The sequence below is a fragment of the Lygodium microphyllum genome, chromosome 16 (assembly GCF_053477565.2).
Source record: "Lygodium microphyllum isolate KBCC chromosome 16, Lygodium_microphyllum_v1.1.10, whole genome shotgun sequence".
Lineage (NCBI taxonomy): Eukaryota > Viridiplantae > Streptophyta > Polypodiopsida > Schizaeales > Lygodiaceae > Lygodium > Lygodium microphyllum.
In genome coordinates, this window is record NC_141150.1 from 57,397,206 (window position 1) to 57,469,294 (window position 72,089).

General features: G+C 42.9%; 1 protein-coding gene across 5 annotated transcripts; it reads left to right on the forward strand.

Moving 5' to 3' along the window:
- Positions 1-1,383: 1,383 nt before the first annotated feature.
- DBR1 (debranching enzyme 1) lies at positions 1,384-29,638 on the forward strand. 5 transcript variants are annotated; one of them, XM_087695786.1, is made up of 10 exons: positions 1,384-1,690; positions 2,678-2,835; positions 2,930-3,051; positions 3,701-3,894; positions 3,993-4,172; positions 4,454-4,575; positions 4,674-4,831; positions 15,860-15,976; positions 28,971-29,088; positions 29,165-29,636. In XM_087695786.1, the coding sequence occupies exons 1-9, from the start codon at positions 1,568-1,570 to the stop codon at positions 29,057-29,059; spliced, it is 1,263 nt and encodes a 420-aa protein (XP_087551912.1). In that variant the 5' UTR covers positions 1,384-1,567; the 3' UTR covers positions 29,060-29,088; positions 29,165-29,636. The 5 variants fall into 5 exon arrangements, with proteins under 5 accessions (XP_087551912.1, XP_087551916.1, XP_087551914.1 ...); XM_087695790.1 differs by lacking the exon at positions 15,860-15,976 and having other exon boundaries at positions 29,165-29,638; XM_087695788.1 differs by having other exon boundaries at positions 2,655-2,835; positions 28,971-29,637.
- The last annotated feature ends 42,451 nt before the right edge of the window (positions 29,639-72,089 follow it).

Sequence of the window (72,089 nt, forward strand, 5' to 3'; positions counted from 1 at the left end):
ACAATAAATGCATAAGACCTAACATGATTTATAAAAGAAAAAACAATTAATTGAGGTTATTAAATTTATGAAAGTACTCACCTTACCATGCAAACATATATCACAACACTTAGCAATATTTGAATGCAATCTTGTACGTGATGATTTGAGGAAGAAAAATGTATGTCTCTTAAATACATGTATAAATTATGTGCCCATATGAACAAAGTTTAGGAAGACAAAGCAAGGCAATTTCAAAATTGACATACACATGCTCATTCTATCTAATTGGCATGTTATGATCAAAAGGCAACTAGCATGCAACCCTAACTTCATAGAAGACAAAAATACCCTTGCATTCGATCACTTGTCACATTGAAGGAACTTAGTATAAATGGATCAAAATTAAATAGTTTTAAAGAGAACAGAGGAATGGAAATGGGCATCCAATATATATATAGGATACTAAAATGAGCATGCTATCCATTAGAAGTAAAACAATTCAAATATTTTGAACCATCCATATGTTGAAAGGTAAATGTGTGAGTGACCAAATGCATAGAGCTAACATAGCATGCATTGAAAGAAGAATGTAGATGGAACAAATCTCTCTTAAGTACATGTACAAATTACGTGGCCATATGAACAAATTTTGGGTAGACAAAGCAATGCAATTTCAAAATTGGCATATGCACGCTCATTCTATCTAATTGCTAGGTTATGATCAAAAGGCAACTAGCATGCAACCCTAACCTCATAGAAGACAAAAATACCCTTGCATTCAATCATTTGTCACATTGAAGGAACTATAGTAAGTGCAACAAAATTAATTTTTAAAAAAGAGCATCGAGAAATGGAAATGGGCATACAATATATAGGACACTCAAATGAGCATGCTATCCATCACAAAGCAAAACAATTGAAATCTATGAACCATCCATATGCTGAAAGGTAAATGGGTAAGTGACCACATGCAAAGAGCTTACATAGCATGTTTTGATAGAAGAATGTAGCTGTGTTATGCACTATACAAACTTTTTGATAATTAAACCCGTTCAAAATCGATTCAAGAAACGCAACGTTGTGTGCATACACTCATGTTGAATCTCGCCACATCACAGATGATACGATGGACAAATTTACAATTAATGCAGCATATATGTCCAAAGAAAACTTATATGAAACAAAAAGCAATGCATTATATGGCATACCATAGATTAAAATTTACGGAGCATTGCGGAAAACGTTTGGATGACAAAATATGCAAATGAGATTAGTTTAGGGCTGAAAGAATGATGCATTGTCGCACAAGCAAGAATCACTATACTAAGACGAGACATGTTCGATTTGTTAACAATAAGAGTCACATCGATAGGAAAGTAACATACTAAAGTGCAAAGGCAGGTTGCAATAAACACAAGCATGGGCCGTCGTTGCACAAACATATGCTCTCAAGAAACCGACTGCCAAGCCACACGGACTTCTGCGACGCTCTAAAATGGTCTTATGGAGTTAGGGTCGTAACATCCTCTCGTGCGTGACCGCAGAACGTCACACTTGAAAGCTTCCTTCCTGTCGCAGCAGACAAATGAAGATCGCCGTGGAAGGCTGTGCCCATGGCGACCTCGACAACATTTATGCGACTCTGCAGCACCTCGAGCGCGTGGAGAATATAAAGATTGACCTCCTCCTTTGCTGCGGAGATTTCCAGGTACGGCAGTTTTGTCATCTCTCGCATCTGCGTTTTCAGTCCTCGTGCCAAATGCTTCTTATCCTCTGAGCAGTTTTTGATGATCCTATTAAGCAGTTTTTGGTCATCATCTTAAGCAGCGTTCGGCCATCATCTTAGCATGCTGTAACCTTAAAAGAGATTGTGATGCCTTCACAAAGTCTTTGCACAAGACGTTATGCTGAAGCAGTAGTCATATTGAAAATTATCGTCGCACTCAAGTTTAGACCGGTTTTGGTCATGCATCCACTTTAGCATTCTTATTAAAATCAAGTCTAGACGGTTTTTGGCCATCCATCCATCTCAGCATTCTTACTGCACTAGTTTTTGATCATCTATCCATCTAGCTTTTTGGTCATCCATCCTTCTTAGCATTCATATCAGATATCCCTAACCTATTCGAGCTTAGAGATGTTTTGGTCATCCTTCTTTGCATCGTATGTTCTAGAGACTGATAGCATTCTGTATTATAAATGGATGCCTTCAAAAACTGTTGAACAAGACACTACCTAATGCTTTAGCAGATGTCAAGTCCGCATGCATGGAGCTTGTCTTCACAATTTATACGTAGTAACTTCACCCTTGTATGTGAAACAGGCATCATAGTCCTGAACAAGAAATCAGCGGGGAATGGGTGTTTTTCTCATTCTTCAGAAGTAGAACTATGGGAAATAGCTGCTGGTATAGGCAACTAACATGTGCAATTGAAGGACCTAGCTTTCTCACCTTGCAAACAGTGCCTCTTGAGGTGTACAGGGTGAAGATAGGATGCACTCCCTCCATCTCATGCTCGAATCATTCTCTTGTATGACTGGTCCGCTTTAAATTTGATTCAAACAGTGACCCTTCTGGCTGTTTTTAAGTAGGTCAGGCAACAGATGCTCTTGATATTAGTTATAGCTATGCCTTAAAAGAGATTCTGGGTTTTGTCTGAAAATTACTACAGACATGTCTCCTGTATTTAAACAGGCTATCAGGAACGAAGATGATTTGAAGTCACTGGCATGCCCTGAGAAATACAGATCTATGAACAGTTTTTGGAAGTATTATTCAGGGGAAGAGTTGGCCCCTTATCCTACCATATTTGTTGGGGGTAATCACGAAGCATCAAATTACTTGTGGGAGCTGTCAGTACCGGTACCTTCTTCCAATTTTTGTCTTCGTAGTCTCTATTCTTGACCAGTATGCATCTCTTAAAGAACGAAAGATTGTCCACACCAGCTATTATGGAGGTTGGGCTGCACAAAATATCTACTTTCTTGGATTTGCCGGAGTAATTCGTTTTGGAAGTCTGCGTATAGGTGGACTATCTGGCATTTTTAAGCCACACGATTACCAAACAGGTAAATGACTTTTTTGCTCCTTCATAAGATTTATTTCTCTCTGGCTTTTATTGAGATGAATTGGAAACCTAGTTTTCAGTCTCTGAAGTGACTGCAAATACTTCACAACCTTCAATAGTGGTGTTTTTGCCTTCACATTGAGTGCACCATCTTCTAGGGCTACTGTTGAAATTTTCATATGACTTCTTGAAAGATACAAGCTTGAACCTATCACGATGGTCCATTTAATGTAGTTTCCCCTTAGCATTGTTTATCTGTCTCTCCCATTCTTCTACCTTAGAGAGTGTAGAAAGAGAACTCTTGAGATGGCTTATCAGAGCACCTTGGATGGTTCTGTCGTCAGATGTATTTATGGGACACATTTCATTGCCGATTTGGCACTTGTCAACATTTCAGTACTACACCACTTGACTCTGCTCTTGGATCACCTTCTTCACTTCTACTTGCTTAACTTCCATGGTCCACTTGCCAATGCTCTTCTTAAGCTGAATGTTATGCTTATCATCCCTTGCTACTGGTTATTATATTATTAGATGATGGGAAGTAGGCAGACTCATGAATAAGGAAAATCATGGTGTTCTAGGAAAGAGATGATCTTTAATGATAATCAAGATGGGAGGTTATGATGAGCCAACTCAACCTTTGGCAGGTCACTATGAACGCAGTCCTTACAATGAATCTGACATTCGTTCAGTATACCATGTTCGAGAATATGATGTGTTCAAGCTTTTGCAAATACAAGATCCATTGGACATTTTTATTTCACACGACTGGCCGCGAGGTGTTGCAAAGTACGGGGATGTGGGCAAGTTGCTTCGACACAAACCTTTCCTGAAAGATCAGGCAGGTTCAGTCAGTGCTGCAGTCATAGGAAGTGTCCTGTTGCATTCATAACCTCCTTAATTAAGGATCCCAACTTGTTTTGCATCTGCATTCGACAGGTGATGAATGGGACACTTGGAAGCAAGCCAGGTGAGATGCTCCTACAAAAGTTACAACCATCCTATTGGTTTGCAGCTCATCTTCACACAAAATTTGCTGCCCTTGTGGAGCACCATGGAGGCAATATCACAAGGTTTCTTGCACTGGATAAGTGCCTGCCCAAGCGTAATTTTTTGCAGGTGATCTTTTATTTGTAGTGCTTTCTTACGTTTACAACTATACACTTGCATGTCGTAAATTCAAAGTTATGTGACTTTGATTGTTTGAAATGCTCTACTCTTTGTAGTCTTGTTACGTGCTCCATTTGCTGGGTGATATATGATATCTTGCTTTGCTTTGCTATTAGTTTTTGGCTTTTTGTAATTAGCAAGATGTAGCAAAAGATTGAATAATATCAAATGGATCACTATGTGTGATGTTATGTTTTTGATGCACTTAACCCTTAACAGCTTTAAAACAGGTGATTGATATCCATGCTAATGACAGCACACCTGAAATTAGATACGATGAAGAATGGCTAGCTATAAATAGAGCGTGCAATTCTTTTTTCCCCTTGACCCGAACTTGTGCTCACCTTCCAAGGTAGTTTAATATTCGTATGAGTAAGAAATATTGTGATTAGCAGTGTCCCATGAGATGGAGTTTGATTTGATTGGTGTAAGTGCTGGTTGTTTTGTCAGATCTGAGGATCTAGACTTGGTGCAGCATCGAGAATGGGTTAAAAAACGCCTGCTTAAAGTTGGAGTGGCAGTCCCTTCTGAATTTCATATGACAGCCCCACCTTATAATCCTACAGGAGTGAAAGAAACGCAGACAGGTTTACTGTCTTCATCTACAGGTATTGAATCATGAACTTGACATTGAGAGCTGTGCTGTATACATGGAACATTTAGAGAATAAAGAAATTGCTGACTGCGTGCTAGTCAGGACATTCAGGGTGCATGTGATATACGCCTCATATGTTGATAATAATGAGGATCATATAGCTGCAAATTTAGTAATGGTCGAGTAATGAGGCTCATAGAAGGATGTGAAGTAAGGTCAAATGATACTCAGCCTGGAAAGATTGGCCTTATGTACACTGCATGAAGCTCTGAAAGGCTGCTGTGCTTTGCAAGAGATATTTCATGTTGTAGGTGTAAGGTTGAAAACATCATTCGGGAATTGTTAAGATTAAGAAAAGGAAACTGGCTGCAGTCAATCATGTGATATGAGGATCTTTTATTAACCATGGAGTGCTTGATGTGAGAACTCCTTATCTTTGCTTAGAAGCATGTTCATTAAATGTCTCTTATCAATTGAAAGTAATGGCAAGATTATCCTTCTACCATGTGCACATGAAGGATGTGGGGACTATGTTTGGTGATAAATGACATAGCTTACACAGGAATGATAGTGGACATGCTAATTGCTTTTGAAGGAAAATGCCATTGCAAATATGCAGTTGGACTTTGGATATAAGGGACTACACCTTTATTAACAACCTTGTTTTTGTTGGGAAAATTATGGACAACTTGAGGTTTGCTTTATTTGCAAAGAGAATATGCTACTAGTAAGGGGGAAAAGGTGGACATGTCTAAAGCTTTTGTCAAATTTTTTATAGGGATTAGATTGTGACTAGATGGCTGTTCCCAGCTATAAGAGAGAGCCATGCATGTAAAAATTAGGAATTGTTTGGTCACTTGTCCATGATGCAATCTCTAGGTCTTCAGCTATTGGCTTTGGAATTATGAGCATTAGTAACCTTTCCTCCAACACCTCCTTTCCTCCCCTTCGACTTACATGATGATTGGCTTTCACATAGTTACAACCTATTGTAAATGGGGAATAGGAACACACAGAGCTTGTGGAACAAGAACACCATGTGGCACATATAAATAGAGTGTGCGAGCTTAAGTGTTAAAATGTAAAAACATAATATTAAAATTTATTTGGAACTGAAATATGGATTTCTTGCTCATTCTATATTAACGAAAAGTTTTACAATCATGTAGCAAAAGGCGAATAAATAAGATAGAGCTCAAAGGATCATGCATTTGCTATAGATGCGGCATCCTCAATGGCTTGATCCACAACAATTACACAATTCTATTTGTGAGAATCAAGAGCATTCTCATTTGAGCTTGACCTGGACTCTAGAACTATTAAGCTTTAATTATCAAGATTTGGATAAGTGACTTGACCAAAAAGATGAAGATTTGCAACTACATAGACTAAGTCATTGTCCTACTTGGCTTCAATCTATTTCTATTCTTTTGAGTAAAATGACTAAAACCACTCCATAGTTGCTTAAAAGGTGAGGAGCTAGCATTTAGACTCAAAATATTCATTGCTAGTCGTCGTAAGTTTGTTTACTCTGTAATCTTTCCATGAAAGGGCACTACTTGAAATGCTTCTATCTCTCTAAGCATCTATTGACCCAAACTTTCCTTGCTTTTGTACTGGTGTAGTTGTGTCTTGATCAACTTATGCTTAGAAAAATTTGCAATCAATCTTTTGAGCACAAAGTCCCAATGCTTCGAGGCATCATTATCATGCTTCGAGGCAATCCTTATCTCAATCTTGTCCATTTCCTTGGAACTTAGGGTTAAGAACAAAAGTAGCTATATGGAGAGAAAAATGATAGTCTTTCCACCTAGCTTTGCTTAGAGCCTAGTGTACCTTAGATCTTTTTGTTTGGCTCCAACTTATCTACAATGCATAGCTTGTAGATAATAGGCTTCATAAGATTATGGATGTTCTTAGTCTTTTTCTAGAAAGTCATTTAGAATCAGATTGTAACATGTTGTTCCTTGGGAATTTTGAGAGCTAGCCCAATTTATCCTCTTATTGGAGACAACCATTGTGTAAATGCTCTTTATATTGTGAATCCTAAGGCCTTTCTAACACGATACAGTTGTAGACAAAGTATCAGAACACTTAAGAGGACTCTTATTTGGTGATCTTTGTTAAACTCATAGTGAGAAAGTATGACAAGTGGTGAAGCTAACAATCTTCTTAACCCTTTGATGCAAGAGATGGTCTAAGGGAGAGCATCAATCTGTCTTAGCAGATTGTTGTCATATACAAAATACAAGGGGAGAGAGCAATTATGGATACCTTTTCTCTAGCTTTGCTTCAGGAGCTTTGTCTATTGCTTGGCCATCACCTATCACTTGAACAATGAACATATCTTGGCCATGAACCGTATTGATGGCTTTAACCATCATTCTATAAGTTAATTTGAACTCTTTCTTGTGCTTGAAGCATCGTGAGACGGGAGGAAGAACATTCCATAGTCACATGTGAAGGGGAACGAGACGATAATAGGGATAGGGATGTGACGTGGGATGGCCAAAAGCAAAAGACATGGACAACATTAAACAAAAAAATATGATACTTAAATAGTAAAATTCCCCCCAAAAAAAAACCAAACAAGAATATGGATCACTGTTTCATAAAAAACTTGTGTATCTATGTATGTGCATGTCTCCATGACTCCATTGTCATAAAAAATGTGGCTAATGTGAGTGTGTGCACATGTTTGTGTTGATGTGGGCTGTTGAAATCAAATTTTCAGGTTGAGTTTATATGTGTATGTATCTGCAAAAGGATAAGGAAAAATGGCACATTAAAATTGCGCACAAACTCAAGAACTTAAAAAAAATAAAAATCCCCTATTTGTCTCAAACAAGGTGATGAGGGGACGATTGAGAGATGGAAAAAAGAATATTCTCCTAGGTGTCCCCTTTGTATTTTGTTACATAGGCATTGTCCTGCATCCCATACTCTTGTCCTGCCCATTACTTGTGACGATTTCACATTCTATCAGAAATTAACACAAGTCCATAAATGGAATGAGAGCGTCTATTAGTCTAGCCATTTGTAATGATAGTAACATTGTTTCTCATCCATCCTTCTCTTATCCCTTCAAAAGTTGCCTCAATGGCTATCTTTTCTTTTCAAAGGAGTGTCATGGAAAGTGTTTTTAACAAGGGTGTGGTATAAGATGGTCTCTTGGAAATAAGATCTAGACATACTGAATGTGATGTGATATGGTAGAAGATCTATCCATAGTTGCATCAATTATTTTCCTCTTTCTTGGTTCCAGAGTGCCCACAAGTGCTCTTTGCAAAGAATTGGCGTTTCGAGATGGTACATTAGGAAGGACTAACAAAAAGAGCTAGAAGACGGAGATTAAGAAAAAGATTCAGATTCAGAAGAAAAGTTGGAGGGAGTAGTGAAGAAAGATGGATTTACATGCACGGATCGTGGGGTGGAGGTTCAAAGACCACCACATTTCTCTTTTCTTGAAACGCTCTTTGTTTTCAAGAGGAATGGAGGAATAAGTAGTATTTCTCAGCTAGGTTTGTGACATGGGCGCTGACATAGTTGATACTACTGAATTATAGTTTTTATTGCCACCAGCATAATAATGACACACTTTCATCTTTTTGTACTACCATCACTTGTCACACTTGAGATGTACATACGTATGTGTGTGTTGGGAGGGGGGGATCTGGTAGAGATATGGTCATCCCCTATTCATCAGAGATGGGCAGACTACATGCATTTCTTGTCAGTCTGGGCATTCTAGAGCAGTCACCTGCAGTTGTGCACTCTCGTATGACAGTTTGGGCCGTGTCATCAGTTGTGGGCAGGCGGGCAGGTGCCACGTGTCAGTTCAGGACAGTTCGCAGCAGGTGGTACAGTTGACAGGTACATTCCATGTGCTGATCAGGGCGGCATATTTATTGCTGATGCAGTCGGACTGGAGGTGGCAGTTTTTTCTGCTATCTTAGGTGGTTATTTGGGCTGTTGGCCAAATCTGACCAGGTCGGCCAGATTTAGACTGGCAGACAGCTATTTTGGCTGGCCCCCATACTACTGCTATATATTGCAGTCTTCTACCTACACCCTTTATCATTTTGATCGCAGGATTCCAGATTGCTGATCGTGGAGATTGCTGCACAGACTTTGAGGTTCACAGCCCATGAGATCGTTGAGGTGGAGACCTGCAAACATACGCACAGTGCCTGTGTACATATCTGCATTCTTTATTCAACATTCATTATTTGCAGATCTTCTGAGTTCTTTTGTCTCTTTCTCTCTCCCTCTCTCTCTCTCCCCTCTCCGTGTTCAGTCTCTCGCTCAATCTTTATTATGTGCTTACAAACCACTGCACTTTGACATTGTAATGTCTTAAGTTAAAAGAAAAAGAAGAAAAAGAAAGAAAAAAAACGACTGCTGTCTGAAGAAACGGAGCCGTTGTCATCATCATTTACGCCACTATCAACGTCATCATCCTCATTGTCATCAGCTATGTCATCATGATCATCCTCCTTGTTAGCACGCAAAGCTCACAACATGATCTGTGTACAAAGTGCTAGAGTGAAGCGGTGCGGAAGCGTGACCAAGACTGAGAGTGAACAGAGAGAGAAGAGAGAGTGAGAGACCATGGAACATAGGAAATTTGCAATGAAGAATGCTGTATAAGGAAGCAGATATGTACATGGGCACAAAGTGTATGTTTGCATATGTCTCCACCTTGAAGATTTCACAGGCTGTGAAGCTCAAAGTATGTGTAGCAGTCTCCATGACCAGCAATCTGGAAACTTGTGATCAGAAAATATGTCAAAGTGTGTGGAGGCTGGGTAGAATAAATAGCCCAAAAGAAATGCTAAAAATAATGCAGGTTGGCTGCATTAAATGCAGCTGACTGCACAAAAACTGGCCAATTGCTATGCCACATGACACTTGTGATAATTGCTACTTGCTATGCTTGATGATGTCACGTGTTGTACGACTAGATTGCCACATGTCTTGCCTACTGTGACTGCATAGAAATCTGCCATGTGGATATCGTGCTTGCTCCACCACACAAAATTGCCCACGAATGCATATGATTGTTTGTCTAGGGGATGAAAATCTCTAACACCCCCTCTTAGATCTTGGATGGGGCATAAGACTAAGGGATTTGGAATGCTATCGAAGCAAAGCCTGAGGAAACGCCTTCATAAGCAAGTCTGTAAGATTGTCCCTTGTCTTGTAGTATACCACATCAATAATCTCATCCAGAAGCTTCTCCCGAATGAAATAGTATTGGATCTTGATGTGCTTCGTCCAAGCATGAAACACAGGGTTCCAAGCCAAGGCAATGCAACTCTCATTGTCACACTGAAGAACAGTAGGACTCGTTTTTGGGCAGCCAAGCTCCTCCAATAACTGGCGAAGCCACACTGTCTCACATGTGGTAGAAGATGTTACCAGATACTCCGCCTCAGTCGAAGATAGGGCAATTGTGGGCTTCTTCTTGTTGCTCCATGAAACAACACCGGCACCCAAGGTAAAGCAATAACTTGTTGTGGACCTCCGATGATCCACATCTGTCAGACAGCCCTCAAGAAGACCAAAAAAGCCAGAGGAAAAGCAGTCAGAAGAAATGAGCACGAGCGATCCCTTCACCTCCCAGCCTTGCCTAGTTTATTGCTGGCCAGACCCATCGTGATCCGATTGCCAGCCGTCAAACCTTGGTGAGTCCTACTATTCTTGGACTCTCTTTGGTTCTAGGCTCCCCTAAACCCCGTTCGGGCGCCCAAGACCCCGGACGGTCATCCTCGTGCATGTTTCCCTTGATTTACCTCAATGTCACATTAAATGTCACTTTAATGTCACATTAATGTCACAACATCGCTAGCCCAATTTGAGTCACTTCATTCTGTAAGTACCAAGCTTGCATCACCTGCACTTGTTGGATAATAGATCCCAAGATCAAGGGTTCCCCGAAGAAACCGCAAAATTCTTTGAGCAGCTTGCCACGTCCAGTTCGTATCCATAGGGGTTGTAATAGACTTGCATCCCTCCATCTCATACGTAGTCAAGAGCTCTTGCACATACCGTTGCCAGGAGATAAAGATCCCCCTTGTAGTTTGATAGATCTCATGACCTAGAAAGAAGTGAAGGCCCATATCCATCATCTTAAACTCCTTATGAGGTGCTGCCTTCGTTTGCTCAACCATATGGGCATGGTCACTTGTCGCAATCAAGTCGTCTACATAAAGGGCAAACAACACATTACTTCTACTTGAGGTGTGGACATAAAGTTGTGGGTCAGCCTTGGAACGTCGATACGCCAATCTCTCTTGGAGGAACACATCAATCTTCTCATTCCAAGCACGGGGAGCCTACTTAAGGCAATAGAGGGCCTTCCTCAACTTGTACACCTTACCATCAGAAGAATTGAAGCTTGGAGGCTGCTCAACATAAATCTTCTCCTTCAACTCCCCATTCAAGAAGGTAGACTTCACATCCAGTTGATAGATTGGTCATCTCCTATGGCTAGTCAAGGCAAGAACTGCACGAATAGTAGCCATCCGAGCTGTAGGGGCAAAAGTATCATGGAAATCAATGCCCAGGCGTTGTGCAAAACCTTTAGTAACAAGGTGGTCCTTGTGCTTGTCCAACATACCATCACTACAGTATTTGGTCTTGAAGACCCATTCTACTCCAATTACATTTTTATGAGAAGACTTAAGTACAAGATACCAAGTGCTGTTCAACTCAATCGATTCTAGCTCTTGCTCCATTGCTCTCCGCCAATGATCATGTTGTAAAGCCTCCTTCATGGAGGTGGGCTTCCGATCCTGCATGGCATGAGCCATCAAACAGGAATTAGTGTACACAAGGTAGAGAGAGAGAGAGAGAGAGAGAGAGAGAGAGAGAGAGAGAGAGAGAGAGAGAATGCATTGAGGAGATAGGAGGTTGATCTTTCTCTTATATTTGCCTTTCAATGGGTATACCATGCTCTCATAATTTATTGTCTTTTCCCTTGAATTTTCACGTAAACATCAAACAATTCAGTTAACATATTGGAAATATTATTTCATTTACGCTTAAACTAGTTTTAGTTTGAGATTCTATGGATATAAAATCTCTCTCTCTCGCTCTCTATCGTTGAGAGTTTTATTCATGTGTCACTTTCTCTCTGAGAGAGGTAATATACTAGATTAATAGAAGAGTATGTAGCACTGGGTGGTTTGGAGAGGATGTTTTCACAGGAAGTGTAATATACCTAGTTTTGAGCGTATTTTACTTTATGAAACCAACTTACTTTAAAACCATCTCGACAAGTTCATATGATTTTGTAAGTTTATTTTATTCTCCTTACAACTCTTTTATGTTAGTTTTATCCTACTTAATTGAAAATCTATAACATATTTAGAAATGTTCGACAAGAATATATAGTATACTTGTACTCGAATACACTTTTTGTAATTATTTAAGATCATCTCAAAATTTTATAATGTCCTTTCCAAATCACCAAGCGCTATGTATCCTTGTGTCAATCTAGTATCTGTTGTGTCTCTCTTAGAGAAAGTGGAGCATGCCGCTCCAATTGAAGTAGAGCCATTGATTGTGGCTGTGAACACAACCCTGCTACCTGTCTTGCAACTTGCATATCAAATGCACTATACGTAGTATATAATTAATTAGCATTGCCATGGTCTTAATAATGGATTAATTAATTAGTAGTCTTATTGATATCAATTCTAATGAGTTGACTTAGTCAAGAACCTCAAGTGGTTTATGTGGGTGTGTACATTGATGTGTGAGTTTAAACCTTGGGTACACTTTGGAGGTATGTTTCAAATTTTAAGTCTTTCTTTAAAAAAAATCCACAATTTATGTGAATTTTTATAAAAAAATAATGACTATAAGTTAATTAAATAAATCACTATGCGACACTTACCATTAGAATTGCTATCTTTTAATCGGCCAAATGTCCTCCAAATTGTGATCTTTATCTATTGCTATTAATGATACTGTTGGATTATGGTAAATTTTTTGATAAATTATTGTATTTTACAAGAAATCCTTAATCACCAATGAGTCAACAATTGTTTAGTGAACTCAATTGTTATTATGTACTTGAGAAATTGATAAAGCTATGACTATTCGATTATTCTTAGCAAATTTGTGATAAAAATTGAATGACAATTGACTTGGGATTGTTGCAATCAAGTAGACATAAACCCTTTTAGAAAAACCTTGGATTTAACTAATGGCAATGAGACTAATTTATAGGTAATTTTTACTGCACCTTGAAATTCTTAAAAAGAAAACCTTAGTTTGTCATTATCAATATTAAACTCCATTTGATGGATAATGCATGGTGCAATTGCAAATCATGGTTTTATTATTGTTTGAGTTGTATTATGAATGCAATGAAAAAAACTTGCTTTCAAAGGATTGTTTGGATACTATATTTTCTTTTAATTAAGGATAGAATGTTTGTAGTCATTGGTTGACTTGATTGAAAGAAAAGAGGATCTGTATAGATGTTACAAGAAGTAGAGATGGCTATTCCCAAGCGTCCTACTAGCCCTCCAATCGAGCAGTGCTGTCTTGGGTGCATGGATTGGCCTTTGTTAACGAGAGGTTGCTTTGCAAGGTGCGAGTGATTGCTTGAGAATTGTGATAATAGTGGGGCTCTAGGTGAACTTTCATAGGATATAGGATGGAATTAGTGACTTGGGAGCCGAGATAGATCTGGAAGATCCCCATACCAATCGAGTGATGGATGGTGGAAGCTTGCTACCAATAGTTCGAGTCTTGAGTGGGTTGTTCGATATCATATGGTGTATCTAGGGTAACACTTGGTACCAATAGTTTGACTCTAGACTGGTTTGTTGGGTATTGGACAGTCGGTCTATCCAAAGTGGTTTTTGACTAGGTATAGGGCGGTTTTGTCTAGAGCCAGTTATGTGATTGATTGATGGCCATTATATGAAATAAAGGATTGCTTTCATTTGTTTTGATGTACGTGATCTAGAGGGGTGAAATGAACCTATGCTAAAGGATTAATGAAAGAAGTTGATTTTGAATGTTTAAACTAAATGTGCTAGGACCTAATTAGAAAACTAAAGATGTTTTGGGTGTGTATGGGAAGCGAGAGGACCACTTTCCTAATGCGAGTTTTCCTATGGTTGGGTGAACTCGATTATTTGAGTGCTTTATGAAAGATATCATTAATACTAGAACTGAAGTGTGATCTACTTAGGGCTTGTGTAATAGAATCTGGCCTAGGGCAATTTTAGGGTGTTGGGGTGGGATTTTGCCTTATGGGTAGAGGGGTTGACACTCTACTCCCCCTCATCCCTCATTGTCATTAAGCCAAGTGCAATGCGTGCTTGCTTCAAGCTTTGATTGTTTTCACACAAGTGACTTTCTTAACTTGATGCTAGAATACTATTTTGGATTTAGGAGCCTAAAGTTGAGTTAAAAGGAACTCAGGTCGATCCTCGTGGATTATGCTGGCCGCTTCTTTGCGAGATAGACTCAGTTAGCAGCCTAACCATCTGAGCCCATGTGTTCCATGGGATTTGGATGGCGATTCTTAGTACAAGTGATTGGGCGACTACCTAATGCTACTCCTTGGATATTCTAGGGTATGTCTCACGTATAGTTTCAAGAATCTCACACTAAGCTATGGCTACTTGTTACATTGGTCATATCTACATTACTTCATAGATTGTAGGCATGGCGGCCTAGTCTTGATCATCATAGTCGATCAGGTCATACTCACGATGGATGGAGATGATGGAGAGGTCCCTTGTATCCGTGATCTCCATGATGATTAGATGTAAGGCCTTGGTTCCACATGAGGTTATCAGAGCTGAGTTAGGGGCTACAGAATTACCAATAAATTGACTTTTTGAATAGGGAAAAGACTAGATGAGAGAAGCTTCAGAAAAGAACACTGAGTCACTCAGAGATTCATAGGACCATTAGAGTGGATCTCACTCAATTGGATACTAGGAGGACATGGTTGGTACCGGTATAGGAGTTGGGGACGAAGATGGCTTTCTATTGAGAGCATCTTCTTCATACCATAGATGATGGCTTTATTCTTTGTTCGGGATACATGGACATCCACCTTTCCATGGGATTAGATGTGCTATTGGCTAGGTGCACACCTCTTCACGTTAGCTGGAGATTGAGATTGGCATATATAGATCGATGCTCCTAGAGGAGCGCATATATCTGGTATGTGAGTTGGAGCCAAAGACAAAGGTGTACTACATTTGCTGCTGCCTAGCATACTATGCGATTTGGAGATGCTTTCATTGTGTCTTTAGAGATGGGTTTGGGGTACTATCGAGAGTCATGTATTACGCTGAATGCAGAGTTTGCAGAAAAAACACAGGTAAAATGCACTTTTGCCTGAGCTGTACAGTTCTTGAATGAAGCAGGTAGAGCAATTGCCAGGCAGCAAAAAGATGGTAGCAAAAGCTGTTAAGTGTGTTAGAAACTGGGTGAAAACCAGCAAATCACTGTTCAGATTGAGTCAACCTGCAAAAGATTGAACACAGAATCCAGATATTTGACAATAATAATCCAAGGCTGCTCTTGCCAAAATGATGTAAGTGGTAGTGTACTGATGTGTCAGGCAACATGTAGTACCTCAAGCAGAACACAAGCAGGGTGTCAGGGGTTGAGGGGTGGTTGGAACCCAGTCTGTATAATACGGTTCTCATTTCAATAATGTAAAGTAGGAGTGAATCACTCATGCCCTTTCAATGCATATGAAGTATAGAGCTTATATGATTATGGGCCATAAGGGACTTATATACATGTTGCAGGTATCAAATGGTTTAGTGGATGTAGTAAGGTTTAATGGCTTATTCGAGTGATGATGCACAGCAAACATATTTAGAGCTAGAATTACGGTTTATTGATCAATATCTTCAAAGATAGACTACCATTGAACAAAAATTATTAACTATGTAACACAGATAAGTTATATATTTTTTATTTGTTAAGTCATGAGCGTGCTAGCTATTGGGCTTTCTTTTTTTCACCTATTGATGACTATTTGAATGGACAGGTCATGTCAGAAATCCTTTCACAGAGTCCTTCCTCCAATTATTAGAATTACCTTACATACTTGATAGACAAAACTATCTGTCTTCACCACAGAAACAGGAACTATTAGGCTTGAGAGGTATGCTCTGGCTTGTGTTGTTTGCTGTTTTTTCCCCCAAAGTATTTTTTTGGTTGTGAAGGTGCTAAAGAAGTGCAACTGTTTTTCCTCTACAAAATATTACTGTTTTTGCATTGTTGACTGATCTGCCCAAGCTCTATCCCTTCCCATCTATTGCTTCTGCTTTTCACTATATGTGGTTGGTTTCTTTTGTTTCAGAAAATGCGAGGTTTAACCTTGTTGAAGGATGTTGTCTTCAGAATAGTCAGAATGTTGCTCATTTAGAGCACTCGTTTTATGTCTCATCAGTTGTGCTTTCTGGATCATTCTCCTATGGGCTTCTACTTGTATAGGTTTTCTTTAAATATTGCAATACTTACAGCATATGCTTCTTAAGTGCACAAAGAAGATCTTTAGGGTTGCATGCACGTGGGAGAGTCTAAGTTGGTTTTGCCTCATCTTGTTGGACTAGTCAGCAGCAGATAAGATGGCCCAGCAGCTAGATTTGGAGTTGACAACAGGGCAGGTTCATAGTCAGCAGTTCAGATATAGTCTGCTGGTACGGAACCTTAAAGTTAGTACTGGACTATTTGTGCAATCAAGTGGTCCTAGGTGTCACTAGGCCATGTTCAAGAGAAAATGGATAGAGCTAACACTTGCTCCAATTTGGGTCTTCTCGTACCTCTGTTTGCTTTAGAAGGCTCTCCAATGGCTGTAGATCAGACCAATAGCCTCTCTTTCCTCTCTCTTGTAGGTTGGATGCATTGAATGCCTCTCTCCAGCCTCCCAAGACGTTTATCAGTCTTGCATGGGTATTTTTGCCAAGTGGCAGCCTTCTAAACCCATTTTTCAGCATTGTCTAGTCATTAAATTAATTTTCAGAATTAAATAATTCTGCCAATTAAATTCAGCCCTTTAGACCTTGCTCAAAATTAAATGTGCCCATCCATAATTTAATTGGCTAGGCCATTTCAACCTGAAGTGGTCCCCAACCTCTGTAGACTCTTAGACTAGCATTGATTAATTAATTAATGCTAGTCCCTAGTGTTGCTACCGACACTTATTAGTCTAACCACTGTTCTAGGGTCACATCTGATACCAACTGATTATCAAAACCCAGTCAGTATAACTTATCACAACTTTTACCTTTGATATCCACTGAATCCTCGGGGTCCTTGGCTTGCTACCATGAAATAATTGCCATGTGTATCACATGTGCTAAAGAACCTTACACAATGTTATCAGCAAAATTAAAGTATCTCAAAATTTCACATCCTCGTGACACTAAGGGTGTGAGAAACAAATATAGAGGATATGTGGAGAGGCCAAAAAGTATGTGGAAAGCAAGCTAGTGAAGCTAAGGAAGCAAGGGAGATTACCTTGGAAATTGCCATGTCCAATGCCATGAATATGGTGGATCTAGATTCGAGCACTCCAAAAAAACCAAAATTTGATAAGTACTCATAGATACATGTTTACAAGAACAGAATGCCAATGCACTGTAGTTATGCAAAGAGGCAATATAGGGGTGATCATTGTTGTGCGAAATGCTATGCAATAGTGTCACTAGGATAATGCCCTCATAGGGGAATTGGTCACTTGTCCAAGCGCTCTTTTATAATCATGTCATTTTGATGATTCGGATGAAGATACAAAGTACAATATACATAATGTTTGAAAAAGAAATTGTAAACAACATCCTGTCACCACTAAGTGAAGAAAGCCGTACTGTCTTAAGCTGGAAGGGAAAGTTGGAGGGAATCTCTTTTTTCTTGGCAATCTAAAGAAGTAGTCGAGGGTGTATCCAAGCCGATCCTAGGTAGCAAGTATTGAAGCATCGACGGATTGACTGCCTTGGTTGGAATGTTTGGAAAGCTATTTGATGAAAGCACAAACTCTAGGCGGATGATGCCTAGCTCAAGCTGCTCTGTGGTGAAGTGGAAATAAACTCCAACATGTTGTGTGCAAGGTGTAATGATGGGGTTACCAGCTAGTGTAATCGCGCTTTGGTTGTCGTAGTAGTGGACAATCGGTGCAGCACATGGGAAATGAAGCGCTACCAGTAAGCTTTCCAAGTAGATAGTCTCCATGGTACTATCAAAGAGAGCCCTATACTTAGCCTCGATCGTGAAAGTTGCCATCGTCTTGTGCTTATGACTGGCCCAAGAGATGGGTACTGTGCCCAAGGTAAAGAGATAGCTACCATGAGAATGCAGTGTCAAGATCTCGTGCCTTGTTAGAGTCAATGTACCCTTACAAACATAAACTAGAATCATAAATCTGACCATAATAATAGGTACACTGTAAATATCTCAAAACACGAAGACATGCAATCCAAAACACGAAGACATGCAATCCAAGGTAACATCTTAGGTGTAGTGAAATATTGATTAAGCAAGCAAATTGAGTAAGCTAAATCTAGCTTTTTATTAATCAACCAAAGGAGTTTTCCTACCATAGATCTATAGGTGTGCTTGTTGAAGGGTTGATCAAGGATATCCTTAGAAAGATGGACAATGGAATTAAAAGGCATGGCCACAAGTTGTGTTTGATCCGTGCAATATTGGTCCACTAGCTGAAGAGCATACTTTTGATGTGACACAAAAATACTTCCCTCAGATCGAACTATCTCTATCCCTAAAAAGAAAGACAATAAACCAAGGTTCGTCACCTCAAAAGTAGCACAAAGCCGAGCCTTAATATCTGCTACATCAATAGGGTTTGAGCTAATGATAGGTAAATCATCAATGTACATCAAGATACAACTAATCCCCTCTGAAGTGATATGGATGTATAAGTTTGGTTCATAAGGGTAGAATGGTATCTGTGAGTTTGAAGGAACTCATCCATCCTTTGGAACGAACACCATGGGGGTTGCTTCAACACATAAAGAGCTTTCTGCAAGTGTAAGACCTTATCTTTTTGGTAAGCAGAAGAAAATCTGGATGGCTACTCCACATAGACTTGCTCTCCAAATTACCATTCAAAAAGGCACTCTTGACGACCATCTGATAGATCGGCCAACTGTAGGGAGCACAAGTGCAATCAATATCGAAATGATGTCGACCGTGTAGTAGGAGCAAAGGTCTAGTCAATTCCTTGCTTTTGTCGAAAACCTTGCACTATCAGGTGAACCTTGTGCTTGTATAAAGTCCCATCAATCTTTAGCTTAGTCCTAAAAATCCTCTTTGTTCCGATGACCTTGTGTCTCTGAGGATCCACCAAGGTTCAAGTCAGTGGGGGTGCTGAAAAGCCTCCTATCAACTATTCGGCTTAGAATGTACTATATAATCAATTGTAAATAGCAACACAAATGATGTGTGACTGCAAGCCGGATAGATCTTGTAGGGCTCTCCATAGTGGAATTCGGTGGAAGGATCCTTGAACCTTGCATGATTGTTGGTAGAAGCTAGGTCATAGGTCTCATAGAGAGGGCTTGGGAGTAGAAGAATCTGTAGGTGGGTTAAGACCTAGCTTAGGAGGCACTATCAGGAAAGGGCTTGGAATCTGGTGCAAAAAATTGCCCACTGTCCCCCTCATCAAATACTACATGTCTCTTAACAATCACCTTGTTTGTTCAAGGATGGAACAAACGATAGACTTTCGCTTCGGAGGAGTATTGTGACATTAATGTGACATTAAAAGTGATATTTAATGTCACATTAAGGTCATAAATATGGAATGACATTAAAAGTGACATTTAATGTGACATTAAGGTAAATCTAGGGAAACATGCACGAGAATGACCGTCCGGGCTCTTGGGCGCCCGAACGGGGTTAAGGAGAGCCTAGAGAGTAAGAGAGTCCAGGAATAGTAGGACTCCAGGAAGTTGACGGCTGGCAAAGGAATCCGAGTGAAAGGGCCAGCACTGATCTAGGCGTGGTTGGGAGGAGAAGAATCACTCGTGCTCAGAAGTTTTCATGTTTTTCCTTCTGTCTTGCCGTAGCCATCTATCATTGGTATCAGAGCCTATGGTTCAACGATCAGATCCGTCGTCTATCAGAGATCGTCAGTTGTTCGTCAGATTGTCAATAATACGCTAGGTCGTCAATCGCTCGCCAGGTCGTCAACTTTTCGCAAGGTCGCGTGAGTGCCAGGCGCCGTGAGAATGCGACGGGCCGTGAAGGAAAAGAAAAGTAAGACGTGACGTGCCAGGCGCCGTGAGAACGCGACGGGCCGTGAAGGAAAAGAAAAGTAAGACGTGCCACGTCACATTAATGTGACACGTTACGGGCAGGGAAAAAGACCAGACCAGAAGGGGCGTCGCGAGGACCAGGCGTGGGGTCACGAGGAAACGTGACACGACTGCAGCAGATGGAGGTGAAATGTGAAACGTGACTTGGTCACGACTGCTGTTGACGGGTAACTGCGACTGCTCCTGAGATGGATATGATTGCGACTGTTGTGAGAGGGACAGAAGAATGTCATACACGACTGAAATCAGGAAATTGAATTTCCAGCAACCACAGCCTGCCATTAAAAATCAGGGAAGTACTTTATCTTGTATGCAAATTTCTTATTTTTGCTTTCCAATTCCAGTGTATTAATGGCAGAAAAAGGGAAAGAAAGGGTAATGGAAAGTTCTAGTTCCGGGGATCAACCTATGGTAGATCCCCATGAACCAGAAATACAAGAAGAACAATGGGAAGAATTTTTTGCTACGCGAGAGCATACTGAAATAAAATCTCAATTAACTTTATTGTTGGAAAGAGATAAAAATAAAATAGAAATCTCAGATGTCCCATCTTCATCGAAAGATTTAGATGTGACTATGCGAGATCCTAAGGAACCCCAAACTTACCATAAATTGAGGGATAATCCAGTTCTAAAGGATATGAAACCACCTCAATTTTACGGGGAGGAAAAAGATAGGAATAAAGACACAATCTTTAATTTCCTCCAAAAATGGGAAGATTTACATAAATTAAAAAATACCCCACCACATCTCCAAGCACTGGAGGCTAGTTTAACTTTGGGGCCCAAAGCATATAAGTGGTGGCGAACTTTAAAGGAGGCGAATAAAATACCTGAAACTTGGGCTCAATTTGAATCCGTCTTTTTGAAAGAATTTCTTCTTGAAAATGAAATGGAAAGAAATTGGGAAGATTGGGATTATGTCAGACAAAAGGGAAGACCCCTGTTGACATATTTGGAGGAATATCGTGAGATAATCCTCAAACTGGAAGGAATTCACGATATTTCTCAAACTGGAAGGAATAGATGAATTCCAAAAAACAAGAGGATTCATTAGGGGACTAGATAAAGCCTGTAAAAAGGAAGTAAAACGGAGTTTACCTAAGACGCTGGAAGAGGCAATTAAATTTGCATTAATTTATGAAGATAGTATGTGTCCAGGTACACTCACTAGTCTCACTGATACGGAGCCCAAGTCTAAGGAATTGGAAACCTCAAAATTTGTGGGCAAATTTAAAAGAAAAATGCCATTCTTTAAGGGTAAAAAACAACCTTTTGAAAAGAAACCATATATGAGGCCAAAGTTAAGTCCCGATGACTTTGATAAGGCCAAAAAAGAAAAGTTGTGTTTCAATTGCCTATCCCCTAACCATGTTGCTTGGAATTGCCCTCAGAAGAAAAAGGGGGAAGACAAAGGAAAGGATAAGGACAAGGGCAAGGGAAAAGAAAAACAAATCCATATAGTGCAGACCTTAGAATTAAAGGGCCATGAAAAGTATAAATCTTTAGAGGTCTTGCACATGGATGTAAAACATAAGTGTTGTATGCCAACTTCTATGTGGCAGCCTACTTTTGGACCACATGATTTACTTAGAGTACATGGATTGATAGCTGGAAAAAAGGTTAGAGTCATGATTGATGACTCTGCCACACATAATTTTATAAATTATGTACTTGTCAAAAAATTGAAACTTCCCCAACAAAATAGTGAGCATCAATATGTTGTTCGTATGATGCAAGGCCAAGACAATAAAATATGGGATACAATGGTATCCAATTTGGAAATTGAGATTCAAGGATATAAAGATAAGCTTGATTTCCAAATAATGAACATGGAAAGAGCTGATATTGCTCTAGGGAGGGAGTGGTTATGGGGATTAGAACCATCCTTAAAACGTAGCTATCACCATAATACACTGGAATTTGAAAGGGATGGTAAGACTTTTGTCATTCAAGGTGAACATGAAGTATCTGATAATCCTTTGCTGTGTTCTACTGAAGTTCAGAAGCTGATAAAGAAGGAAGTTTGTGAGGTATATATGTTATGGTCTCTTCCTGTACTGAATACTTTTACTTTCTGTAATATAAAGCAACAATTTTCTTATGTTTGTGAATTGAATGTTAATAATGAATTGACTAGTTTGTTAAATGATTTTAAAGATGTGTTTTCTTCTGATCTACCAAGTGGCCTTCCACCAGATAGGGGTGATATAAATCACCCTATTGATATAAATAAGGATGCACACCCAATTTCAAAACCACCGTATAGGTTAAGTGAAACACAGCATCAAGAAGTTGAAAGACAAATTAAGGATTACTTGAATAAAGGGTTTATTCAACCCAGTAATTCACCTTGGGCTTCACCAATTTTATTGGTAAAGAAAAAAGATGGTTCTATGCGACTTTGTGTTGACTATAGAGCACTTATAAAATAACGGTGAAGAATAAATTTCCTATGCCCAGAATGGAAGATCTTTTTGATCAATTGCAAGGGGCAAAATTCTTCACAAAGATAGATCTAAGATCAGGTTATCACCAAGTAAGAATTAAGGCACAAGATGTTTCTAAGACAGCATTTCGTACTAGATATGGGCATTATGATTTTTTGGTGATGCCTTTTGGCCTCACTAATGCACCAGCTACCTTTATGAAGCTGATGAATAGTGTTTTACGGCCCTATCTAGGACATTTTGTAGTAGTCTTCTTGGATGATATCTTGATCTTCAGTAAATCAAGAGAAGAACATTTGGAACACTTACAATTAGTATTCCAACTGTTAAGAACACATTTCCTTTATGCGAAGAAAACTAAATGTGAATTCTTTGCACAAGAGGTCAAATATTTGGGGCATATTATCTGGAAAGAGGGAATCAACATGGATCCAGAAAAAGTAAGGGCAATTATTGAATGGCCACCTCCAAGGAACCTGGAAGAGCTGCAGATCTTCCTAGGTTTATCTGGATTTTATCGTAGATTCATTCGAGATTATGCCAAAATAGTTGTTCCAATGACAGACCAACTTAAAGGGAAAGGGAAAAGTTTTAATTGGGGAACAGACCAAAATGAAAGTTTTCAAAAACTTAAGGTAGCTATTGCTACAGCTCCAGTACTATTAATAGTGGATCCCAACAAACCATTTGTGGTTGAAGCTGATGCCAGTGATAAGGCAATAGGCGCGGTCTTATTACAAGAAGGTCGACCAGTTGCTTTTGAAAGCAAGAAATTAGATCGTGCAAAACAGAATTATTTTGTTTATGAGAGGGAGCTGTATGCAATAGTACATGCAATGAAGAAATGGAGGCACTATTTGTATGGTGCCAAACTTTTGATTTTATCGGATCATGAAAGCATTAAGTGGCTTAATGATCAACCAGATTTACACGGGCGCAAAGCCAGATGGGCTGAACTCCTCCAAGAGTTCGACTATGAGATAAGATATAGAAAAGGAAAGTATAATATAGTAGTTGATGCACTCAGCAGAATGCCCATCATTAATGAATTGAGTTTTACTCAGTTCACTTCCAATTTGCTTGAATCTTTAAAAGGGAAATGCCAGGTTGATCCGGCATATTCCAACATATGGGAAGCAATAAAAAATTGGGATCCAAATGAAAGTGCTTCTACTAAGGAAGGAATATCTGAGGATGTTCAACAAGGAAATGGAGCATCAGGGATTGCTCAAACTGGATTCAAGTGGAAGAATTTTACCATTGATAATGGTTATTTACTCTACAAGGGTAGGGTATGTGTCCCGAAAGATACAGAAATAAGGCACCAGATACTCTTTGAGTGTCATGATACCCCTAGTGCGGGACATCCAGGAGTTAATAAGACTTATAGTCTTATTAAACGACAGTTCTATTGGCCTGGAATGAATAAGGATGTCCTTGACTATGTGGTCAAATGTAATAAATGCCAGGTTAATAAAGCTGAAAGATTAAAAATGGGAGGACTTCTCCATCCACTAGAAATTCCTTCGGGAAAATGGGAGAGTATCTCCATGGACTTTATTGTTGCTTTACCTAGAACACAGAGGGGGCACGACTCTGTGTGGGTGATTGTAGATAGGTTAACCAAAATGGCTAGGTTCATTCCAACTTCAACTGATGTTAAAACACCAGAATTGGCTAGATTGTTCGTAGAGAACATATACCGATTGTATGGCCTTCCGGCAAATATAGTTTCTGATCGGGATAGAAAATTTGATAGCCATTTTTGGCGTGCGGTATTTAGGAAATTGGATACTAAACTTAGCATGAGTACGGCGGATCATCCGCAAACGGATGGGCAAACTGAAAGGGTTAACCAAATTCTTGAAGATATGCTTAGGGCATATGTAAGTAAAAGGCAAACTAATTGGGAAGAGTATTTACCGATAGCAGAGTTTGCATATAACAGTGCCAAGCACTCTTCCACCGGATATAGTCCATTTATGTTAATGTATGGGTTTCAGCCCAGAGCTCCTTTTGCAGTAGGACTACATAAGGAAAAGGTTCAGGCAGCAAAAGACTTTTTGGAGGATATGAATAGTATGTTAAAATTTGCTCAAGAAAATATTAAAAAAGCTCAAAATCGAGCTAGAGCATATGCAAATCCTCACCGAAGAGACATCTCCTTTGAAGAAGGAGAATTGGTCTATCTTAAGGTGCCTGAACAAACCAAAACTATGAAAAAGAAACAATGTCCAAAGCTTTCACCAAGGTATTGTGGTCCTTTCATAATACTTAAAAAGGTGGGAGAATTGGCTTACAAGCTCCAACTACCTGCTGGTAGTAAAATACATCCAGTTTTTCATGTAAGTAAATTAAGAAAGAAGCTGGGTGATTTGGATAATCTAATCTTAAATGATGATATTGAGGAGCTATTCAATGACCAATCTAATCCACATGAACCAGAAATAATATTAAATGTTCGTAATAGACGAACAAGACATACTATTTATCAGGAATGTTTGGTTAAGTGGAAAGATTGTTCAGAAGAACGCTCAACATGGAAGCGAGTAAGTACTTTAAAGAAAAGGTTTCCTGATTTACATTTGGACCTTCCAAGTATCGTTTTCGAGGACGAAACCGATTCTTAAGAGGAAGGAAATGTGACATTAATGTGACATTAAAAGTGATATTTAATGTCACATTAAGGTCATAAATATGGAATGACATTAAAAGTGACATTTAATGTGACATTAAGGTAAATCTAGGGGAACATGCACGAGAATGACCGTCCGGGCTCTTAGGCGCCCGAACGGGGTTAAGGGGAGCCTAGAGAGTAAGAGAGTCCAGGAATAGTAGGACTCCAGGAAGTTGACGGCTGGCAAAGGAATCCGAGTGAAAGGGCCAGCACTGATCTAGGCGTGGTTGGGAGGAGAAGAATCACTCGTGCTCAGAAGTTTTCATGTTTTTCCTTCTGTCTTGCCGTAGCCATCTATCAAGTATCCTACAAAGATTAGGAGATAAGTTTTGGGAGTGAGCTTGCCTATTTTATCATCAGGAGTGTTCAATCCAAAGGCACTCAAGGAGCTTTGGGGTGAACAACATAGAGTGTGCCATGTTTATGATGGTTTAGTTTCTACGATCTATGACTCCATTTTGTGAAGGGGAGTTGGTAGAGGTAAGCTAGTGTGAGATGCCATGCGCTTGTAGAAATTGAAATAACTTGTGATGGTGAACTCGCCCCCACTGTCACTCCTCATGCATCTTACGAGACGACTAGTCTGGTTATGAACCAATAGCACCCAAGTAGAGAAATATGTAAAGGCATTGGACTTATGGTTGAGAAAGTATACACGTGTGCGCCGTTTGAGGTGGCGGTGGATGCTGGCCCACAAAGATTAACTTGAATAAATCTAAGAGACACCTTAGCTCTATTTGAAGATTGTTGATGGAATGGGGTACGGTGTTGCTTCTCGAGGTGATAGACTTTACAGATATCCTGTGATAGCTTCAGTTGTAGAAGGCCATCAACCATGTGTCAATGCGCAACTCATAAAGAGAGTCATATCCAAAATGTGCCAAGCGAAAATACCAAAGACTCTCAGTGCTTATAGGCTTTGGTGTCACGGCTAAGGCCTAGAAGCGGTGGAACTCAGAGTCCTCGATTGACAACTCGGAAAGAAACTGTGTCATGTGGTACATGCCACCAGGCTGTACCTCACCGCGAGCAATCACTAGACCAAGTGGCCTGTACCTCACTGCGAGTAATCACTATACCAGTCAGAGAGTCAATAACTTCGATTGTGGTTGTTGTAAAGAAGACCACTTGTGAATGGATAACAACCCCAAGTGGTGAGATGTAGTATACGTCATCTAGCGTAGTGCCAGTCAGTGGCAAAGTTGATGCGAACGTGAGCTTGAATCTTGACCAAGGAGTTGTTCCCAACATGGACTCTCTCGGTTCCAAGGAGTAGCTGAAGCACTTGATTGTGACGATGCAGTCACCTTGTCAGGGGTTAGCTCGCGGATATGGATGAGACTTGCACCCTTGAAGGTCTGTACAAAGACGATGTGGGTCTCTGCAGACCAGTTAAACAAGCCCTCTGGCGTTGAGAATGTTGTTGATTGTGATGGTTGACCAGTGTCAATATGGGTCTGGCCTTGCCACTGCCCTTGTTGAGGGTTGCCATCACCCGGTCTCCCTTGGGTTGCCCGACTAAGAGGTGGGGGTTTGAGTCTTAGCTTTTGGTGTTGTGCCTCTTGCCTTTGATGGACACTCATCGTCAAAGCAGCCAACCTTTTGACAATGTTGATAATACCGATTTTTCTTCAAGATTGGGAGTTTCCTTGGGTCTCCTTGGCTTGATTTTGGTTTTGTTTTTGATTTTGATTGGAGTTTTGATTTTGTTTACCCTTCCCTTGCTGCTCCTTTTGAGAAGAAGCAACGAGAGCCCTCTCATAGAGGTCAAACTATGAAATTGATTGAACAGTTGAGTGTAACATAGTAGCTGACACTCCAATTCATATAATGTAGGCATAGTGGGCTGCGAGATCACTTGTTTCACAAAATGGAAGTATTCTTTTGGCAACTTGTTAAAAAACAATGTGACTTGAACGTCAAAGGACTTAGGGGCCCCATGGTAGAGAACTTGGCAAGAAGGCACTGCTACTCAGCCAACTTGACTTTCAAGTCATCAAAGCCCTGATGCCAAAAGCCATGGGAGGTAAGGCACTGATCGGGCTGGCCAGTCACAATGATCTGCTGTCTAAATGTGTCTCTACCTGCCTCAACCTCTAGAAACTTGGGTGTTTTCTTGGTGTCTTCCATTGCCACCTGTAATTTTGGGACACCTGTGCACGTCATTCTATCATCAAATGAGGGAGGCAGGACTGTTCCAAAAAGGCACCCAAAATCCTCTACTAACTAGTGGTACTCAGTTGGCAGTCCGGGGAAGAGAAGGGTGATCGGATATGGAGGGAATCTTTTATGTAGCGTGAAGCTCTCAAATGTGGAGCTGTTTTACCATGGGAATAGGTAGATGATGCTTTTTGTGGAGATGATCGAGGAGCTGTCAACCAGCTCCTGTGCCATCCGTGCAGGTGAGCTGTACCATGAGGATGCCTTGCCCTATCAGCACTGCCCTCTGCTATCTGTGAGGTGCCAATATGCAAGGTGGAGTGAAACTTGTCATGGAGCTGTGCCTTGGACAGAGAATGCCCTACTCTCTGTCCAAAGATCGTAGTTTCCTACAGATCCTTCTACATGGCATGGATGGACAAGAGCTGTTCCTCAGCGTGAGTGATGCCCAAGGCGTTTGATTGGGGGGCACCCGTAGAGTGCTGTGGTGTCGGGACCAGAGGTTTCCATTGCGAATAGTCACTGGGGTCCTTCCGAGAGTGCTGCTATACAACTGGGGAGATTGCTGCTGCAGGGGGAGGGAGCAGCCTGTAGAAACCTGTATTCAGCTGGCTTTTTTTTGGGGGGCGGGGGGGGATGCGGAGGAGGAGGTCGTTTATGACAGGGCAGGTGGAGGGTTGCCTACAGCAGCAGCTGTTTGAGGACAAGCAGGCATAGCACCAGGGCGGGAGGGGGGGCAGGGGATTTTTGTGCAGAGTGGCAGCATGGAGGGGGCAGAGGTGGCCTGTTCAAAGGCAAGGTCAGCTAGTGTGAGGTGGCAGAATGGCCAGTTCCAGGGCAGGGAGGATGCAGCCAGCAGCCCCAGTACAGAGGTGCGTCAGCTGTTCCGGCATGGACTGAGGGGGGTGGCGTGCAGGGGGCAGGGTGGTGGGAGGGCAAGGGAACGGCTTATGTGCAGGGCATAGTGGTGGTGATGGCAGCAGTTCACATCAGGTCCATCACCTTGATTCACTGCGATTTGTGCTCTTAATCACCTTATATGCAGCCTTGAAGCAGTGCTTTCTCTAGATGCACTATCTAATCTGGGCGAGTTTTCCCATGGAGATGCACATCGATTACTGATTATTAGGAAAATGTTAGACTGTAATGTATACCTAGTCAAAATTGTAAAGGGCCTAGGCGACAAGTACCTCCTGAACTTCCTGCAAGCAAAGATTACTGAAATGTTTCATAGCTGTTTTGAATGCACATGTTTTCAAGTAATGGTTTGGAAAAGCTGATGCCATGGTTTCTGTTAATGCCTAGCCTATTCTTAAATGCGTTTTATAACTTAGTTACAGCTTAATCAAGAGTGTAGATGTCTCTTAGCTGCTTTTAGTAGATATAACTTGTGAACATCTATTGAAGGATATGTAATTAATGACTTTTAATCCATAAGAAAAGGGGTGCTGTTGGGTGCTCTCAACTCATCTGCTTGCTACTTCTGAATATCCTTTGTATTGGTCAATTTGACTTCTCTAATCTGTCACTACAGATCCCAATGAGGTCTTACTTGATGAAGTGGAGGATGACGCTCTACCAGATGATGTTGATGAACTAGAAGAGCAGCAGATCTTGGAGTGAAAGTTTTGAACTTAGATCTTGAATCTAAGGTAGTCAGGAAGCCCTGTTTTCATTAGTGTGCCCTATGTTCATTCATGGTGTTGTTGATATGTGGCCCTTGCTTAGTGGCTAGCCAGGAGCAGGGGCAATGGACCAATAAGGGGGACAAAAAAGAAGGAAAGAGTTTGTGGAGCATCGAACCATCTTGGGTTTATTGGGTACCGCTATTATACACATTCTCCCCCAAAATGTCTTTGAAGTGCCACATCAGCATTTATCATGTATCTAGGTTCGTCGTCATGCAACAACTTGAAGCAAAAGGCGCATAACATTAGCAAGAAGGCAATTACTGTCTTACTTGGATGTGTTTTTGTGAACATACAACTCTATGTGACAACTTACTCGATGATAGCATTAGAGGATTTATTCAAGCCATTTGAGGGTCTGGATCAAGAAAAGCGAGCATACATGTATAGTAATGCTCTACTATGAGACTATGAGACTTGAAATTTCGCACCTATTTGTAGTTGATGGTTGGTGTAATTCAAGTATGCCTTTTTTTTTGGAGCCATACCCATTGCTGATAATTCCGTTGCTTTTCTCAAAAACACTTTGGCAAATCATGTTCTTAGGAGTCTTCATGAAATAATCATTGAGAGCAAGTATAGGGTCACCATGGAAAGTAGGAGACCTAAAATGTGTCACCCTTGTAATTTATTTCATTTTTATTTGAAACAATTAAGTGCTAGGTAGGTCCCTACATGAAACAATTATTTGAGAGCCAAGTGGGGTCACCACTAAAAGCAACAAACGTAAGATGTTTCACGCTTGAAATGTTGCATTTTAGCTTGAAACATTGTAGTGGTAGACATGTCCTTATTGAAATGGTTAACTTTATATTGCTATGTATATAATGTAGAGAAACAAATCACTTTTGCTGAACATGAAACATATTGGTGTTTAAAGTCGAGTAAGACATTGTACACATAGAACTTATTTCAAGTTTCACATATGATAAGAATGCTGTATCATATTAGTATGTTCAAACAATATTATGGAGAGCTATTTGAATGCTTATGGTTTGTGGGTTAATTTTGGTTTGAGCATCATAGATTGCAAGTCTTATAGAGTGCATTATGAAAAAGTAATATATTGATAATTCAATGTTAGAAAAATCAATATTTGTAAATTAACGGTTAAAGGCATATTGTTTAGCTCTTTGAGCTCTTCTAATACCTTGCTTGTTTTTACAAACACGGAAAGTAATGAATGTTATTAGGTTTTAAAATATAAAAACAAGTAAATAGATAAATTGATGGTGTATGGCTCAAACCTATTTAAAAACCTTGTGTGATAGATTTGGGAATTTTAGAGTATCTTTAGGGTGTGTAATATAATGATGGTAAGTAGGTGTGGCATGTTATGATTAGTAGTTTAGTAACTCCTAATCTTGAGTTTCACTTGAAAAACTTGTCTTTAGGATTGGTAATCCAATAAGGTGTTTTCAAATTTGTATGGAGTATCTTGTGGATGAAAAAAAATCTAAAATAGTCTCAATATTATTTTTTTAATTTTTTTAACGAGAGACTAAAAGTCTAATCTTGTTAATGGTTGAATACGACATGTTGCTTGTATTAAGATGGTAAACTCAACATGTGTGGATATTGATGGTGGATTGCTTGACTAGTTGGGTTTGCATAGCTATACTTAATACATCAATGGCTATCAAGGCTCTCACATGACCATTGACTATTTACATTTGTTATGTTGCATCATTAACTAATAAGTATAGTCAATTGTGCATAGTTTGACTTAGTAGGCCACAAATTCTTATGCTGTATCTTATCTATATTTACAACACATTGTGTTGTGTGAAAGAACAAAAGAAAAACTAACAAAAAAATGTTTTGCATTTTTTGTGTTTTTAAAAAGCTTCTCCTTAGATCTATTGTGTGCATTTGGTGCTTTGATTCAAGCGTGTCTTATTATACAAGTTTTGTCATGATATCACAGTTGCATCATTGTTAAGAGGTAAAAATGAAAGAGGGGTGAGGATCTAAGCGAGCAACACTTAAGCTCTTTCATTTTCTCTTTTTGTCTTGGATATCGCATGCGAATGCATTAGAAGTAGAGTAGATGAAAAATCTCAGATTCTTGTGAAATTTATTGTGCAAGTAGTAGTTTGAGATGTTTTGGGCTCCATTTTAGCTTCACAAGGTTGCAAATAACATTTTTAGGATAGTCTATTGTCCATTCTATTGACTATTCTCATGTGTATAGGTTGTAGATTTCAAATATGTAAGTTTTAAGGTGTTTGTTAGGAAGAAAACATAAGCTTTATCTACAAACATATTACAGATTGCATGTCTTATTGGGTAGTCAATATGAAAGCATTCTTGGTTTGTTGATTGCACTTCTTTGTATAAGGTTACAAAAGACATGTTTACTATTTGCTACTTAGATTAATAATGTTGTTTGAGAATAGTGGATATCCCATAATTGAGAAGCTAGAGAATAATAACTATCTTTTATAGAAGTTATATGATATAAAAATTTTCATAAAAAAAGACTTGTAAGAGTTTATTATAGGTGAAGAAAATGAGTTAGAGCTAAGTGATCCTCTAATGGTAGAAAAACCAAAGGCATCGAAAGATTGGAATGTAAAGGACAGAAACGTGATGTATTGGTTGTTTGTATTCATTGATAACGGTATGTTGAGGTATTTCAAAAATGCAAAGAATTCACATGTAGCTTGGACTACCTTTGAAAACATGTTTTTAGTGAGTACAAAGGCAAGAAAGATTTAGCTTAAGTAAGAGCCGAGTATTTTGAAGAAGGAAAGATACATGTAAATGAGTATGTAATGAAAGTGAGGAGCATTGTAGATGCTTTGGTATTGATGCAATGATGATGATGACTTGGTTTCATCTACTTTGGATGGGTTGAACAATGAAAATGCTTGAAAATCCTTTGTTACTTTTGTGCATGTATGGAAGGTGTTTCTCAATTTCAATGAGTCGGTCTCTCTTATGATTATTAGAGAAATCAAGATACATGGTGGATCTTCAAAAAGTAATAGTAAATGAATCCACAATCCATTGTTACTTTTGTGCATGTATGGAAAGAGTTTCTTGATTTCAATGAGTTAGTCTCTCTCATGATTACTAGAGAAATCAAGATACACGGTGAATCTTCAAAAAGTAGCAGTAAATGAATCCACATATTCAATTCCCGTTCAGGAAGGAGATGAGATAGATTCTCTTCAAGAGAAGGTGGTATGGGATGTGTTGGAGGTAACAATTTAATCAACCGTTCAATTATTTGTAGATTTTAGGATGTCATGGCAACATTAGAGGTAGGGGGAGTTGCAGAGGAAGAAATGGATGGCAAAATAGAGGTTTTGATAACTCTAATATTGTTTGTCATTATTGTGGAATAATAGATTATATTGCAATCCATTTCGTTGTCAAGAAAGATGATAAGAAAATTGATAAATGGTAGTTAAAAAAAGCATGTATCGTCACTAAGTGAGGCATTTACTTGCCATGTAAGATACGATGAATGTTGTTATAGGAAAGGGAAATGTGATGATGCTTGGTATGTGGACTTTGGTGCATCAAATATGCTAAAAACAAAGGTATAGTTGTAGCTATTGAAATTTGCAACAAATCTATGGGTTATACAAATCTGGAGATATTGAAATCAATGCAGTTAAGAGTTGATTTTAGGTTTGTCTACATTTAAAGTTGTATTTGCCTACATTAAAAGTTGTAGAGCTGTATAAAATTATGAAGCATGTTAGTTTGTGAAAAAGATAAGACAACTTTTTTCACATCTCAAAATTGTAAGCAACAACATCAAGTACTTTACTATATTTATTGATAATAATTCTAAAAAGTTATAGATATATTTTATTATTCTAAAACGATATCTTACTTGTACGTATACCCCATAATAAAATATACTTGTAGAAAGGAAGAATATGCATATTGTAGAAATTGCACGAATCTTGATGGTTGAAAAGAATATATCAATGTATTTTTGGTCTAAGAATGGTCATACTATTATATTTATTATGGTATCACACTTGAAGATATTTGGTTGTGTTGCATATATTCATGTGCCTGATGAGTTGAGGAAGAAACTTGACCCAATGGTTAAGGCATTTTTGTTGGATACTTTGTTCCATAGAAAGGTTATTGTTGTTATAACCTTGTCATTAGAGAGTTTAGAGTGAGTAGGGATGCCATTTTTGACAATATGAGTAGCTAGTATGCACCTAATAGTAATACATTGGATGAAGATGATGACTATGGTAGTCATGTATAAATATAAAAGCAAGAACACTCTTAATGGACCAAAGATATCATCTAGTAGAAAATTTACAGTCAATCCTTGGTCTAGGAGACTAAGGAGAGCCGCACATTTTCAAGTACAACTAGTAGTATTGTATGTAATATAAAAATGCCAGCTATTGATGAGAAAAAGAAGAATAAAGTCTCAAACGGTAACAACACATTTACTAGTCATTCATTTCTTGATGAAGATTCGAGTGGGTTAGAGAGTTTGGATAAATGAGCTAGGTATTTCTTCTGTCAATATATCCGATTTATAGAAATCACATGGCAATGTAAAGGCTCCATTGAGTGATCCAGTGATATGCAAGCCTAGTAAGATATTAACAAGGCCTAGTAAGATTATATATCTTGTTAAAATATTTGGTTTTGAAAGTTATAAAATTCACCATTATGCTTATTATAATGAAGGTAGTTGACAATATAGATTTCACTTGATGTTTAGTTCCACTACCTAAGGGCAAGAAAGCTATTAGATGTAGGTGTCCATAAGGTTAAGTGTAATGCATATAGTTCAGTTAGTGTTGGAAATAAAGGGGCAATGTACTTGACCACTAGGCCTGCTGCCTGCCAGGCTTTGTACTCTATGTACTATATACCTATTGAGAAAACCAAAAGACGTATACTATTGCACACACACACACACACACACCCCTGCATAGCAACCACCATTGAAGCTCCATTTTCTCTTCGATCCGTGCACTTCAAACTAGTATTAGAGCTCGGGATTCGTGAGAGAAGATTGTGCATCAGTAAGGGAGCAGTAGTCGGCTTGAAAGCTCACAGCTATGGCAGCCATGACAGCTCTTGATTGAGGTTTATCTTGATCTCATTGTTGGGGATAAAGGCGCCTCCGCTTAGCCGCCTGTGTATTACTATACTGACAATACTTGCCCCTGCACACTGCAGGTGGCGGGCGCCCGTCATAGTCACTTATTCTTTATTCTTTTAGTGATAGTTTGAATAAAGGAAGGCCCGGCCACACATTGTGGTTGTTGGAGTTCCCATTTCTTGTCTCTCTTTCTTGCTCTTGATCTCCCGCCATAGCTCTCGCATGCAAGCTTTGATCCTTCTCACCTTTCAATTGGTATCAGAGCTCGGCTTCTCGACTCTTGAGCTTGGCTCATGGCATTTTCAGCTTCCCATCGACTCCCTACTCGCATTGGGTCTCCATCTCGGCAGCCATAGTCGACTCCCTTGAGCTCCTGTTACTCCTTGGCTTTCCGAGCTTACTCCTGGCCTATTGAGGCACACTCAGGCCCTTCATTCAGAGGTATTCAAGCATTCTTTTGAGGGTTTACTTCAGTTCATAGGTTGCAGGAAATAGGACAGCCATTGTTGAGCTTCCCCATGGAGGTTTGAAGCTCTCTCTCTCCACTTGGTTTGAAGCTCTCTCTCTCCACTTGGTTTGCTGAGGCTTGTTAAGGCCTATTATAGGCCACCCTTGGCACCCATTTGAGTCCCCTTCCACCTCATTAAGCCCACGTGGTTCAGCAACATCTACAGAAGAAAATGCGCCAGTTTTCAGCATGTCCTTGATAGTAGCCCCACACTTTTCATCTCCAGCTTCTTCCCTAGGCCATTGGGCACTTCAAAAGGGTCTCATTTGATGCCTATACACTTGCTTGGCGCTTGGTATTGAAGCCTTGAGCACTAACATTGACTTGGGTCTGATTTGGCACTGTTTTGGGACTGTCACAACAGTCCACAAGCAGTTTATAACAGTGCTACAGTGACATTTGATATTTATGCTTGCCCGACATTGCTATTTGATGCCCGGTTGGTCTCGGTTGATGCCTATTGATTCGGGGATGCATGTCTATTGATTTGCCACCATTTTGGAGCTGATTTTGATGCCGAAATATTTAATTTTTCACAGTGAATCTATGCTGTACACAGTTGGGCTGAAGCTATTTAACTCATGCTTGGTTATGCCTATGCTATTCGGGCTATGTTTCGGGCATACATAGTGATGTATTGACATTTCGGGACCGACTTTGAGCTTGGCTAACACTCCGGATCATTGATTGAGCTTGAGCTTGGATTTGGAAAGCATTTTGATGCTCCGTCTTTGATGCACTTATGGCATGCTTTGGTCTACGCTTGACTGCCATTACGGGTTATGTCACCTATGCATGCTAATTACATTGTTTGGAGCCGCTTGTTACTAGAGCTTTGTCTTGGCTTAACTTTGGACTCCTGGAGCTTACTTGGGCTATTTATTGGCTTGCCAGAGTTTATTTTGGGATATACTTGATGTCTATGGATGCTACATATGGATGCTCTACCGCCTACATGTTCGGGATGTATCATTGATGCTTGATCTTGGACACTTGTCACTGGTGCTCTTACATGCTTTGTTTGAGCTTTGTTGCTTGATATTTATGGCTTTTGTGCCAATGGGAGCATCTTTGGATGCTTGACAGACATTGAGCAGACAGTCTATGCTGTTTGAGCTTTTGAGACTATTTGGGATTTCTTACTCTTTGGGATGATACATGGTTCATATGTCTTGGTTCCTTCCAATGCTTATGAGCTGACTCTTTGACTTGGGTCCTTTTCCTTGTGAGTTGACACCTACTTGTGTCAAGTCTTGGTAGTGGCAGGCACAATTTGCTCCATTGACTGGGGTGTGTGCCTACTCACTGTGGCAGATATTTCATGCCATGTTTGGGTGTTGGATTCATGCTTATCAACTGTCATATGCCTATGTTATGCCTGCATGATGTTGGTTATGGTCTTGGCACTATATGATTGACTGCTTCTGGCACAGTTAGCTCTCATTTATTGAAATCTGTCATTTATTACAACAAGCTGAAATCTGCAGATTTTGAGCACTTCTGTGAGGGTAATGCTTACTATTTGATGTTATCTTTGTCATATTTGGTGGACAGGTGCTTCTCTTGGTAAAATCCACTCTTTCAGCCAGTTTTACTAGTGGTTTTAGTGCATTTTTTGCTAATTAAAACAACTTGCAATTTTACATTTTTGCATTGATTTGGGACAGTATAGTTGGTCATCTGAAAGACATAGCTCTCTTTAACATTGCCAAGTTGGATGGTACCAACTATGGGTATTGGAAGTCCCAAATATGGCAGGTTTTGGTGCAAAAGTTGTACATTAAACCCTTGCGTTTCAAAGGTGTCAAACGTGAGGATATGGATGATGATATTTGGATGGAAGTTGATGAGCTATGCAAGTCTACCATTATTTTGTCACTCTCAGAAGAGGTCCATCATAATGTTATTGAACATGAGAGTCAGAGTGCATGGGACTTATGGGAGAAAATTCAGGAGCTTTATGTGCAGTAGAGTCCTGCATCATATACATATTGGCTGAAGCAGTTAATGGACCTTTGCATGAAGGAGGGATCATCCCTATCATCTCATTTCAGTTAGTTTCATGCTATCGTGAAGAGTCTGTTGTCACAAGGTATTAAGTTCAACGATAACTGGCACCCGTTATTTCTGCTTGGCACCCTTCCTGAATCATGGGATGTATTCTGTACTGCCATATGCACGAACAAGCTTGATGGACTGAAAATCAAAGATGTTAAGAGTGCTTTATTGACTGAGGAAATCAATAAGAGAAACAATGATGCTTCTTGCTCTTCACATGCGTTGACCGTTAGAGGTGGCAGACATGGCAGGCATGATAATGATCATAAGGGCAGGGACTCTCAGAAGTCCAGGTCCAAGTCATGCAGTCGCAGTAAGTCCCGACGGAAGTCTAATCTTACATGTCATTATTGTGGGAAAGCAGGACATATTTGGCCACAGTGCCATAAAATGCGCAATGATAAGTGCAAGGAAAAGGGAAAAGAAAAAGTGCAGGAAAAGTCTTCTGAGCACAATATTGTACCTGCAAAGTCCAGTGTGAAGATAGAAGAGGTTAATGTCATGCAGGTCACTGATTCAGATGATGATTACATACTTACAGCTTCTGCATGTGATGCCTTATAGACTTCTGAGATACATTCCATGTATTCGCAGTGCTGGCTCTTGGATTCGGGTGCGTCCTTTCATGTGACACCCTATAGAGATTGGTTTCATACCTATTGTACCATGTCTGCTTATGTGCGTCTTGGTGATGACAGGTCTCTTGACATTGTGGGCATTGGAGATGTTAGGATGCAGTTTCCTTCTAGCAATTCTTTTGTTTTGCATGATGTACGCCATGTACCTGTGTTGACTCGTAGCCTTATGTCAGCTGGATATCTTGATGATGCATGGTATTTTGTGTCTTTTGGAGACTTTGCATGGAAGATTACTTGTGGCAGGCTTGTACTTGCAAGAGGTGCCAAGTCTGGCAACCTCTATCCCTTACTTGTATCTGAAGCTACATTGGATCATGTTTCTGTGGGTTCTATTCCCCATGTATCCCTTTGGCATGCTCATTTGGGGCATATGTCTCTTAAAGGAATGAAAATACTCTGTGCTTTGGAGTATCTTCCGCCTTTTGACTCTTCACATTTTGATTCTTGTGATCATTGTTTGTATGGCAGGCAGACTAGAAATACGCATATAAAGTTTGGTAAGAAACGCATGGGTGAGCCCTTAGCTCTTGTACACTCAGATGTATGCGGGCCCATGCCCTGCCAATCACTTGGTGGGGCAAAGTACTTTGTTAATTTCATAGATGATTACTCACGTAAGGTTTGGGCTTATCCCATAAAGAGAAAATCTGATGTCTTAGATACATTTCAGCGTTGGCTTGCATTGGCAGAAAACTAGTCAGGGAAAAGGCTAAAATGCCTAAGATCAGATAATGGGGGTGAGTATGTATCACGTGCTTTTGAGCAGTGATGAGCGGGGTATTTAGCATCAGTTGACTGCCCCTTACATCCCACCCCAGAATGGTATGGCTAAACACATGAATAGGACCATTCAGGAAAGGGTTCGTAGTATGCTTAGTGAGACCGGCTTACCACAGTACTTTTGGGCTGAGGCAGTTACTAGTGCAATGCATCTCATTAATAGGTCGCCTAGTAGTGGCATTGACTTTCAGATTACAGAGGAGGTATGGGCAGGAAAACCCCCCTCTTATGATCATTTGCGTGTCTTTGGCTGTGAGGCATTCTGCCATGTACCCAAGGACAAACACAATAAGCTGGATCCCAAGAGTGTCAAATGCATTTTCATTGGCTATGAAGATGCAGGAGAGATGAGTTACTGTCTATGGGATCCGCAAGCGTGGAAAGTGATCCGCAACCATGATGTCATCTTTCATGAGGACAAAATGCATATGCAGCTTGAGAAAGTGGTTGAGGTACATAGAGTTATCTTTTAGGAGGAGCCACTGCTCTTGTTCAGCTCGCTTCACGGCCAGCTAGACAGTGTGCAGCATCACGTGATGCTCATGGCCCAGATGTTAGACATGCTGATGTTAGACAAGATGTTTGTTAGGCAACACAGCCTGGATTGAGGCGTTCTACTAGAGATAGACAACCTCCTGATAGTTTTGCGTACTCTATGGATTATGTACTGGTTACAGATGCAGGAGAGCCTCTTACTTATGATGAGGCTATGCGCCGAGGTGATTGTCACTCTTGGTAGAGAGCTATGTAGTCTGAGCTTGACTCATTGCATAAGAATCAGACTTGGGATTTGGTTTCCTTGCCTCATGGTAAGAAGGCTTTGCCATGCATGTGGGTGTATAAGCTAAAAAGTACCCCTAGACACCCCAGGCCAGCATATAAGGCTTGATAGGTTGCTAAGGGTTTTAAGCAAGAGCATGGTGTTGAATTTGATGAAGTCTTTTCTCCTATGGTCAAGATGACCACCCTACGCTTAGTCTTGGCCTTGGTTGCACAGCTTGACCTAGACTTGTACCAGATGGATGTCAAGACGATTGTTCTACATGGAAACTTGCATGATGAGATTTACATGGAGCAGCCTAAGTGCTTTGCAGATCCTGACATGGAACAGACACCTAGGGAATGGTACCATAAGTTTGATGCATTCATGCAGTCATAGGGCTACAACCGCAGTGCTATGGATCCGTGCTTGTACACGAAAAAAGCCTGTGACGGTTCTTTATTGATTTTGGTACTCTATGTGGATGATATGCTTTTAGCAGGGACAGCTCATGAGGAGCTCGATGCTCTTAAGGCTCAGCTCAAGAAGATATTTGAGATGAAAGATCTGGGACATGCCTCTCATATACTTGGTATGCGCATCACACGCGATAGATCTTAGGGACTCCTCTATTTGTCACAAAGGGAGTACGTACATAAAGTCCTTGAGCGCTTCCGCATGCAGGATGTTAAGCCTATTGGCTGCCCATTACCTTCTCATGTAAAGGTTTCACAGGCCAATTTTCCGCAGACAGATGAGTAGAGGGCCGAGATGGCCAAGATTCTTGATGCATCAACCGTGGGCAGTCTTATGTATGCCATGATAGCCACCTTTCCAGATATTGCTTTTGCAGTTGGGGTTGTGGCACGTTATATGGCTACCCCTGGCAAGAAACATTGGGATGCCATGAAGGGTATCATGAGGTACCTGAAAGGCACAACAGATATATGTCTTTGTTATGGCAGCCAAGATATAGGATTCGTGGGGTACACTGACTCTGATTATGCAGGACATGCAGATAGTAGGAAGTCCACTTCTGGCTATGTGTTCACTTATACTGGAGGGGCTATCTCTTGGATATCCAGGGCGCAGAAGTGTACGGTTCTTTCTACTACAGAGGCCGAGAATATTGCAGCCACAGAGGCTTCCAAAGAGGTTATCTGGTCAGGCCGTTTGATTGCAAACCTTGATATGACAGATGCTATGCCTAAACCGCATTCAGATTCTATGAGTGCCATTTAGTTGGCCAAGAATCCTGTCTTCCATGCAAAGAAAAAACCATATTGAGGTGAGGTATCACTTCATTCGCAAGGTCGTTGAGGACAAGTCTATTGACCTTGTCAAGATTCCGACTGAGCAGAATCCTGCAGACTTGCTCAGAAGAGCCTCGCTATTGAGCTCTTTGCCTTCCTCAGGAGATTGATGGGCATTGGATGAGATGATGTCTTTTTCCTCATCTTGCTGTACATGTGTACATGTTGTACTGTCTTTTCTTTTTCTCTCTCACTGGGGCTGATTCGCCTTTAAGTGGGAGGTTGTTGGGGGTAAAGGCGCCTCCACGTAGCCGCCCGTGTATTACTACACTCACAGTATCCGCCACTGCACACTGCAGGTGGCGGTCGCCCGTCACAGTCACTTATTCTTTATTCTTTTAGTGACAGTAAGGAAGGCCCGGCCACACATTGTGGTTGTTGGAGTTCCCATTTCTTGTCTCTCTCTTTCTTGCTCTTGCTCTCCCGCCATAGCTCTCATGTGCAAGCTTCGATCCTTCTCACCTTTCACTCATTTTCTTTGACATCTATCAGGGCACCTCTGAACCTCATTAGGGAAGAGTTGGGGCATTATTGAGTGTGTCTTGAGCTCTTTTGGAAGAGCACTTCAAGATGGAAACATGACAAGCATGTCTCTTTGCTTCTTGTGAAGCATAAGAATTACCATTGCCTCTGAGCTTTAAGAGGGAGCTTGGGAGGGTCACTTTGGCCCCCTCCCACATTAGCATTGAGTCATTGTAGCCTTCTGGGAATCCCAACCAACCAAGTGCCATCATGTCAACATCCATGAGTTTGTCAGTTTTGGACAGATTGACCACAGGTCACTATTTGCTCATAACTTGAGCTAGAAAACTCGGATTTAAAAACTTTTGCTATGAAAACAAAGCTCACTTTGAGCTCTATGAATTTGTAGAAGAGCTTGTGAGATGATTTGGAGTGCAAGTATGTCTAAAATTGAAATCATAGAGGCTATTTTTTGAGGATAGTGTATTCAGATCTTGGCTGCAAGCAGATCAACCCACTATCTTGATCATCTCTTTCATCATTGGTAACTCTAGGACCATCATTGGATACTTGAGAGCTCGCTCTTGATCTTGGCATTGGCATTAGGAGTGTTTTACTCAGTTTCTTAGACTGTTCATAACAGTTTATAGGGAAACATTGATAGTTCATGCATATGCTTGAATAGCATTGGTTGTTTGATGCTTATGCATGCCCAAATGGATGCCTACTTGTAATGGAATGTTATGCCTACCATTTGATATTGATTTGGAGTTGACTTTGGCATCGTGATTGCTCATTATGACAGCAAATTCACTGTTGTAATGCCAAGGGCTAAATGCAATTTTGTCAGTGAATGCCATGCCTATTGGTTGCAGGCACTATCTCGAGTACTCAAAGTGATGTCTAGATGCTTATCTTGGATGTCATATACCCACAAATAATTTTGGGGATGCTTTGAGTTTGGGAAATTTTGTATTGTTTGGAAAATTATAGTTTCAGTACCATAACAGAGAGGGTATTTTGGATAGTTGGATGGTTCCCATTAAGGTCCTTATGTGCTGATTTGGTACTGATATTGTTGACATATGCTTGGACATTGGGTGCACCTGCTTTATGCCTCATTTTTAGGCCAAAATAGATCAATCTATGTAGGCATTTTGGTGCTGTTTACAGTGAACAATAGGTCTTGCTGGTTAGTTTGCATCTCTTCTTGGTCACTTGTTTTTTGACAGATTTGGCTTGTCTTCTTGTCATTTGAGCTACAATTATGGCTAGTACCAGTGATAGTAGTCATCTTATGCACATCAAGAAGCTTGAAGGGGCATATAACTTTGCAATTTGGCAAAAGGAGTGCTACAATGTCTTGGTGCAAAAAAAATAGGTGAAGCCTATCAAGTTGAAAGGAGCATTTTGTTGTTCAACATAGAAGGGCTCGATTCTACCTATGCCATTTGTAAGTGAATGGAGGAATTGTATGCTCAGAAGAATGCTGCAAGTAAAGTCTATTGGATGAAAAAATTGATGGATTTACTCATGTAGGAGAGGACAGTCATGTCTGTACACTTTAGTGAGTTTAATTCCATTTTTAGCCAGTTGGTTGCCTTGAAGTTCAATATCGATAATGAGTTCAAGACTACTTTTCTGTTATGTACTCTACCTGAAAGCTGGGATACTTTCAAGACAACCATGAGCAACTCGAATACTATGCTATTGTATTTTGATGTAGAGAGTTCTCTGCTTATGGAAGAGATGAATCAGCAGAACAATGCATCTAACAAGTCATCCATTGCCTTGCATATACTAGAGGCACGTCTCAACAGAGGGGAAAATCTAAAAGCAAAGGATGTAGTAAATCTTGTGGGAAAGATGTGGAGTGCCACCATTGTGGCAAGAAAGGACACTTTAAGCAGGAATGCTTTAAGTGGAAGAAAGAGAAAGAAAAGAGTAAGAAGACTGATGATAGCAAGGATAAGAAGAAGGGTAGTCAACCAACTAAGAAGAGTAGTGTAAAGATTGAAGAAGTGAATGTAGTTAGCCATGAGAATGACAATGGTAATGATGTACTCCTTGTCTCTTCTTGCTTCAATGCACATGCCTTGGTAGCAGATATAGATGATGACATGCATACTTGGATCTTGGATTTAAGTGTCTCATTTCATGTCACTCCTCATCATGAGTGGTTCTCAGACTACACTATTGGGGGTAGACATGGTATGTCCACTTGGGAGACAACTATGCATGTGACATTACAGGCATTGGCAGTTTTAGCATGGATTTGTCTTTACTCTTCAGAATGTATCCTGGCTTAAGAAGAGCTTGATCAGTACTAGGTAGCTAGATGATGATGGTTTTCATACCACATTTGGTGATGGGAAATGGAAGATCTGTAAAGGGATCTAGGGTTATTGCCAGAGGCTCAAAGAGTGATACTTTGTATCTACTACATGTATCTAGTTTGTATGACCATGCTATTGCCAACCGAGTAACCAAATGTTTCCTTGTGGTACGACAGTCGGTTGGGACACATGAGTCAGACTGGAATGAAAGCACTTACATGTTTGGGTTATTTGCCTTGTCTTCGATATTTTGATTTTGGGCATTGTGATTATTGTGTTTATGGTAAACATGCACAGACTTCACATAAAAAGTCTCTTTCATTGAAATCTTTGGCTTTAGAGTTAGTACATTCAGATGTATGTTAGATGCTAGAGTTATCTCTAGGGGGAAAGAAATACTTTGTCACCTTGGTCGATGATGCTACACGGAAAGTCTGGGTGTACCCTATTGGTAGTAAGATTGAGGATTCTTGTCAAATTTAAGAAATTCCTGGCATTGGTTGAGAACATGACTAGAAAGACACTTAAGTGTCTTTTCTCTAACAATGGTGGGGAATATGTGTCCAAAGCCTTTCAGGACTTTTGTGACAACAAAGGGATAAAGAGGGAGCTCACTGCCCCTCATAATCCACCCCAGAATGGAGTTGCAGAGTGTATGAATCGGACCATTCAGGATAAGGTATGTACTATGCTGTCTCATGTTGCATTACCCCATGGTTTTTGGGTAGAGACTATTATGACAGCCGTTCACTTGATTAATTGGTCACCAAATAGGTATTTGGGGGGGAAAGTCCCTCAGGAAGAGTGGTCTGGCAAGCCACATTCATATTCTCATCTGAGAGTGTTTGGCTGTGAGGCCTTTGTGCATGTCCGTATAAGGAGGAATGTAGCGAACTTTAGCCAAAGTCCTATAAATGCATTTTCCTAGGCGACGAAAGTGAAATGGGGTATAGGTTATGGAATCCCAAGAAAAGGGAAATAGTACGTAGCAATGATGTAATCTTTTGTGAAGATCGCATGCATAAACAATCTAAGAAGATAGAGGAGGTCAAAAGGGTTGTTTTCAAGGAAGACATACCTGTTGGACAACAAATTGTGCCTAGTAGACAACATCAAATACCTGTTGCAAATGACCCTAGAAATGCAAGGAATGATGCTGAAAATGGTTGGCAAGGCATTGCCCATGATGCCTCACAGTCTCAGCATGAAAGCATGCAGTTTGGATAGCTAGATGTGGCAGGACAACATGCTGAAATTTCACGACAGCAAGCTGTAAATGCAGATTTGTAGGTCCACGACTCGCAAATGTTGAACTTTTTCTTTGTAGGTTGACATGATCTTCAAGACCACCTGATATAATGGCTGATTATGTCATGGTAATTGACTATGGTGAGCCGTTATGCTTCAAGAAAGTAATGATTAGACATGTCAATTAAGAAGTGGTTCAAAGCTATATTGTTAGAGATGGAATCTCTTGAATAGAACGGTACTTGGGATTTGGTGCATTTGCCTAAAAGGTAGAAGATTCTTCCATGCAAGTGGTTTTATAAAATAAAAGTTACTTTTGGATCCCCGCCAAAGTACAAAGCAACACGACTGGTTGCAAAGGGGTACAACTAGGAACACGGGATTGACTTTGATGAGATCTTCTCTCCTGTAGTCAATATGACTACTTTGAGAACCATCTTGGACTTGGTTGCAATCGAGGATATGTAACTCATCTAGATGGATGTGAAGACTGCATTCTTTCATGGTGATCTGCATGAGGACGTATATATGCAGCAGCATGAGGGTTTTATGGGGGTTGAAACATGCACCTCAAGAATGGTATCACAAGTTTGATACATTCATGTAGTCTCAGGGCTTTCACAGGAGTCAAGTGGATCACTACATATATACCAAGAAAGTAGTAGATGGTAGCCTGATTATCTTGATCTCGTATATGGATGGCATGCTGATTGCACGCAGGGATGTTCATGCCTTGGACTCTCTAAAGCAAAGTCTACACGATGGCAGCTTTGACATGAAGGATCTTGGTGATGCGAATCATATTCTTGGGATGTGAATACTCAGGGATAGACCAAAGGGGCTTCTCTATCTGTCCAGTAGGAGTATGTATCCAAGTTTTTGCAGCGTTTCAATATGGAGGGGGAAAGTGATTGGGGTTCCATTGCCTCCATATGTGAAACTCGGTGCTACAGAGGACATCCCTACATCTAATGATGAGAAGGCTGAAATGGCCAATATTTTGTATGCTTCAGCTATTGGTAGTTTGATGTATGCTATGGTTGCTACATGTCCTGACATTGCCTTTGTAGTGGGAGTGGTTAGCATGTACATGGCAAACCCTAGCAGGAAGCACCGGGAAGTAGTGAAAGGTATTATGAGATACCTCAAAGGCACAAATGATTTATGCATTTGCTTTGGTAAGCAAAAGGCATCTATCATTGGCTTTACGGATGCAGACTATGCTGGACATGAGAATTGTAGGAAGTCCACCTCAGGGTATGTATTTACCTTCATGGGGGGATCAGCCTCTTGGATATCTAGGTTGCAGAAGTGTGTTGCACTGTCTACTACAGAGGCAGAGTATGTGGTTGCCACTGAGGCATGCAAAGAGGCCTTATGGTTGTCATGCTTGATTGCTGAGCTTGGTATTAACCAAGGTTGTTGTCCTTCATTGTGATAGTCAGAGTGCTATCATGTTAGCACGGAACCCTGTCTTTCATGTAAAGACAAGCACATATAGGTGAAGTATCATTTCATTAGGGAGGTACTTGATAGCAAGAGCATTGAGTTGATCAAGGTACACACTGATGCTAACCCTACAGACCTTCTCATGAAGGGTCTTTGAGTAGAGTGGTTTGCCCATTGCAGACAAATGATGGGGATTGGATAGGTATAGTCTCTTCAGCTTTGTACATACTTAGACTTAGTTGATTCTTTTTTCTCTACCTTTGGGTACATTGCCTTTAGGGGGGAGGTTTTTGGGAGTAAAGGGTAAAGTACTTGACCATTGGGCCTGCCCGTTAGGCATTGTACTCTATGTACTATATACCTATCCAAAAAACCAAAAGAGGTATACTATTGTACCCACACAATGTGTCATTGTCTCTCTCTCTCTCTCTCTCTCTCTCTCCTGCATAACATCCAACATTAAAGTTCCGTTCTCTCTTTAATTCACACACTTTAGTTAGGAAGTATAAGGCGAGGTTGGTTGGTAAAGGCTATGCTCAAACATATGGCATATACTACGAAGAGATATTAAGTCAAATTGCTATTAAATGTGTGATTGCTTTGGCAATAACCAAAGATTGGAACATACAATACATGTATGTAAACAATGCCTTCTTACATGGTGATTTGTAAGCCTCATATGTATATGGAGTATCGAGCAGGTTATGAGGACTTAAGTGAATTCCACATGTATATGTAAGTTAAATAACTAGGTGCTCTATGGGCTAATGCGTGCTGACATTGGAGAAGATATGGAAAACTCTACTATGTCTAGGCAGATAGTAGGAAGCTTGATTTACATGGCTCTTACAAGGCTAGACTTGATGTAGAGGTGAGCACAAGCTCAACCGCCAAGACCCACGGACCGCTTATTGTTCAATTGTTTCAAGCAAGCACTAATGGCTACCTCTTACATAACCGATGTGCTATCCCTCTCTACGAGTGTAGTGAGCGTACCTTGATGTCCGATTGAATTGCTTCCTCTCTCAAGCACTTCGATAGCTCCATGATTCGTGATGCAAGCTCAAGCATCCTCAAGCCTCTTCCTCCAAGCTCCATTCTCCATAGCCATGCACGAGACAAGAGAAGAGAAGAAGAAAAGAGGAGATTGTGGAGAGCTTCACCTCCAAGATCCCTCACAAGCTCACTCCCTCACTCCCTCACTCCCTCACACTCCCTCCCTCAAGCACTCACAAGCAAGCAAGAGAAGAGAAGGAGAGAAGAAGAAGAGTCCACTTTGCCACACACCAAAGAATGAGCTCTCATTCATCTTTTGAATTTTATATACAAAGCCCTAAATCCCCTTTGGGTGGTCATCCCCTTTTTATATGGCCGGCCATAGCCTAGGACCTTTTTTTCCATTGTCCTCCTATCTTCCTAGCTTCCTTCCTACCATCCATCTACCTTTACAATTTGCACGGATGAGAGCCCGTCATCACTCTTAAAATAAATCATGGTGCGCCTTACGTTCTTTTACAAAAGCATTGACTTGCACTTTTTCTTGTGCGCCTTTCTCCTTGATTCAAGACTTTTTTGCACTTCTTGTGTTTCCATATTTTTCTTGGCGCGCCTTTGTCTCACGTTTCACTTTTGCCTTGGCCTTATCTTCTGCTTTAGATTTTCCTAATTTTCCACCTTGTTCATTTGAGGGTTAACATTACTCCCCTCCTAGATGAGTGCAAGTCCCATGGCACTTGCTAGTGGTGAGAGGGTAATGTTGGGTGGCTAGGGGCTTCTTGAGTTTGTGGATAGACTGTGTTGAGGGTGTGTTGGAGGGATTTCTGGGACTGGAAGGCTCTTGAGTTTGGGATGGCTATGGTATTGGAGGGATTTATGGACTCGAGAGGCCTTGGCATTGGGTATGATCCCTGGTGTTGGAGGGATGTTGAGGGGTGGGTCCATCCTTGAAATTGAAAATGATGCTAGATGGATCCATCATTTGACTCTCCGTGAGACTGAGTTCACTTGCATTGTTCCCAATGAGCTTCTTCATTCAATGTGTGATGGGGTTGTTGCGTCTGTTCCCTGATTGGTTTTGCTTTGCTTGATGGCACATGGCGTAGGATGGGAAGCGCATTGCATGGATGATGGGGTCTCTGAAGCTGGTGGTGGGGCCTTTGCGTGTACCTGGAAGGAAAAGAAGGTGCACTACCTAGGGTGTGCTTGCCTGACCGTGGAGTGCATGGTGTCGATGTTGTGGAACTGGCAGACGGGTCTACCTTGGGCAAGCCCTTGGTGGTGTCCCACACTTGAGGACCCAGTTGGTGTAGACGGAGGGTGCAGTGTGTGGATCTTAGGGTGACGGATCTAACCATAGGTGAGTGGTACCTCCCTAGGTGTGTCCTGTCCTTGTTGTGCCTTGAGCATGTGTCATGGGGGATGGGGCTAGGTATGAAAACATTAGGTGCAGTGATTTGTGGTGTGCAAAGTTTTTTCTTTTTCCATAGGGGTGCTCTCAGACTCTATCCTAATCTTCCTCAGATGGGAGTCACGAAGAGGTGGTCTAAGGGATTTATTCAAGAAGGCACGACTTTGCAAGTATTCCTTGATGTTAACCCTCGCATTGAGAGGTGTGGTTGAAAAAAAAAGGGTGGCTACACCTCGTAAACTAGATATTATTCATGTCTTCAAGGATCCTCATGCAAAACGAGGGAAGTAGGGTTGCCCTCACGAGCCTAGCCATAGCATAGCTATCTATTCCTAGATTAATGTAAAAAAAGAGTGGGGGGAGGTGGGCTTCCTCAGCTACTATTGACTTTTGTTTAAGTAAAAACCTAATGATTCTCAGGTAATTACAAGTGGTTATGAAGGCTGGGTCTAGGCAGAAAGAGAAATCCTCGAGGAAGCAGTTAATAGAAGGGTGCAAGTCCCCTACTCTAAAGGTCATGCATTCCTCGGGAGTTGCTGCATTGACATTGTAGATATTTGAAAAGTCATACCTGCCATGCATCCCCCTATCGTAATCCACTCCGTGTCTATGAAGGTAGGGCATGTAGGCATTATCATTCCGTTCTTCCTATAGCGTGCCGCAGAAAGCCATCCATGCATCAAAATTGGTATCCGAAATCCTCCTCTGCCACTTTGGCTATGCCTCGTAGCCTTGGACGGTTTTGGGAACCTGATAGACTATGTCCTGTGCTAGTAGTGTGTGGGCTCTTACCTCCACTGGGTGATGATGTTGCTCCACTCCTCGACCCATCGGTTCGCTAGGGTATTGCCCAAAAGAATGATTCCTTCCACTACTTCGAGGTTTAAGACTCGGTTTAAGGCTCGTGGGCAGAGGAAGGAGAACTCGAAGGGTCAGGATTGGAGATCTTGTTGTTGCCAGATAGTGAGCTCCTGTGGCTAGTTAACAGGGTAGTGATCCTCGTGTGGCGGCATGGGCTCGTTAGGAAGCTGTTGTGGCCGTGCTTGCGCCCTCTACTAGGCTTGCTCCACAAGTTCTTGTCTTCTTCTTCTTGCAGCAATAACACACTCGGGAACCTGGGTAACCTCCGGAACTTCTGGGGGTAGATTAGGTAAGGGCAGACTGGCCTCCCTGGTTTGCGGTTCTTCTTCCAATGCTTGCTCAGGCCCTTCCTCGGTGTGTTGTTCCATAGGGAGTTGGATTGGGGGTGGGTGGGGTTGCTCTTGTTTCTCGAATCCAAGTTCCCTGAGCTCATTGGTGGAGAGACTAGCTTGTCGCAAGTAGCTAGGTTGCTGCTCCTTGGTTATGCCTATGCCGGTTGGAAGTGTGTGCTCTTGCAGGTCATATCTTAAAGCTCTGGTTGTGTCAGTTCTAGCTTCCTCGAATCCAAGTTTCCTGAGCTCATCGGTGGAGAGACTAGCTTGTCGCAAGTAGCTAGGTTGCTGCTCCTTGGTTATGCCTGTGTCGGTTGGAAGTGTGCGCTCTTGCAGGTCATATCTTAAAGCTCTGGTTGTCAGTTCCAGCTTCCTCCTCATTCTCTCCATCGAGTCCTCGCCTTCAATTTGTGTGACATGAAGCACAATGCTAAAAAAGGCTTGCTTCTGCGTGTTGGAGTATGCTTCATCGGCCTCAGCTCTGCACTCTGTGAGCACCCTCTCACATTCTAATATTGCCAGGCACTTTGTCAGTCCCCGCACTCTTTCAAGGTTGCGTCCCTCTCATTGCTGTGCCTTTTCTTCCATGTTTTCCTTACCCCTCTCCATCTCCTGAGATAGCATCATTATCACCTGTTGTTGCTGCTCGCTCCAGATTTCCATCATCTGGGTATTCTCCTTATCTTGACGGTTCATTTCTTGGCCATCCTCCTACCTTGCTCAACCACGGAGTACTATTATGTTGAAAGACATTTTGGAGGCCCATCATAATATTAGAAATAGGTTGGCCATGGTCATTACATGGATTTATGATATATTTTAAGAATTATTTTGTTGTTGAGATGATGGAACTTAGTCATGTAAAAGATAGAGATACTCTTTTGCTTAAGGTTGTTCAACATCAATAGCATTGTAATCATTTGTGCAAACAATTACTTGAATTTAAGGAGGCCAAAAGATTGAGTGAAGACTATGTGGCATGGTTGTTGCTAAAGAAGGAAAATAACATATGACAAATTTGAAGGAAATTGTAGAAAAACTAACTCAAGAGGAGTTGGACTACAAGGGGCGAGTTTCAAGAAGTTGAGATGATTCTTGGATGGAGCTAATAAAGTTTACTGGAGGATTTATAGTGGGTTAGAAAGGACTATAGCTTTCGTGCAACTTCCTTTGAGTCATGGCCATGGCCAATAGTTCCTCCACCTCCTCCTAGGCATTCTTTAGGTCGTCTTGTAGGCTTCATGTGGCTTTGTGTCGATGGCCTCATCCCTCATTTCTGACATAGCTTCTATTTCTCTCTCCAGCCTTCCTTGCTCTTCCATTGCCATCCACAACTAGAATACTAGGGCATCCCCTTGTTCTTGACATTTTTTTTTTGGTGCTTGGTCTCCTTGCGGGCTTCCCTGTAGTTTTGCATGCATAGCTTCCACCCATGCCATTTGCTGCTGGAGCTCAACATATTGCTGGATGAGCCACTTGTGGCCCCGCTGCTTCGCCACCAAGTCTTGGGCTTCGTCCTCTAGTCTTTGCCTTAGGCGATTTTCATTTTCTTGAGCCTTCTTTTCTTGGGCCTACTGAGTTGCTCTTTCAAGCTCCAAATTTCTTTTTGATGCTCAGAGGCTTGCAGTGTCATCTCTAGTCGTAGGGCTGTTGCAACCTCTCTTTCAGCCTCTAGCTCCATAGTAGTGGCCTTCTTCTCTTCCTTGGCCCTCTCTAGTTGGGCTAGGAGTTCAGCCACATAGGCGTCATAGTCCGCGGCTGGGGGCATTGTTGGCAGTGCTGTGGTGGATGCTTCCATCTTTTGCTGCTTTGGGTTTTGCTTGGACTTGGTTTCCACCACATACAACCTTTTGGCTCCTATCTTTGGCGCCATCTCTCATACTTTTGTGACCAGGAACTACATCATGGACATGAGTTGAGTGATGTCCATAGCAGACGCTGACTCCTGTGTGGTGGAGGTGGTGGTGGCGGTTTGAGGCGTGAGAGTCAAAGGGAGGGGGCGCAACGGGCCCTTGCCCTTTCCAGTTGATAGCTGGGGCTACTTCAGTCCTGTCGCTTGGTTCGCCTTCATGTCGTGGGCTCAAGATGGCCATTCCTCTGGAATCGTAGGCCTCCTCCACAGAAATGTGCATGGCCTCTACCATGTCTTCATCCTCCTTTCTTTTTAGCTCTTCTGTCTCTCTCTCGGCTCTTTTCCTTCTCTCATCTTTGGCCCTCTTGGACTCTTTTTGGGCCTTCCTCAACTTGGTCCATTCCTTCCTTGTCATCGTTTCTTGTCTCCTTCTGTAGCTTTGGTGGGGATCCCTTCGTCTATGCCTTTGGCTCTCCTTGGCCGAACTGCATCTCCTGCTCTTCCTTATCACTTATAGTCCTTTCGCTTTACTACACTTGTTCATGGTGAGGCAGTCGATCAGGGGTTTCCCCTACTTCCTCTCCACCTATGTTTGTGTCCTTCAAGGCCTCCTAGATGATGGCCATTAGGATCCCACCAGAACCTGATGGTGGATGCTTTGGAGGAGGACTTCTTTTCGAGCTGATCTTGCTGTGGAGATCGGGGATTCTCCTCCTACTACTGTTCTACCAATGGTCAAAGCTTTCGCTGAGCTTTCAATAGTTTTGTGCACGAAGGCATTCCAATCTATTTCCTCTGGGGATCTTGCTGCGATGCCCTCCAACAATGGCACCCCAATTTTGTTCATAAGGACATTGTACCTTTGACTAGAGAAGAGAGTGTGGACCATTTTTACACCATCCATTGTGCATACGACAACCTTATTCATCCCTAGCAGGCTGTAGACATCCCTTTTTGGGCATCACTCGGTCTTGCTAGTTAAGCCTAGGGCCTTCTCCACCACCTCAGGGCTCAATTCCACCTCTATTTTTGGTGGGCTTCTTCCCCTTTCCTAATTGTCACCATGCCATAGTTCCTTTCCGCATTGAAGCTCCTCAAAAACTCTACGCATTTTTCATAGTTGATCACCTTGTGTTTGCACCTTATTAGTAATGCATCCTTGGCATACTCTTGCGTACTTCTGTAGGCTGCACTAGTCCATGAGTCATTTTATGGGTGGCTCTTCCATGATGATGTCCTCTAGGTTCATGACATGCTTGAATGTGAATTGGGCTCTAGGTCCTTGTTTCTACCGCCAAGCCATACTTAGCTTGCTCTTCCTCCATGAACGAAAGCTTGCTGCTTTTATCTTGCCTTGCCATTTTAGGTTCCTCTCATATATCATGGTTCACCATTAGTATTTCTAAGACATTTTCTTGCTGGAAAATAAACAGGAATTGATCATGCTTTTATGGCAAGAAGAACCTATCTTAAGCAACAAAAAGAATTTCCCCTTGAGCAGTTCTATTCATTTCCAAGATCTTATGACACTTTTCCTTGATTTCACCTTTCTTCACCTTTACCCCCTCCGCCCTTGGGAATGAGAAGAACCCTTCCTAGGATTGGACATGGGAGAGGCAAGACATTTGAGCACCGTAGGGTGCTATTTACTTGGTCATCATCCAATTATAGAAATCAGGGTTGTATTCCAATCAGGCATGACGATTGAGATTATGAGGGCTAATACATACTTTAAGTCAAGACATCGGTTAGAAAGTCACATGAGTTGATGCGGCTAACCACATGTAGCTCTTCTTTCGTAAGATACAATCAATGTAAGGATGGGCCAAGACCCTAAATGAGGTTGGTACTACATAAGTCGGGTCATGCTCAGTTGTCCTGATGGCACGTCACTGCTCAGCATTAATCATTATTTGCCAACCCCGTTTCTCCCATTGGAGACATAGGTTACCCCATTTTTGTAGGAACGAGGAGTTAGAGTCAGGGAGGCGAGTAAGTTCCTCAATCTCCACGGTTAACGCATGCCTTTGGGGCTTGCGGTAGGATGCTATTAATCATCTGCTGAATGCATGCTCTTTTGAGGTTTCACCATTATCGATCAACTCCTTTGAGAATTTGGGGGATGTTACGGTTATAAACTTGTATTCTTTCCAAGTACAGGATAAGGAACGAACCTCGGGGGCAAGGGGTTCATCAAGCAAGCCGAGGTCAAGTCTTTTGTAGTTCCTAGCGAATGTGGTGAAGGTGGTATCCAAGAGCTTGATACAAGTTACCAAGTCATCTCCCCTATTCTTAGCAAGGTCCTTGGCGATTGATAGAAATGAACGTTGCTCGTAGGAAGGCCTAAGGCCTACTGGTGGTTGAGGTGAAAGGGAGCTAGACACTAATGGTTTGAGGGGGGAATGACGTGACCATGGTATGTCTACAGGTAGTTCCTTAGCCTAGTTGGTGGAACCAGTGTTGCTTTGGGGTACTGAGGGTGGTGTCAGGGGTACGGATGGTGCTTTGCCTACCTCATGTGTAGCCATTGGGGAGGCAAGATCTCTAGCCTTAGATGATTCCACGGTGTCACACGTCTGTGTGGTTTGATAGGTTGGGTGGGGTTTTTTGACCACAGCCATCGCGGGTTCTGTAGTCTTGGCCACTTGGGTTTTTTGGGTGTTCAATGCATTAACATGATCGTGGCTTCCTGGAGATGGGGGGCGCGTGATGGGTGTGGTTGGACCGTGCTTCTAGCATGTTTCTTCTTGGGCACCTGATGGGACCTAAAATGGGCCAGCACTGGTTATGGCACTAGCTGGACCTCAAACTCATGACACATAAACATCCTCACGGCCTCGTGGACCAAGAGCGTCAATCTAATGTTGAAGGACAAACTGTCCTAAAGCTTAATTCATGCGTTTATAGTTCATAGTCCAACGGTTCCCTTAAACTCCTCAGAGGGAGAACCCTTACACATTGGCAATGCCATGATCACACACATATCGAGGCAACCTCACGGTAGAAACACCGCGACCCCACTGCAGCTCTCCTACATCGCATGGATTGGCCCCTTGATGCGTTGCTAAACATATAACACAAACGAACACAAACTTCTCTCAAGGTACCAATATTTTACGTTCCGGGATGTACCATTCCTCACTACAATTCCCCCTTAGGACCCAACGACTAACCTACAGCTTAGGACATCCTCTCACGCTCATCGTTGGTCACAGCCTAAGGAAGACAGGTGCCATGCATCCAGGAGGTTTTTCTGATACCTTTTAATTATTATGCTTAATGCAAATCGTGTATGACTATGTGCTCAGACAAAAGGAAGATCAGCATTGTGCATAGTGCATAAAGCATTCTTTCCATGAATTTTACTAATGCATGCTGTGTTGAAAGGAGGCACCGAGCCATGTGCTCATGCTACCATCCTCTTTATTTAAACCGTTTCCTATATGCCAAGTGCAATGCATAAATCAAATCTTTTCTTTATCTTTCAGCGTTCCAGCCCCTCTTCATCCAACTCTTAGTATTTTGCATCATTGATCGGTTAGATAGGGTTTCTATGCATTTTTCCCTTGTAAAATGTAGGGGAGCTTCAAGCTCTACCCCGAGACCTACAGACCACTTATTGCTCAAGTGTTTCGAACCGAGTGGCCATGGCTACCTCTCACATAGCCGACGCGCAATGCCTATCTTACGGGTGTAGTGAGCTTACCTTGATGCTCGATCGAGTACCCTCCTCTTTCTTGCACACCGGTAGCTCCATGATCCTTGAGGCAAGCTCAAGTAACCTCAATCCCTCTCCCATGAGCTTCATCCTCCATAGCCACGCGCGAGACAAGAGAAGAGAAGAGAGGAGGAGAAGATGAAGAGAGAAAATGGAGAGCTTCTTCTCCAAGATCCCTCACTCTCACACAATCACTCCCTCACTCCCTCACACTCTCTCAATCCCTCTCTCAAGCACAAGCAAGAAGTCAAGAAACAAGAGAAGAAGAAGAAGAAGCTTTAGCCACACACAAGAATGAGCTTCCCATTCACTTTTCAACTTTATATACATGCCCTATTTTCCATGGGGCGGTTATCCCCCTTTTTTACATGGCCGGCCATTAGCCTAGGTCCCTTTTCTCATTGTCCTTCTATCTTCCTAGCTTCCTTTCCACCACTTGTCTACATTTACAAATTGCACGGGTGAGAGCCCGGCGCTCTTTTACAAGATTTCAGGGTGCGCCTTTTTATTTTAAAATACGCCTTTTCCCCTTTGCATTTGCCTTGGACTTTTAAGGTTGCCCTTGAGCTTTTGGCCTTTTCTCCTCTTTTTTCTTCAGTCGGGCTACCTTTTTTCCGCCTTTGCCCTGTATCTTTTCCACTTCCTTTTGCTTTCTTCATGTTGGGGTTAACATTACCCCCCTCCTAAAGGAGTGCCAGTCCCATGGCACTATGGTGGGAAGTAGTGGGATAGATGATGCTATTGCTAGATGGAACTGGTGGGTAGATGACACTGAGGCTTGTGAATGAGAGGTGATGGAGTTTGATGACGATGACCAGGAGAGATTCCGGCGTGCTTTAGGCTTCCTGAAGAGTCTTGGCATCTTTCACACTGTTCTCGCGCCCCTATGGAGCCAGTTGTCTTTTGAGTATCCGAAACGCTTGAAGCAATAAGCAATCCCTTAGGAGGATGGTATTGGAGGGATTTATTCTGGAGAGACCCCCTGAACGCTGTTTGCCTTGAAAAGCCATGGTTTGGGCTGAAAACCCTTGTCTGGGAGTAGAGGAACTTCAGTTTTAAGTTGAAAGTCTTCAGGCTTGTGGTATCAATAAGCGATCCGTAGATCTTGAGGCGGTGGGCATGGATCATCGGATGACGAGGTTCCAAGATCTATGCCAATGGCAACCCATCACGGGGTTTTCCTTCTGCTTGATTTGGTTCAGTCATGGTAGCCATCAGTAGGCGGATGATTGGCAACATGAAATCTGTTGAGCCATTTAAACCTTCGCAGCGAAGCTCTTGAAGTTGCAATAATGGGGTCATGTCCAACTCTTGGAAAAATTCCTTATCATTGGAGGATGTAGTAGATGATCTCCTTCAACCGAGCAGCCCGTTCTTGAAACATGAACATAACCTGCAAGAAAAGTGGTGCATTTCCTAGGGGGTGTGTCTGTCTCACTGTGCAGTGCATGGTGCTCGTGCCAGTGGAACTGGGAGATGGGTCTAACCTTAGGCAAGCCCTTAGTAATGTCCCACACTTGAGGACCCAGTCCATGCGGCGTTGGAGGTGCGGTGCAAAACTTAGGGTGACAGGTCTGAAAGTCCTGCCCTTGATGTGCCCTAAGTGTGAAGTGGGGGAGGGGCTAGAGAGGACTCTAGATGCAGTGAGTGTGGTGCACAATAATAGTGAAGGAAGACTGCAAGCACCTTTTTTTTTTTTGGGAGAGAGTATATTGGGCAAGGTATGCGGCACCTATTTATTCATGGGGCGGTCGCAGCCATTGTGACAAAAATGCACGACTTTGTAGGTATTCTTTAATGCCGGCTTTAGCTCTTAGAGGAGTGGTGGACAAAAAGGGGCGATTGCACCTTGCAAAACGGGTATCACTCATATTTTCTAATAGCTCTAAGCAGAAGGCAGGGAAGAGAGTAGCATGCATCATCAACCGCGTCATGGCTCTACTATCTATTCCTAGGTTAATATAAAAAAAGAGTGAGGGGAGATAGGCTTCCTCTGCTGCAGGTTTCTGGAGTAGCAGGAATTTGAGAAGTCAGAGGTAATTACAAGTGGTTAAGAATGCTGGATCGGGGCAGGAAGAGAAATCTACAAGAAAACGATTTATGGAGGGAAGTATATCTTCTACCCTAAATACTAAGCACTCCTCCGAGCTTCTAGCATTTACATTATAGATTTTCAGAAAGTCAAAATCCCCATGTAAATCTCTGTCGTAGTCCACTCCATGCCTACGGGGGTAGGGCATGTAGATGGGATCGTTACGCTCTTCGGGGAGGGAGCTACAAAATTCGGTCCAGGCATCAAAATTGGTGTCCCAAATCCTCCTCCGCCATTGGGCCTGGTCCAGGGAGCATGGAAAAGCAAATGAAAGCTCGAATGGCCTCTTATGTAGCTCTCTTAGGCACCAGATGACCAACTCCTGGGGCCAATCTATAGGATGTGTATCATTTCTCAGTGGCATGGGCTCCTCAGGGAGTTGTCGTGGAAGTATGCATGCTCGACGTTGGGCCTCCTCTGCTAACTCTTGCCTCCTTCTCCTTGCTGCAAATATGTGTTTAGGTAGCTCTGCATCGGCAGGTTCCTCCTGTGGGATCTCGAGTTGAGGCGGAATCGGCATCCTTTGTGGCTCTTCGTCATCATCTTGCTCAAAGTCCAGGCCCTCTTCGACATTTCGCTCAACCACAGGAGGAATGACTGGTGGTGGTGGCGGTGGCTGCTCCTGCTCCTGAAATCCTAACTCCTTGAGCTCCGCAGTGGAAAGGCCCGTACAGCGCATGTAGTAGAATTGTTGCTCTTTAGTTATTCATGTACTTGTTGGAAGCTCCCACTCTTGAAGATTGTATCTTAGAGCCCGGGTAGTTAGCTCCAACTTTCTTTTTACCTGTTCCCTTGTATCATCGCCCTCAGCTTGCGTCACGTGGAGTACCATGTTGAGGAAAGCCTGTTGTTCGCTAGGTCTTAGTGGTCATCTCTGCAGCCTCAACCCTAGCTTCGGAAAGCATTCTTTCGCACTTAGCCACCGCCAGGCATTCAGTTAAGTCCCTTACCCTGTCAAAGTTTTTCCTTTTCCACTCCATGGCTCTCTCCTCTATCCTTTGCCTTTGTTCCTCTAGCTGGCCCGCCAGGGTGGTTACTACCTGCTGCTGCTGCTCATTTGATAAAAACCATAACTGGTTTCTTTCTCTTAATTTCTGAGCGAGCTGTTCTTCAGCGATCCCTCTTGCATGATCAACAATGCTGAGTCTGTGGTGCGCCTCGGCCAGGATTTCTGATTTCTCTTGTATCAACTGTTCTTGGCTCTGGATTTCAACAGGAATAGCCTTTTTTTATTAAAGGTCATGGCCATGAGGGCTTCTACATCTTCCTGGGAGATCTCCAACACATCTTGCAATCTCTACACTTCATCCTGTAGCTGCTTTGCTTCAGCTGCTGTTGAGACTCCCGGCCCTTCATTTTTCAGGAATTCGATTTCCCTTATTAACCGGTTCTGTTCTTCTTACTCTTGCCATGACTGGGGCTCCGTGGCATGTTCATGTGGAACAGTGGCTTTGCCTTCCTGAACCTCCCGGTAGAGCTTTTTCACTTGGGTCACCCTTTGCTGGAGATCACTGTATTGCTACATCAGTAGTTTTAGGTTCCTTTGTTCCGCCACCAGGATCTACTCCTCGTTCTCCAGCCTTTGCCTAAGGCAGCTTTCATTGTTTTGGGCTTCCTTCGTTTTTTCTGCTAGCTGGTCTTGCAGGGCCTTTATTTCTCTCCGTCTGTCAGCTTCCTGCCTTGAGACCTCTAGCCTGAGGACAACTGACGTCTCCTTTTCTTTCTCTAGTTCCAGCAGGGCCACCTTCTTCTCTTCTTTTGACTTGTCCAGTTGTGTCAGTAACTCGGCCACATATGCGTCATAGTCTGCGGCAAGTATGGGAGTATTGGGCGTGGTGGTCGATGCCTCCAGCCTTTGTCGTTTGGGGTCTTGCCATGACTCTGCATCTGCGACAGCGGTGGGCCTTTTCAATCTAGTTTCAGGGACGATTTCAGCCACCTTGCTTACGAGCATCTGCACCATGGTCATGAGCTGTGCCGTGTCGAGGGGAGGTGTGGGTTGTGCAGTAGTTGCGGTCGTAGTTTCAGCTGTTGTCGGCACAAAGGAGGGAGGGAGTGGATATAGGAGGGACTTGCCCTTGCCTACGACCATCGGTGCTGCTTCCACACTTGCACTGGCTTCGGCTTTATGGCCATGGCTTGCGGGTTCGAGTTCTCTACCCCCATGGGTCTTTTCCACCGATCTTCGTGTAGCTTCCACCAGTTCGGCCAGTTCCTTTAGTCGCTGCTCCTCGGCTTCTTGCTCTGCCCTTCTTTTCCTGTCCTCTTCTGCCTTCTTCGACTCTTCTCTTATCCTGGCAAGCTCCTCCTCCTCTTTCCTCCTCCTTTCTGCCTCAGCCCTTCGAGACTCTTTTTGAGCCCTTTTGATGTTAGCCCGTTCTTCCTTACTTAATTTCTCTTTCTTCTCCTTCTGTCTCCTATCACTTTTGCTTTGTTCTTCGGGTTTGCTCGCTCGTGGGAGCGGTACCTCCTGCTCTCCCTTGTCACTTATTGTTCTTTCACTTGATTGCCCTCCTTCGTGGTGAGGTGGGCTTTGATGCGTAGCTTCCTCCTCTATGACGCCCTCATTCTTTATTGCTTCATCTATGATGGCTGTCAGGATGCCCCCGTATCTGATTGTAGCTGCCTTTGATGCAGGTTTCTTCCTTGCGGAGCGCGCGGTTGAGGCAGGGGATTCTCCTCCTGCTGGTGCTTCCGCCAGAGTGAGGAGGGCAGCTGAACTTTGAATGGTCTTCTGTACGAATCCATTCCAGTCTATTTCTTCAGGGACTCTTGCTGCTATGCTTTCCAACAGTGGGACCCCGATCCTGTTCATTAGCGCGTTGTAACGTTGGCCCGAGAAGAGGGTATGGATCATCTTTGCTTGTAATTTCACCACTGGGTTCGGGATATCAGCCAAGCTGATTCCATCCACAGTATGCACCGCTTCTTTCTTGACCCCCAGCATGGTGTAAACATCTCGTCTCGGCCTTCTCTCTTTCTTTGGCACAAGCCCCAGGGCCTTTTTTTCTTTCTTGCTCTTCGATTCTTCTTTCTTGCTCCCCTGTTCTTACTGTGACCGTGCCACAGTTTCGGCTCTTGTCGAAGTTCCTCAGGAAATCCGCACACATGCTATAATCCACAACCTGCCCCACCTTCTCCACGTACTTGTGGAGGTGGCATCTATCCACCAAGTCTTTGATTGCGGGTTCCTCCAGGATGGTCTCGTCTAGATTCAGTGTGTGCTTGAAAGTGAACTGACTGAATCCTTGCGTCTCGATGCTGATGCCGAATTTGGTCATTTCCTCTTCAGAGAATGGGAGTTTGCCCCCTTTGTCCTATCCTACCATGGTGGTGATCTGTCAACACACCATGCCAACATTAATGCCTAACAATCGGCTTATTTCTAATTAGAACTCTGTTTGAGAGAAAAATATATATGCTCAAAATGGGTACACTTGCTTAAAGGCTTGACCATTGCTATTGTTTTACTCTGCAGTATTCTTCCATAAAAACTTACTTAATTATAACAATCTGCTAGCTAGATAGCATAACTTTTCATTTTTTCTCTGCTTTTGCTCACATTGCTCCCCCCTCCATCGGGGATCTTTTAAAGAATCCTTCCTAGGATTAGCACAGGAAGGATGAGGTAAGCGTTGTTTCGCATGGGTCGACTTACCTAGCCAATAGCCAATCATAGAAGCTTGGATTGTATTCGAGTTGGGCATGACAATCCAGAGTAGATGGTTGGATGGAGACTTGGGAAATGTAGGTCAAAACGTCGTGGAAGAGATCTCCAGTATTGAGGCGACTGGCAACATGTAATTCCTCTTTGGTGAGGAATTGGTCAATGTAGGGGTGGGCGAGCACATAGTCGTCCAAATGCTGATTACGGGTGATGGCCAAGACCCTAAATGAGATAGGTGCCACATAAGTGGGGTCATATTCGATAGTTTTAATTGCCCTGTGTTGCTCAGCATTGGTCATTATGCGACAACCTTTTTCCTCCCATTGGATCCTTAGCGTAAACCACTGCTGCAAGAATGTGGAAGGTGAGCTTGCCATCTGCTTGAGCTCTTGCAACTCCTGTTCAGGAGCAGAATGAGGAGGCTTACGATACAAAGTGATAAGTCTTCTGAGGGCAGCTTGATCCTTCGAGATTTCATCGTTTGCTATCAGTTCGGCAGCAATTTTGGGAACTTTAGTGGTCATAAGTTCTTATTCCTCCCAAGTACATGATAATGCACGAACATCTGAAGCAAGCGTTTCGTCAAGAAGGCCTAGATCTAGTCTCTCATAGCTTCTAGCAAATGTAGTGAAAGTTTCGTCTAACATTTTAATGCAGGTTATTAAGTCATCCCCAGAAGTTGCGGAAAGGTCCTTAGCCAAAAAGAGAAAATGTCGTGTTGCATATGAAGGTTTAAGACCCGTTGGCGGGGGTGGTGCAACTGGACTAGATAGTTGTGACTTCCTCATCGGTGTCACAGGTTGGGCCTTGCACTCTGAAGCATTTTGAGATGCTGCAGGAGGCTCCGGAGGCATGGGGCTTGTGCTAGGTTCTGAGTGAACATTCATAGTGGTTTGTAAGTTCTTTGGATTAGGTAGATTTAAGACCTGTGGCATGTGCTTTGGTCGATAGATGGGCTGAGGCTTGCTAGCCACAGCTGGTTAGGGCCTGCTGACTATGTGCTGGGCGCCCTTTGTGCAAGCCTCTCTCATTGGGGTGAGATTGCTTGTAGATGGGCTTCGTAGCTAGCCACTTTTAGGCACCCAAATCCAGGGATTTCCCTCGTAGTATCCTTGTGCCTGCAAGAGATCTTCGGGAATCCAGCGCAGCATGGTTGTGTGTCTATGGAGATCGTGCCTAGATTGCCTCTTGGGTCGGAACGGTTGATAATTTTGACGTCTAGGATCATACTTGGGTGGTCTCCTCGGATGTGGTTTTTGCCATTTTGGCACCCATAGAAACCTAGACTCTTTGGCCTTGTGAGCGCTCTTGGTGCGTTTGGGCCTAGGGTCGAGAGCCCGGCACGAGGCTGTAGTTTCCGTCTGTTCAGACTCGGGCTTAAGTGTGGTCGTAAGGGTTTCTACCGGTGGCTTCGTAAAAGTGGGGGGATTAAGACAACCCTTGTTGAAAGTTGTCACTATGCGCACATTGCCGATAGTAAGATGTATGCGACTTAGGTTGTAATCCACATTACAGTTGGTTTGCTTCTTGAAAGTGCGACCTAATAGCGACACATTACCAGCTCCTTTATTGTTAGGTAACACATGGAAGAAGGCTAGTAAACTTTCAGACTCGATGGAAACGGCCACCTTGCACTTCCCTAGGAGTGGGTAAGCGGTACCCCCAAACGGGGTGAGTTTAGCATTAGTAGGCTGTAGTTTCGATTGACCAATGCGTGTCCAATGGTCATGCGTTAAGATGTTGTAGTCGGCACCTTCATCAATCAAGGCTTCGAAAGAATACACCGCTCTTGGTACAACTGTGATCTGCAGGTACACCGGTGCCATTGCTTCTTCATCCTGATCTGTAAGGTCAGTTATAGTAGCCATGCGGACGTTCAGTGGGGGTTCTAGCATGGGTGGCTCATGTAATGGATGTGAAGGAGGATAGTACTTCTTAATGTGGCTGCCATTAAAAAAACCTATTCCTTCACCGTCAAGTGTCTCCAACTCAACATTCCCGGTCCTACCGATCATGCGTACCTTGAAAGTCCCTATCCCCCGAAACTTCATCTTCTGTTTATGTCCTTTTACCGAGTACAACAAAACAAGGTCCCCTTGTTCGAAGTCTCACTGCTTGACATGCTTGTCAAACCACATTTTTCGTCGAGCCTTTTCACAAATCAGAGCATGAGTAGCGAGGAGTCGACGAGTCTTCGTTAAGCGCTCGAGTTCCACCAAGCGGTTGGTCCAAGCCTCTCTTCCCTCCCAATGCTCCTAGACTGCTAGCCTCAAGCTAGGGATAAAGAATTCTAAGGGCAAAATGGCTTCAGTTCCGTACGTCAGCCTAAAGGGCGTCTGCCCTATAGTCGTTTTATAGGCTGTGCGATAGGCCCACAAGGCCGCCATTAGCCTGTTGTCCGAGTCACTTCTCGAAGTAGACACGACTTTTGTAAGCACATTGAATAGGATTTTATTTGTGGATTTGGCTTGGCCATAAGCCTGAGGGTAATAGGGAGAGGACTTCCGATGAATTATTAGGAAGGTAGAGAGCAAGTGGGCAATCACTTCATTAATGAAGTGTGTGCCTTCGTCGCTTACAAGTTCGATTGGACAGCCAAACCGTGAAATGACCTGCTCCCACAAGAACTTTGCGGTGGTCCTAGCGTCGTTCTTCCTCGTGGCTCGTGCCTCTGCCCATTTCGTTAGATAGTCGGTCGCCACTATGATGTATCGAGCTTGGGAATACTATGCTGCAGGACTGATAGGTCCAATAAAATCGATGCCCCATTTTTTCAAAGGGTTATCAGGCTATGACAGGGGTCGACTCCATCTTGTCCTTTCACATAGGCACTTTGGTCCTTTGGCACTCATTGCAGTGCTTTACAAATTTAGCTACATTGCGGAATAGGGTGGGCCACCATAGCTGGGATTATAGCACCTTTCGGGCTGTTCTGTCCCCACTAAAGTGTCCTCCAACGATTTCGCCATGTGCTTCATTTAATGCATCATGCATCTCGTACTCACACACGCATCTGCGCAATAAACCGTCTTGTCCCAACCTGTAGAGTTGGCCAGCTATCAGCTAGTATGGCTGGATTTTCAAGATAAGTCTTTTCAGCTTGGCCTTCTCAATGGGTCGCTCTGGTAATCCATTCTCTAGTACTTGCACTATGTCATCGGCCCAATACGGCATCAGATCTGCTCTAAATAATTCTCGTTCACTAGACAAGTTAAAAAGATGGGCGTCCGGCAAATCGTCATGCACGCCTTGCCCAGCGGCTTCTCTTGTGGGTATGCGGGACATGTGGTCAACCATGTAGTGTTGCTTTCCTTTGCGTACAACCACAAAGAATTCAAACTCCAGTAAAAGGAGTAACCATCTAGCTATGCGCCCCGTTGCACAAGGCTTGTTCACCAGATACAACAAGGCTTGATGGTCAACAAAAAAGACAAAGGGAGTGGTCAACAGGTAATGCCTAAATTTCTTTACCGCAAATACCATGGCAATCCCCTCCCTTTCCATCGTGGAATAGTTCATCTCGGTCTCTGTGAGTTGCCTGCTGGCAAAACTCACCGGGTAATCCAAGTTATCCTCATGAGGCTAGCATAGCACGGCTCCAATAGCAAACTTAGAGGCGTCTATGTGCACATGGAACGTTACGTTCCAGTATGGGGCTCGCAAGATTGGTGCAATCGTAAGAGCCTTTTTCAACTCCTCATATGCGCACTGGCATTCCTCCATCCACTCAAACACTATCAATAGCTTGTACAAAGGTCTAGCTATTAATGCATAATTTAGCACAAATCGTCAATAATATCTAGTGTGTCCCAGGAAGCACTGAACTCCCTTGTAGTTGTCGGGTGGCGGTAGGTCAACAATGACTCTGACTTTGGAAAAGTCAGTAGCAATGCCGTTCCTTGACACTACGTGCCCTAAGATGCATCCGTGTTTTACCCAAAACTGGCACTTCAAGGGGTTTAGCGAGAGGTGGTACAGCCTACACCTTTCAAAGACAGCTCTCAATTTCTCCAAGTGTTCGGCCCAACTAGAGTGTAAACATAGGTCGTCTACGAACACTTTCAGTTCACACCTAAGCATGTCCTTAAAGATAGTGCACATTGGGCGTTGGAAAGTTGCAGGTGTGTTCATTAGCCCAAAAGGCATGACAATGTAGGCGAATACACCCCATTCCGTGGCAAAGACAGTCTTGTGCCTGTCATCGGGGTGCACTTGCACTTGATTGTAACCCGAGAAACCATCTAGAAAACTGTAGGCTTCCTTCCCTGCTACCCTCTCCAGCATGTGCTCGGTGTAAGGTAAAAGATAGTTATCCCTTTTCGTAGCGGCATTCACCTTTTTGTAGTTTACGCACACTCGGATTTTTCCATTTTTCTTCATGACAATCACGATAGGTGATACCCAGTCCGTGTGCTCGATCTCATATATGAAACCTGCCCTCATGAGCTTATCAATCTCCTCCTTCACTCCATGGGCGTGTTTGGGATTCATGGGGTAAGGTCATTGTTTTGTTGGCACTGCATCTGGAACCATTGGGATGTTATGAGTCACGACCCTGGGGTCGACTCCCTTAAGTTTGTCCAATGTCCTGTCCAATGTCCAGGCAAACACGTCAACGTACTCTTGCAGGAGCGTAACAAGTTTGGTCTCTTCCTCCTCCCCCAAGTCATCTGCAATGAACATCGGTCTTTGTTTTTTTCCTTTCCCAGCCATGTTAACCTCTTTGACTTTGGCGGGTCCGTCGATCAGTTCACTAGTCTGACCTTGTCTTTTTGCACCTAACAGGACCACCACTCTGTCACCCTTTTTAAATTTTGTAAACCGCTTGGGTAGATCCTGTGGTTTCCTCTGCCTTTCCGCTTCTGAGTCCCTTGCTTGCTTCCTGGCTTCCTCTTTTAGCCTCCTGCGCCTCAGGTGGACTGGCAAGTCTCCCTTGGTGCGTTTGACCTTAGAGGGTTACGGTATCTCGGGATCACTCTCAGTGTTAACTTCCGACTCCGAGTTGAACTCGTATCCCTCACTTGAGGAAGGTGTTTCCCCAGGGGGTCGTAGTTCCGAAGGTGAATCTGTCTTGAGCACTGGGATTACCCATGGTTGTGCTACTCCAGCTTGCTCGTAATCTACGACTCCTATTCATTCTAGGTAGGATCTGTCACGCTCCATTAGCATGACTCCTTTTTCGTTCCGACTGATCCCTTCTCTCCTAGGCCTCAAGTCTGCCCTGATTTGTTCTATTGATTTTCCCTCTGTGTCGTATTCTATTGTGTCTACCTCTTCTTCACTCTCTTCTCCCATAGAGTGACAGTCCTCATACTCCTCATCATCGGGGTCCCGTCCTTCTGACTGCTCATCATCCCCTAAGCTTCCCTCTTCAATCTCCTTGTCGTCAGTAAATAAAGCCCAGTTATATAACAAGTTCAGGTCATGGACCTTGGTCCATTTCCATTCTGTTTTAGCTAAAAGGTCACGTAGAGGTTTTAAGTTAGCAGCCAAATTGCTGTTCAATTTATCAATCAGATACTCTACGATTTCTTGAAGCTCTAATTTGTTGTTGGGGATGCGGGACAAGGCCAGTTTGCCTGGGTTGAGTGAGCTTCCTGCCATCATGCAGAGCGGCACAACTGGCTCCTCAGTTGGCATGGTAGTGGTTTTAGCAGCCTGCTGATGTGGTCCTTCCTCATCCGAGAATGTAGGTCAATGGTTGCCAACACGTGCATCCAATCCCTCTCATCCTCAGGGCAAGGAATATATCTAGTGAGCGATCCATAAGGTTTGGTTGTTTGAGTATCGCCTTTTAGCATAGCCGCGATGGCAGCTAGGTCGACAAGTGTCGTCATCCAAGTGTCCATCTCTACCCTCACTGCACTAGTTCTGTTCCCTAGGAAAATCAATCCATTGCCCCAATCCTCTATGACTCGTGCATTCCTCATCCAAGGTCGGCCTAATAGTATGTCATAATCCACTCCCTTCATGACAATGAAGTTTCTCAAAAATTGCACACCGGCAATCTTTACCGGCCAATTCTTTAAGACCCCAAATGGTCTTACCTTCATTCCGTTTGCTAGCGTGATGTTGAATCTAGCAGTCTCTACAGGAGGGTTTTCCCATGCCTCTAGGACCGCATGGTTTAGCACACTAACACCGGCGCCTGTGTCTACAATTCCTTTTCGAGTCATGTCTCCTAAGGCTAGGACGGGCAAAATTGCTTGCATTTCAGTGCCTTCCCAAAAAGCATTGATGTGCAAAGACTTAGGATCTGAGTGTAGAGTTAGACTTGGGATCTGTGTAACTGCATCATGGTCTTGCGGATCAGTACCCGCAAGCCCTGCGTGTCCCTCGATCGAGTCTTTTAACTCCTGCCACAAGGAGTGATTTTGCCTAAGCAGATCCTCCAAGCTTAGAGTTATTGGAGTGGACAGCAAAGTTGTGAGGAGGCTATTGGACCCTTGTCTTCCTCCGAGGCTAGCAGTTCTAGGCCATGCATTCTGTTTTCCCTGGTAAGCTTCCCCCCGGCCTTGCTGCTGAGTCGCTCCTAGTGGTGCATGCATACTCCCACCCTATGGTTTTGAGGGTGAGACTGGTGTGCTAACACTGGAGAAGTCGTCCATAGGGTCTTCCATTATGGGTTCAACATCTTCGAGGTGCTTTTGGGCATCCTTGACCCACTCCTTGACCTTGGCTATAGCTTCAAGTTTCCGTTTGGGGTGGGGATATTCCCCTACCTTGGCACTCCCTAGCTCTGCTATCTTAGGAGCAGAGGTCTCTGCCTCTGTGCCTGTGACCTTCTTTCTCATTACTAGCGTAGTCGTTTCCTCGGTTTTAAGGGTTATCTTCGCATCGGTTCTCTTTTTCCATCTCCTCCGACTTTTCTTCCCTATTGAGGCTGCATCAAGGTTACTTGGCCCTGGCAAGGAGATGCCTGCTTGTTTCGTTTGAGCTCGCGTCATAGCATGTAGTGGGATGGGCGTATCCTCACTCCCAAAAGTTTCAACTCCAAAGAGCCCCAAAGGCACGAATGGCATGTTGGCAGTGCTCGTCGATGGCTTTTGCCTAGGACAGTCAGGAAACAGATGTATGATTCCACACTTTGTGCATCGGAGATCCGCTTTGTCTTTGTTAGCTTGTTCTTGCTCTGGGCAGCGTGATGAAATGTGGCCTGGGTGGCCGCAAGTCCAGCATGTGACTGGATCCTGGCTAGGCTCTCCAAAGCATCTGCCCCGTCCTCTTCCTAAAGCCATCACCGGCACTGGCCGATAGTCCATCAGGACTAGGTTGCCCTCCTTGTCGTAGGATACATACGGATTGACATATGCCTCTTCCTCATTAGGCTCCTCCACAAAGTGAACAGGAGCATCGCTAGGTGGGTGAGTCACAAAAGGCCCTGGTGGCCTGGGTATACCAGTTGGGTTCATTTCCAGCCTAGGCACGACAGGTCTTGAGTCAGTTGGTGCTGGAAGAGCTAACTGGGTTCCCCTGCCAAAGAAGTTAGGTGGCCTATTATCTAAGTATGGAGGGTTGTACTGCTGCATGTATGGGAATCTCCTCGGCATTCTGCAATGCACTGCATCATGTTCGAATCTACCGCAATTTGAGCACGGCCGAGATCTAGGATCTTGGCACTCCACTAGGAGGTGATTGCCGCCCCAGTATACACATTGTACATGCGATCTCACAGGCTTTCTAACGAGCTCTTGCAACCGCGCAATCTCCATTCTCATCTCTGCCATCCCTTGGTCGTGGTCTACACTCTTTCCCTTGTCCTACGCGCTAGCAGTTACTTTTTCCCCTAAGGTGGTTGATCTCTCAGGGTCCCTCTGGCTTGCACTTTCTCGGTTGGTAGTCCTCATGCTACGTTCCCTAACTTGATCATCTACGCGTATTGCCTCCTCGAAGACTCGAGCTAGCACGTCTCATTGTAAGGTGGAGTTACTGGCCAAAGCCTTGTAGAGCTCCTCACTCCGAATCCCGTTCATGAACACTGTAGACACTGCCCTCTCGGTAGGTTGCTCATTGGCAGGGATTCTCTTGTAGAGACTGCGCACCTGAGTAATGTAATCCCTAACGTCCTCCTCCCTTTGACTGATATTCATCAACCTAACTATGAGGTTATCCGAATACCCTGCCTCCGAAAACCTCTTGATGAAGAGGCCCTTAAGGCGAGCGAAGTTCGTACGTTCCGCGTCATCCAGACTAGAGTACCAGGTCCTCCCCTTGTCGCCTAAGCACAGGCCGAAGGCTTGAGCTCGCTACGCAGGGTCAGTAAGACCGTTTGCCTCACATACTTGCTCAAACTGCTCCATGAAGCTGTACGGGTTACTGCTAGGTTCGTATGGAGCTAGTTGTTTTGCTACTATGGGGATTCTAGCCTGCCCTTTAGCCCCTTGCGTGACTCCCAATCCTGACAGTAGCATGGTGGCTAGGGCAATAGCACTCTGTTCCACGGATGTATTGTCCATGAGTCGCTTTGTCACCAGTTCACTCAACATCATGCCAACCTCTGCTGCCCGTTCCCTCTCTACGTTCAGTCCGGACTTGGCTGCCCCAGCTAGGTCCAGTACACGTCTAGCCTCGTACATGTCCACATCTTGCTGCAGCCTCCTAGCCCTTTGCTCATGTTGTAGGCAATTATACATTCCAGCGCTCTCTTGATAGCTCTTCTCTCTTCTTCCAGGTTAGCCACCACTTCCTCTACAGGTCTACCTTGGATCTCAGTCCTGGTGAGTAGATGATAGTCGTGTACTAGTTCCTGGACCGAGGTTGGAAATTCTCCTAAGTCTAGTCGGTCTTCCCCTTGGTCGCCTCTTGATCCCGACATTGTTTCTGCTTCCAGCTCTACAAGATTGTCAATGAATCCAATCAGCTCTGGCAGCTTCCACTCCTCTATCTTGTTGCTTCTTGTGTCTTCGTGTTCTCTTCAGGTACTACTAGTAGGGCGCTCAGGTGCCTATCTAAGTCTTGGGGTCTTCTCCTACTAGTGGGTTCCTTAATGTTATTAGATATCCAGATGTGTTCCTTGTTAGTTGAAAATAGCGGCGATCCTTACTCACACGTTGTGCTTGGTGCGTTTGTGGTGCTTGGTGCGAAAACAGGCTTTCCTCTTTTCTTGCTGTGCAGGTTTAGTGGAGCATAAGGGTGAAATGCCGATTCAGAAAGCGTTTAATGCAAACTCCACGTTGTTTCTACCCACGTTCTTAGCCTAATTTGAGTTTTCAACTCAGTTCCCGGCTATTCTATAGTCTTTCCGCACCCTAAGTTTGATTAATCCCTGAGGTTCTAATGGTCAAACTGGGTCTTGGGGGTGTTCAGGGTTGCGTCCTGGGGTCAGGTCTGTGGCAAGGTCAGCAAAAGATCCTTATCTTTTTGTTCTGGCAAGATGGTCTGATTCTGGGAATCGGACAGGGATGGTCCGCCTCTGGGAATCGGATGGTCCGATTCTGGCAATCCGACCGGTCTGATCCGATTCTAACAGTCGGATGGGGTTGGTCCGATTCTAGGAATCGGACCAAGAGGGTGGTCCTATTTTCGAAGTGGTCCGACTATGGACTGGTCCGAGTCCGGCTCCAATGGTCCGACTCCGATGGTCCGATTCTAATGGGTAGCCCTAGTGCCACGTGGCACGTCCGATCGGGTTGGTCCGATTCTGGCAATCGGACCAGTCTAGTCTGACTCTCTCTCAGTCGGACGGTCAGATTCTGGGAGTCTGACGGTCCGACTCCAGAACTCGAGTGGTTCGATTCTGGGGATTAGACCACTGCGGGTTGGTCCGACTGCGTCGGCGGCGGGCACGATTCCGGCGCGTTTAAATCCTTCCTAATGCTTGCTGTACTCAATCACCATAGACTTCCCATAACCGATTAGAGCGCTAATGGAACACACTGGACTCACCTGAAGCAGCACGAATCGAATGCGCCTAGAATCGGGGCCACGTTTCCTCGTCTTATGAACTAGAAACTCTCTCTCTCTCTCTCTCACACACACACACACACACACAAGGCCAACTAAAGAAATGAGGTCTGTCCGGGCTTCCCAAGCCTCTTAAGGTCCTTTCCCAGCACTGCAGAACCTTACAGCTAGTTCCCTGTCCTTGTTTCACCCAGAAACTTGAATCTGGTCCCTTATTTTCCTATTTCCAGCAGCAGCCAGAACCTCTGTTTTCTCTGTTCTTACCCTAATCTAACCTTAATCTAGTGCACGCAATATGAAAAACAGAAATGCAGAACAGTAGTCCTAATCTAATGCTTCCACCAAACCCAAATACTTACTTGTTCCACGGATTAAACCTCCTAAATCTCCTAGTTATCTCGAGCATTGGTTCAGGCTGCAAACCCTACTTTCATGCTCAATCTGATGCACGTGGCGCTCAAGGCTCGATTCCGTCATGTCCCGGCAATGGAACCAAAATGTAGGGGAGCTTCAAGCTCTACCCCGAGACCTACGGACCACTTATTGCTCAAGTATTTCGAACTGAGCGGCCATGGCTACCTCTCACATAGCCTACGCGCGATGCCTACCTTACGGGTGTAGTGAGCTTACCTTGATGCTCGATCGAGTACCCTCCTCTTTCTTGCACACCGGTAGCTCCACGATCCTTGAGGCAAGCTCAAGTAACCTCAATCCCTCTCCCATGAGCTTCATCCTCCATAGCCACGCGTGAGACAAGAGAAGAGAAGAGAGGAGGAGAAGATGAAGAGAGAAAATGGAGAGCTTCTTCTCCAAGATCCCTCACTCTCACACAATCACTCCCTCACTCCCTTACACTCTCTCAATCCCTCTCTCAAGCACAAGGAAGAAGTCAAGAAACAAGAGAAGAAGAAGAAGAAGCTTTAGCCACACACAAGAATGAGCTTCCCATTCACTTTTCAACTTTATATACATGCCCTATTTTCCATGGGCGGCCATTAGCTTAGGCCCCTTTTCTCATTGTCATTCTATCTTCCTAGCTTCCTTTCCACCACCTGTCTACATTTACAAATTGCACGCTTGAGAGCCTGGCGCTCTTTTACAAGATTTCAGGGTGCGCCTTTTTATTTTAAAATGCGCCTTTCCCCCTTTGCATTTGCCTTGGACTTTTAAGGTTGCCCTTGCCCTTTTGTCCTTTTCTCCTCTTCTTTCTTCAGTCAGGCTACCTTTTTTCCGCCTTTGCCCTGCATCTTTTCCACTTCCTTTTGCTTTCTTCGTGTTGGGGTTAACATAAAAGAACGATAAATACACACAAAACATAGAAATGGGGACAAACCGAGGCCAACCTCATGCTTTGCCATCGTTATACATTGCACAAACATAGATATAATTTTTCCTAATTTTTCTCAGTCCATTTTCCATTTTTTCCTAATTTTAAACCCATTTTTCTCCATTTTGGGCAATTTTTTCCTATTTTTTTAAA

Bases quoted from the DNA above. Each gene is read 5' to 3' on its own strand.
- DBR1 (XM_087695785.1), top strand. From the start codon at position 1,568: ATGAAGATCGCCGTGGAAGGCTGTGCCCATGGCGACCTCGACAACATT. The intron at 2,836-2,929 runs GTCAGTACCGGT...TGTCCACACCAG, and splicing joins TCAAATTACTTGTGGGAGCT to CTATTATGGAGGTTGGGCTG. The intron at 3,052-3,700 runs GTAAATGACTTT...AACCTTTGGCAG, and splicing joins GCCACACGATTACCAAACAG to GTCACTATGAACGCAGTCCT.